At 44.4% G+C, this 72,089-nt stretch overlaps 1 protein-coding gene and 1 pseudogene across 1 annotated transcript; one reads left to right on the top strand and one right to left on the bottom strand.

Moving 5' to 3' along the window:
• Window positions 1-16,236: 16,236 nt before the first annotated feature.
• PTRH2 (peptidyl-tRNA hydrolase 2) lies at window positions 16,237-48,804 on the bottom strand. Its single transcript, XM_078683580.1, has 2 exons — window positions 48,647-48,804; window positions 16,237-16,857 (listed from the first exon to the last, which is right to left on the bottom strand). Exon 2 carries the CDS (start codon window positions 16,834-16,836, stop codon window positions 16,318-16,320), a length of 519 nt encoding a protein of 172 aa, XP_078539706.1. The 5' UTR covers window positions 16,837-16,857; window positions 48,647-48,804; the 3' UTR covers window positions 16,237-16,317.
• Window positions 48,805-52,804: 4,000 nt separating this feature from the next.
• Window positions 52,805-53,608, top strand: LOC144822945 (uncharacterized; annotated as a pseudogene).
• Window positions 53,609-72,089: the final 18,481 nt, after the last annotated feature.

The raw sequence follows: 72,089 nt of genomic DNA, 5'->3' as shown, positions 1-72,089 counted from the left end.
AATAGACTCACGTTCCCGCTCAAATACATACGGGGAAAACAGATGGGATTGGCGTTGGGAGCTGCAACACAACACATCCTCTCACTATGGGGCACGCCGAGAAAACCTACGCACACGGGGTGGCTACACAGACTGTGGTACATAATGGGGATGGAGAGGATACAGGCTTCGCTCACACACACATCCGACACTTTCAAAGAAATATGGCAGCCTCTAGTTTCCCTGCTGACCCAAGAATTTAATGAGCTTACATGCCCTAAATACCTAAGGGTCCTAAGGTGAGCGGAGGAATTTCACGACACAACAACTGAGGCGAAACACAAGGTCTAGTACAGGTCCTTTTAATCACCATCTGACGACGCACCGGAGCACACCGAGGGGAGGGGGGAGGGGGGAAGGGGGGCACCGAGGGAAGGGGGCAGTTGGGGTGAGGGAGGGTCTAAGGGGAGGTATATATACAGGGGTTCTAGCCCGCATTGAATGGTCAGGTTCCCACCTTACGAGCTTACATGGACACATGACATCACACTCCAATGCTCAGATGTCTGGGGGGCATGAGGCAATTGGGATTGGAAATCCCCTGCAATGCCATGTTTGTCCGAATGCTGTTTTGAATTGCCTTGCTGAACTCAATAAAAATAAATTTGATCAAAAAAAGCAAGTTGTTGATTTTTCATTTGTTTTGGCTGGCTGGTGTACCTCGTTATTTAATAATGGGTATGGGTATTTTATTCGTGTTGATATACTAGCGGTATGCCCCAAGCTTCAAAGTCCGCTCTTGTTGAGTATATCAATGCAGTTATTTCTTTTGACGACCATGTTGTACTGGTTGCCTCTGTTCATATTGTTTTATCCATTTGTACGAATTCTACTGCCAACATGTCTGCTGATGTAATTTTTCTTAATTTTGGAATCTCTTTAACCAGCCTCATTAGGTTTCCTCTGTTTAAAGTATCCAGTTTGCCTTTGGTAGAATATTCTGGCCTAAAGATTAATTTATGGCAAAACTCCACTGAATCACTTATTAGGTTCTGATTTTGATTTATTCCATTTTTTTTTCCATTGAAGGTTCCTAGTAATTATTTCTTTGTTAGCTCTCATTGTCTATAGTGGACCTTTCTTGTGAGGGGGTATTTGATGTGGAGGCACCCTCATCGATTATTTCAAATTCTGTATTTTGGCTTATATCTAGCCCTGCATTTTCCTTTTTTGTTTGTGTTTCAATTGGCAGTTTGCATACCCTGCCTTGTTTGTCCAGGGTCATTTTTATTTTTTATTTTGTTACTGATGCTTTTTGCCCTTTCTGTTAATAATCCGATCGTTTTTAATGTTGAAAAATATGCCATTTTGCCTGATCTGGTATCTGAGCTTCTAGTTTCCTTGTTTTTGTACTTGTATCTGCTTGCTCTCTATGTTTGGGAATAAAACTTGTGGATCCAATAATTTTGATTCTCCTTCTTGTTTTTTTTGTTACTATTTTGTGTTCCGACCATTTTTTTGTTGTTATCTATAATTTCCTTTATATTATTTGTGGTTTTTACTCCCGCATTCTGGTGGCTTTGTATTTTCCTGTGTTCTCTTTCTGGTGACATATATTTACTTTGTGTGGATGTACTGGGACACACCGTACTATCTAGTATGTTTAATCCTGGGCTATTTGAGTCTACTTTTGATGTATTGTTACTTTAGTCATTGATGTTATTATTAGACTTTTGAGTAAATATTGCATAAATTTGTCTTTTTTCCTGGGCAGCTTTTTTGCCGGCGTTGTTCCTGGCTTTCCGAGCTCGTTTGCGTCGCCCTTTTGTTTGAATATCTGTTAAGCTATGTGTGGAAGTTATTTTGTTTTCACTTTGCGCGTTACCAACCTCGTTTATTTCCTTGACTTCCATTATTTTCATACTATCATTGTACAAGGGGTCGGGCCTCGCCTGAACTTCCTGATGGTTCAACAACACGTAAAATTTGTGTCAGTATTTCGGGAAGGGATGCCAGTTTGTCAACTATCTGGCCACATCCACAATTTAAATCCGGCAATTTGTTTTTGGTTTGGACGTCTTTTTTATTTCCTTTTGTGATTTGTGTGGTGATTATGACCAGTTTTGTGTTAATTCCTGCTACATGGACTGCAATTGGGTTAATTAAATCTACTTGAATGTCTGGTTTATCAGATTGAAAGTTTAGGACATATATTGCTTGTTGTAGTGTTCTTAGCAGTGATTCACTCCAAGTGGCTGAGGCTGTGTTAATGGATTGCATCAAAATCCTCGATATCGTGTCAATTCCACTGACTGATGAAATCGTAATTGGGGGTGATTGGGATTTTAGTCTTTCTTGGGGATGGCCGGTTCTCTCGTTGTTTTGTTCCTCCCGTTGGTCCAAATTAAATGAGTTTGATGGGTGTTGAGGCGGCCTCCCTTTCCTCCCCAATTTTCCTTTTTAGAGACAGGCCAACTTCTGTGGTATTCCCTTGCCTGTTTGCCCACAAATCCTCTTCCATTTGTGTATTGAATTCCAGAGCTTCAATAAGGTCTTTTTGCTCTGAGATGGAAAAAAAATCTATTTTTATCTTGTGTTCCGGTTTGACCTGGATCTCCTGTGACTCTTTCCACTTTCTTCTTCATTACTTATTTCTGGCAAAACCGAAGGCTGATGTATCTGTGCTGTTGTTTTTATCAGCCATCTTTTAGTTGATGTTTTCTCTTGATCAGCTGTTCCTACGCTTGTTTCCTGTCCATTTTTCATATTTTGTAAAGTTTGTTTACTTGTTTGTTGTTTTGCTTGTGGTTTCAAGTACAAAGGGCTTGCTTCGCCTGATTTTTCTTTGGAGTTATAAGGTTTTTTGGAATTATTGGACTTTGCAAGCCAAGCGCCTCTTCTGCAGGGGCATAAATTGCGCCCTAGGGATCATATAGAAAGTAGAATTTCTGCTCCTCGTTCTTCCTCCCGAACTTAAATGGTGCTGGTTCTGGTGTTGGAACTGAAACCAGCCTATCTTTTTTGTGACGTCTTTTTTAAACTTTTGTTTGAAGTATGGGTTGGATCTTTTATAAGCACTCTTTTCCTGATTTTGCAAGTAAGTACTTGACGAATTGTTCCTTACCTCATAGCCCTTACAAACTTGACTTGATCCGGTATTTGTTGGATTTTCTTTATTGCCTTTTTCCTTATGCCGGAAGTGTTCCTGATTTGGAGACAGGTTTTGCGGCGGATGGGGTGGTGAAACACTCTGACTCGAGGATAAGGAGTGCTTACCCCAGCTGGTGGCCCTACAGGGGTTACGGGAGTGAGACAACATAGGCATCTAAGTCCTGGGCGATGTTATGAGAGGCCAGACGCTCAAATCCTTTCAAGATCTTCAGAAAGAATTCCATATGCCACTTACCCCAGTTTTATCGCTACCTTCAGTTTAGACATGCCTTGTTCCCTAGCTTAGAGGGACTGGAGTCGCTATCGGAATTCAGCCCTGCGGAGGCAAAGATTTTTATAGGAGATCTAAATGACCGAAAAATTTCCCAGATTTATCAATCCCTGGTCACTCATTGCTCCCCCACACTACAGAAGCTTCGGGGGGACTTGGAAAAGGATGTGGGCATACTGGAGGAGGATGACTGGAACGAAGCCCTGGCAGCCCCACGTGGGGTGGCCATAGCGATGAGACTCCGCCCTGTCCAGTTTAAGTACATCCACAGGGTCTATTTTACTCGAGTGCACCTGTGGAGGGCACGGCTGATCACCTCTCCCGTATGTCTTCGCTGCAGTAGAGAGGAGGGTACATTCATTCACACAGTCTGGCGCTGTATTTCCCTTAACTGCTTTTGGAGGGAGGGGGGGGGGTGTTTGCATGCCTCTCGGAGGTCCTGGGGTGGGAGCTCCCCCGTGCACCGCAGCTGGACTTGCTCCACGTCATGAAGGGAATAGTAGGCAATATTTACAAGCGGCACCTCATGCAACTGCGTTTTACTCTGGCGAAACGGGACATTGCCAAGGCATGGAAGGCGCCACGGGCCCAATCGGTGGCCACATGGAAGAATGGGCTAGACTTCGGTATGTGGCTGGAGCAACCTATCTTTGTGGCTAGGGGGTGTCTGCACAAACATTACAAGATTTGGAAACGGTGGGTGGACTATCGGTAACTGTTGCTAGACCCGCCATCAGTAGCAGAAGTTCATTCATTGGGATAATTTATATGTATATCTTTGAACTGTGGGCGTGCATGGAGGGAGGCCCGGAGGGGTTCACCCTTCCTGTTATGTTTACAGGCTGTGGACAAGATTATGTGGATTTTGTGCGGTTGGGGTATTCTTTTCGGTGTTGCTTCTATACGTTTGGATTTTATTGGAAAAAGTCAAAGTCATCATATCTGTATGGTTTGATTATGCAGTCGCCTCTGGGGTACAGAGCTCAGCAATACATGTGCAACTTGACAAAACATATATATTTTTTTTAAATGCCTTCATCATCTCAAAATGATAAGAAAGATCAGTCAAGTACAGGTAAAATAATGATTGCACCAATATACAGCCTGGTTTGTTGTGATGTTAACCGTGGTGCCCATCCGGCACAAATTTTTATTTTTACCCAGGGATCATTTTTATTTTTACCTAGGGATCAGAATATAAAGCTGTGATTAGTTTCAGTAGATTGCGCGAGATGCCCAGGTATTCAATTTTGACCAAAGTTTAGACCTTGAGATGCTGTATAGACCCAACAAAGAAGGCCTTGTCCTTAGTAGCCATTGTGATCTCACTCAGGTGGGAAATTCAGATGAGATTGTCCTCAATATAGCAGCCCTTTTGAAAGCCTGTTTAGGTCAGGGTAGATCAGCTTTTTTTCCTCTGCCCATGTAATTTTTGCATCTCATATCAATCTAGTGAATTATAGAAATCCAAGAAGTGAAAGACATGTATTGAGACATACCAAAGCTACTGAGCCAAAAAGGTACCAAGGGGAAGTCTTGATGGACACATTAACAAACAACTAGGAAGTGTGGACTGGTATTATTAGAGGTACTTGTAGTGAGGCATCGCAAATAAAGAGACTGAGGGATAGGAAAGCCTTTTTGGAGCATATTAGCATTTTCTAGACACAAAAGCATCAGGACTAGAATGTACAGCTCCTTGGAATAGGAACAAGCTGTCTGCATAGTCAGCTCATCATACTGTAATTCAAGACACTTAAAATGTGCAGGTTCAAACCACAATAAATCTAACATACACCAACTTTGATTGCATAAATGAGTACTATCTTGGTCATTCTTGCACAGGTTTGCCCAGACCCCTAAATTGAGAGCTAACTCTAACTTAGCTCATAGGAATTAGAACCCCCATTTCAAAACACTTCACATCAAATGCCTAAATTATAAGTGCAAAAATGTTATACCGCAATGCACAATATTCTCCAAACTTGTAAAAGCATGTGCAAAGTCCAGCATATGTTAATACAAATTTTCATCTCTTATGCCATCAACAAATTTCACTTGAACATAACATAACCCAATATAAGGCATGTGCCCAATTTCATAAAGTGCATTTGTTCAAATTGGCATGCAGTGTACACTACACGGTGTGCGAAATCAGAATGGAAAAGAATCACTTTTAATCATTAGTGGTACAACCTCCCATACTGGCTCGCACCACTAGGATTGAACATCATCATTGCTGTTGTCTGCTTGGATCTTACCCATTGTCTGTTGTCACTGTACTAAACAAATAAGTACTAAAGATACTCATCAGTTACCAATTATATAAAGTGCTCAGTGCAATACAACTACCATACATAACATTACTAATTCAAAATTAATTATAATCTCAATGCTAAACATTCTTCAGATTGGCTCCAATTCACAAATTTCTCAATGTGTCATATTCGATATGCTATAAATGAATATAAAGATCCTCTTCTATATTCAATCCTGCCGGAACGCTGGTATTTAAACTAAGGATGTGTTTAAATTCCAATTGCCTCAAACAGCGTTCCCCATTGCCTCCTCTAGTTCATTTTGGCACTTGATCTAATAATAAATAGTTTAAATCCTCTATCCTTCTACCATGTACTGCTTTAAAGTGCCTAGCTACAGGGTATGTCTGGTCCTGGTGTACGATTGCCCTGACATTGTCATGTAGTTCCTAGGAATCCCCAAGACCTGTGCGTTTTGGATGACCTAAACTGAGGACTTGGTCCCCAAACCACTTCCGGACACCCCCACAGGATATGTCAGCCGTTAGACCAACTACCTCTACAGTGCCACTACCATCCCCCCTTGTATCGTTCAGTGGTGTAGGTAGTTTCTCACCTGATGGTAGAGAATGAAGGACCCAGTTTCTGCTTCAAGGATGACACCCCGCAAGGGATGTCAGACTGCTGTGTGTCGAAGATTCAGCATGCAGGAGGACCCTGTGTCAGCATGGAAGGAATTCTCCTCTGATTTGCAGGGGTAAATAAGTGTCTTATTTACTAGAGTGGTCACTCCAAGGTTTCTTCTAGAATCAATATGTTTTGAAAACAATCAAATGTTTTGGAAACAATCAAATGTTTTCTAAAACAGTGCGATCATGCACAGCGGGCTGTTGGCAAAGGATGAAAAGTGGTGACACTTATACAGAATAATTATGTAGTGCCTGAGGACATGTTTATGTACGTCAAGTGAAGGGACTATGATAGAATACTAAGAGTCTGGTGTCGAAGAGACAGGAGTAAACTACTAGGTATAAGGTCACCTATTCAGAACCATTATTGTTGTGTGGATGGGACAATGTATGTAAAAAGGGGTAATACATGACAGGACTAGCCTAAAGGACATGACAACATGCTGTAAAATTTGTAGATAGACTTTTAAAATTGTGCTGCCTATGTACAGTTTTGAGTAGGTACATCTCAACACAAACAACAAATTCAATTTTACAATGTAATGTTTGCTGATCTTCCGGGACCCAACTGAAAAAGGTAAAGCCAGTTGTGTGGTGTTGACTCCATGTTTACAAGCCTTGCATTTATGGTAATTCCTGAAGCCCTACTGCCCATAAGCCATGTGCCTCACTGCTGAATTTCCAGACTACTGACCACAAAGTCATTGCTCATTGACCTCACTCTTCAAAAAGCTGTTGCGGGCCTCCAGTGGACCTTTCCAGCCTATAACAGGATTACTACATAGTAGGTGCCAATATTTTTGCAAGATCTGTCTCACTTGTGTGTGTGTGAAAAAGTAGAATTACAGAATCAGCTGTCCCTTTCTTATAGTCACTCACGGGCAAGGTTGATTAAAGCACCTGTAATCTAGTTAGTTTGACTCTCGCCCCTGTACAAATTTGCCGTACAAACCTGTCAAACAACTCTTGCCTACCAACATCAGGGCACCTGGCTCTCCATGAAGCACCAAGCTCTGTTCAAATCCCTAACATTTGTCATAAAGGTGATCAACTTAAAAGCTTCAACATACCTTACTCAGAAACCTCTACTTTCAATCTTTCAACCTAAACCTTGTTTATCAAACCAGTTTAAACCTTTCTGGACTGTAGGTCTTTAACAAGCTTAGATCCTTTTTAGTGGAAATCTCTCCTTGGTAAGCTGTGGGCAACCACCTCTTCCCAATCAATCAAATCAGCTATAAAAGCAGACCGATTACCACTCCACAGGTCTATCTACTCTTTACAGTGCATCATCTGGGAACTTATAGTTAGTAAATGGTTGTATATTTAATGTACTCTCAAAGTATAGTCCCTTGTTTCACTCTCCATCCCGCAATGCCTTCACCTTCTTCTATGTGCATCTACCCTACATGATGCAGTTTTGTGCAGTCTTATTCAATTAAATGAATTTCCAGACAAAAGATTACTCAATTGAATAAACTCCAATCTATCCCTGCTTTAAAAGGATCCAATTAACAGAAACTAAAGAGAAGTTTTTGTGATGATCCTGGTCTACACGATTTTGTGGTCAACGGATCAATGGGCAATGAGGAATATCTTGACTTGAACTACAAAGTTGCTGGCCTTATTTTGTCATTTTAGATGCTTGAGAGGCTGTGGATACGCCAGCTGGACAAGGCCAGATAAGATGCTGTTCTTGTTGCCTAGGTTGTAAGTGAGATACAAAAGGGGATGATGGACGGAGCGCTTGAGCAAATCAAACACTCACCCCCAGTCAACTGATCTGGGTGCAGTGAGCTAAAAAACGGTGATGGATCAAGCCCTGATCTGTTGACTGGGTAGGAGTGTTCTGATTAACTCAGATACTCTGTCCATCACCACCCCTTTTTGAAATTATTTTGGCCACCATGAGTGTGGAAGGGTATGAGTCCCTTGCTCACTGCACCATCAGGATTCAAGCAAGCCGGGCCGAAGACGGCTGTAATGCCAGAAACCGGTCCCCGGAAGCTTGTTTCCTTTCCAGTGAAGAATTGGCTTGGTAGTTTGGTCTGCCCTGTTCCCATGATGCACTGGGCCAGGGACAGACTAATTTGCATATAGCCAGGTTCTGAACTGGGATGGTGCAGTGAGCTAAAAAACGGTGATGGATCAAGCCCTGATCTGTTGACTGGGTAGGAGTGTTCTGATTAACTCAGATACTCTGTCCATCACCACCCCTTTTTGAAATTATTTTGGCCACCATGAGTGTGGAAGGGTATGCTCAGACATGAGTTCCTTGCTCACTGCACCATCAGGATTCAAGCAAGCCGGGCCGAAGACGGCTGTAATGCCAGAAACCGGTCCCCGGAAGCTTGTTTCCTTTCCAGTGAAGAATTGGCTTGGTAGTTTGGTCTGCCCTGTTCCCATGATGCACTGGGCCAGGGACAGACTAATTTGCATATAGCCAGGTTCTGAACTGGGACGGTGCAGTGAGCTAAAAAACGGTGATGGATCAAGCCCTGATCTGTTGACTGGGTAGGAGTGTTCTGATTAACTCAGATACTCTGTCCATCACCACCCCTTTTTGAAATTAGGTTGTAAGTGAAGCACATAGCGGTGATAGATTCTCTATGGAGTTGGGGGAAGTAGGGTAGGTTGATACTCCGGGGTTTTAGCTTACAGGATCTAGTGGGTGCATTTTATAGGGACAAGGGAGGAAGACACTCCTTAGTAAGGTAGTGTAGCAAGCAATAGCGTGGGTGGGAATAAGGATTGTGTCAAGGCCCTGCCTGCACTACTGACGGTTAGGATTTCAGCTTTTCCATCTGGTTCTGTTGAATTCAGTGGCTCATCTTGCTGATAGGACTAGTCTTAATCTCCAATCCTATCAAATGCATCATGTTCCAGCACAAGGTATTATTTGGAAAAGGGTTGGCTAACTTCTGTGCTCTGCTGCTGGTAATAAAGCAGGTGAAGTCTTCTGCGAACAGTGGCTGATGAAAACATGATTGACTTTATTGAATACCATTTACAGGGCAAGTAGAATTAATGTGCGTATTCTTCAAACCAATTGTCAAAGACCAAGAGTAAGGCTGAAATGTGTTACTCTAGCTGGGCAGAATCCCTTTAGCTAGAGATCAGTTTGCTTCAGCAAATCCTTGGAACTGCTTGCTAACCATGTGAGTATGTTGTTTTTCCATGCATAGAAAAGTTAAAATGGGGTTCAAGATCAGTTTTTCAGATGGGGGAGTGGCCGAGTGCCCCAAGTCCTAGAGGTGCCGGAGCATGTGCCCTGTAATCCACCACCATCAGCCAGACCTGAATGAGTGATACTGTCTAAAGTCCCCTTGAGTGTATAAGCAGCTCGGAAGTGGCCAGCAGACTCCAACTGCTGGCTACGTGGTATTCTCAGAGGCCGCAGTGGTGAGGATCTGGCAGTGAGTCATCTGGGCTCATCAGAGCAGATGGAAGCGGGGGAGTGTCATTAGTGGTAAAGGCAGGAGCCCCCCTGTGTGCCTGGACGCCCTAGAAGGGGACCAGGGGGCTACAATCATAGACAGTGCAGCGGTCCTGGATCCAGGCCCATAGGAATGGACAGAAGTGAGGGGAGGTGCTTGTGTTAGCGGGGGCCCTCTCTAAGCTCTGAGCAGCATGGGGGCTCCCATTCCTGCACAAGTGGCGATTCTGAATGCTGTGGCAGTGAGGAGTTAGCAGTTGGTGCGGACAGGTCCTTGTCTGGGAGCACGGAGTAGCTTTAGCTTGCCATTCTCATCCCCCTCGACTGGGAGAGCCCTGCGGAGGTGGCGGCGGCTGTTGGAGATGCTGTGGATAGAGAAGAAGCGGATATCGAAGTTGGAGACCTCCACGCTGCAGGTGCTCCTTATTCCTTTTGCCTGGACTTTGGTCTTATCACCCTCTCCCATTGGACTATGAACCAGACTTTGTGACTGCCTTGTGCCGCTGCCCTCTGGATTTCAGCATCGAATGGGGCAGGAGGAGGGGGGGCAGCAGGCAGGTCACTAGACCAGGAGAGTGGTGCCAGCGGGCCTGAATACCATCTCAAACTACTTGGGGTTATGGGTCACCCCCTACCCTCATTCTTGGAGAAGCTACTGCAACGGGACAGCCAAGTTTTAGCACTCCGTGCATCAACTCCTTGGGTTTATTTTGTTCACCCTACATTGGCAGGGTACGCCAGGGCGTGGGTCCCTTGCTCACTTTGCCACTGGATTCAAGCTAGCCTGGCTGACCAGGGGTGATACCCCCCAAACCGGTCCCAAAATGCTTATTTCCGGTCCAGGAAACACATGGCTTGCCTGTTCGGGCTGTACTGTACCCATAAGTAACAGGGTCATGACTGATTTGCATATGGCTGGGTTCTGAACTAAGGTGGTTAAGTGAGCTAAAGAATGATGATGGATTCAAGTGTCTGAAAACGTTAATTGCCCCGTCCATTATCTCTTTGTGTTTGCCATGGTGCGACAGTGGAGAGGCAAAAACCCTTACAATGTACCCACTGCCGGATCCATGATTGCGGAGGGGGCGCCATCTTCCACACCCCCTAGGGAACAGACATGGCCGGCCGCAAAGCTTGACATTATCCTCAACGCCATCACACAACCCAACTGGACCTGGGGGGTAGCTGATGTCCTAGCACTTAAATCAGGGTTATTGTGCAAGGAAGAGAAGACCCTCTCGGACAGAGTGAAAGGGTTGGAATCTGCCATTTCTGAATTACTGCCCCAAACTCAATCTCTCACCAAGCAGGTAGGAGATCGTATTGGTCGGATTGGGCAACTGAAAGGGAAACTGGATGATCTGGAAGATCGTTGAAGGTGATAATATCTGCATCACTGGTTTCCCGAAGGGGTGGTGGAAGGAAGCGAACCCCTTGCTTTCTTTGAAAAATGGCACTACAAAAATCAGCCTGAGGGACTCTCCCCTCACTTTACAGTTAAACATGCCCATAGAGTGCCTTTTGTATGCTCCCCACCTGGTGCCCCTCCGAGGCCTGTAGTGGCTAAATTGTTGCACTTCAGGGACCGTGACACAGTTTTGCACTCCGCTCGACGAATGGACTGCGTCACATTCGACAATACATCGATACTCCTTTTTCTGCATTCCACTTTGGCTGTCGAACATGAAGTGAAAGAGTAAGGGCTGAAGTACTTCCTTTTATTGCCAGCAAAATGTAAAGTGATTTTCAATGGCAAAGCATTCTTCTTCAAGGAGCTGGGTGATGCCTGGGATTGGGTCAAAAACCAGTGCCACACAATCTGAGAACAGTTACCAGCACGGTATAGGTAGGCTTTGCCCCCCCCACTCTCCCAGACTGGGGCAGAGACAGACAGAAAAGCCCGCGCAGCTGATGCAAGTGTCCACGGCGCCCTCGCCTGCTCAGGCACACCGGAGAGAGTCTCATCCCTCACCATAGGATCGCAACTGTGGGGCACCGCCACGACCTGCGTCACGGAAGGGTCGGAGGCAGGTTTCTCTAATCGGGAATCTGCAGCTTCTTGGCGAGTGAATAGTCTACTGCTCTCTCCTCTATTACGCAACAAACAGCTAATGATTTACTTTGATTATCTGCTGCTTTGCCTCTCACCAACTGCTGAGCATACTCTATGCCGGACCTTCCCTCTACTGCCAGGCCCGAGGCGACAATGGACCAAATGTTGGGCCCTCACCACAGTTGCCTGGATATAACATGCACTGTTCTGCTTTGGGCAGGCATGTTCATGCCCGCCACAACGAGAACACTGCAGCTCTTAGACTGCTTATTTGAAGGGACTGAACTCAGTGTTCTATTAACTGTTTGGGCAGACAGATGTTGCTCTGTTGCCTCTCATCGTACTTTACTTACACTATGCCTGGAGGTTCCCCAGAGGGGGGGCTTATCTTCCCCCATTTACACTGTTTAGGCAGCCAGAGGACGAATCTAAACCTTCGCACTAGGAATGTCAGGTGGTTGGGAGCAGCCGGAAGGCATCTCACTTTCTTCAATATGTCCAGTGGTGAAGTGCACATGTGGCCTTCTTGCAAGATACTCACCTGGCAAAAGGGGAGGACCTGAAACCTCAGAAACACTGGAGGGGGAAATGTTTTTGTACAACCAATTCAGGCTATGCTAGGGGAGTGTGAATATGGGTGTGGCCGTCTGTGCTATTTGAGACCAACACCGTTGAAGTGGCGCAGGAGGATGTTACGTGTTTGTGGAGGAGAAGATAGACAGGGTGGATGCATTGTGGAGAAGCCTGTTGCACTGACCATGTTTATGGCACACATAGCCTCACTTTTGACCTACTGGTCCCACCTGCCTTGGAACCTGGTGGGCGACTTTGTGTATTAGATCCTGCGCTGGATTGGTCCAATTCTCCTCTTCCGCAACACCCCCCTACCGCACCCTGTCCCATCGTGCTGCATCATACCCGTTTGCAAGGGCTTACACACTGGTCTCTAGTGGATAGCTAGCATGCCCTGTACCCAGCTGCCAGGGAGTACTCCTTTTATTCCCCAGTGCATGGTCTTCATGTTCAATTGGATCGATTCCTCTGCCGCCCCGCCACCCAGCTTAAGGTGCTGGAGACGGAGTATTTGGTGAACACTCCGTCTGATCATAATCCACAGTGGTGGCTTGTGAGGACCCCATCCCACCTGTGCCTACTTGGCGCTTACAGCACGTGGCTTTGGAGGACACTGTGTTCCGTGATTTGTTCTGGACGACAAGAACACAGCCTACACAAGTATGATAGAGTGGGACGCGCTAAGAAAACACATGATCGGGGAACTATATACATACCCTAATAGAGGTAAGGGACACACTCAATCGGATCTCACGCAAGTGGAGACTCTTTACAAGATCTCGAGCGGGCTGCGATGGGGAAAAGACTATGCCTGGTTTGAACTGGATGAAGCCAGAACTCGTCACGCTAAATTGATTGAATCGTTGCAATGCCTAGACTACAAGGCTTACCAAGCCAAAATGCACACGTAGGAGACAAGCTAGGGCACCTGTTGGCATGATTGCTTAAGTGGGCATCCGAGTGGTGACGGACACCGCTGTATGTGATCCCCTTGGCACAATGGCTCAACCAGAAAGTGGTACATAAGAGTTTTCTGTGAGTGCTACCAGGCCCTTTCCAACCGCACACCCGATTGCCAACAGCTTAGGGCCCAGGACTATCACCTCTGTATCAAATTGTCAGAAGTGCTTGTGGACTAAAGAGAAGCCCTAAATGGCCCAGTGTCGGAGCAGGAAATTAGAGATTCCATACTGGACTCCCAGAGGTGTGTACTATGGCTGTAGCGGGGAATGTCGAGGACCAATCTGGCTGTGGCGTTTTGGACATTCTGTAGTTTCCTGAGCTGTTTCAGGGTGACGCCAGCGTAGAGTGCATTGCCGTAGTCAAGTCTACTGATAAGGAATGCATGGGTGACCGTCTTTCTGGATTCTGTAGGGAGCCATCTGAATGTCTTTTTAAGCAGGCAGAACATGTGGAAACAGGATGAGGATAATTTGTTGATTTGGCAGTTCATTAAGAGCGAGGAGTCCAGTATGATGCCATGGTGGTGTGCGTGGACCGTGGGGATGGAGGGTTCCTAGTACGTCGGGTCACCAAGAGTCGTCCCAGGATGAGTACTTGGGTTTTGTCCGAGTTGAGCTTGCATCCAGGTAGAAAGTGCCTTTGCCTTTGTTCCATTGTGAACGTTCATTCTGGCAGATGAGGGTTTGTTGGTGAGGGAGACTATTAGCTGGGTGTCCTCGGCATAGGAGACTATGTTGAGTCCTTGGCTTCCAACAATGGTTGCGAGTGGAGCCATGTAGGTGTTTAATTTTATACTTCTTCGGCAATATGCTGATCTGTATCCCCTCAGCCCCTTTCAGACACCGATTGCAATGCTGAGAGGCTTGATGTGTAATAATAAAAAGCACAAGGTGGCTCTGCCCAAATTGCAACGACCGACAGAGCAGAGGATTAATATTTGGCAGCACAGCTGCAATGGCCGGTGCAATGGCTAGCCGGGCAAAACTTGACAAATGTGAAAAGAAGACAAGAGAGAACAGTTTGGTCTGTGAATTATTCCTTCCTGGCTCTGAGTTGCCGGTGCCATCTAACAGCTACCTTTGGGTGGCATAAAAGTAACATCGCCCAGCGATGCAAATCATGGCCTGTATAACTTTGTACGGATCAGAGTCCCCTGCGCGCTCTTCGGGTTTTCAGAGATGCTGCTGGCCGAGAAGAATTAGCACTATGGGATGATGCAGGGGTCAGCACCAGGGTTGATTTTTTACATGATAGAGCACTCATCCGAATTGACCTGTTGACAGAGCAAATGGGGCTCCTAGCAGGACAGTTCCAGATGCATAGACACCTTGCAATTACACTGGGGTGCAAGTGGGGCACTACTGTCACTCAACCTACTCCGGACCCCCCGGAAGCAGGTCCCCTACACAATGGGCGCTGTTTCATACCCTGGCTTTCGCATGGCCTCTCTCATATGACACAACACACACGGGCACCCTTGCGACAACACTGGGAATGAGACATAGGGCGTAGTCGGTCTCAGAAGGAATGGGACAGAGCCGTGGCATACCTGTACATTCAGTTCAACATACTACATCAAGCCTATCCAACCAAGTTTCAAAAAGTATCATCAACTTGGCGTTGCTTTTAGTGATGCACTGGAAAGCCTCTACCCTCCCGGACGCAGAGCACTAGCGTGAGGTGACCATACAATGGGGCATGCTGGAGTCTCCGGCAAGAAGAGGTCTGACGAAGAGACCCACAAAAACTAGGACGAGTTACTGTGCACTCTCCAGTGGTCCCCTGACAGCGAGGAGGGCTCCGACTTCCACACCACCGCATCTCCTCGTAATAGTAGCACCTCCCTTAAGTAGGTAAAGGCCCCCCTGCCACCTCCCCACATGTGTAGGGTAAAACCATATTGGGAGCACCGCTCCATCACCTTGCCTGGGCAGCATGACGTTGTCGAAGAGGACGGCCCCATGCCTTCACCCCCGCCCCTCCCCCGGCTGAGAACTTTGGGCATCTCTACAATGTGTCATAGGTGGAATGGAGTTCCTAGGCTCACATACTTTGTTCCTAGTTAAGTTAGAGATGGTTGTAATAACATGCCATTATACTCCTGTACAATATATTTCTACTGACATTTTTGCAGCGCAACTTTTAATCTGCATTTGTACAACCGTTTATCAAGACTTGACAGCTGCTGTTAATAAAGCAAAACTGTAGTAAAGAAGAAATTAAGTTTTTCCAGGCTAAGGGAGATTTTTTTTTTGAGGTAGGAGTGAATGATAAGCCTATAGAGGTTGAATCAGACCTTTGAAGCAGGTCAGTGGAGGAGCCCAATATCATGGCAAGGCTTTGCCGTGGGCACAATTGGAGTCTAGCCTGGTGAGGGTAAGGGTTGTTTTTTAAAAAGATGATTAATTTCCTCAAGTTACGCATTTCAATAACAGTACTGGAGTTTGTTGGATCAAATTAAGATTCCTTATCCAACACAATACAAAGGATCTAGATTGAAGGAATATAGTGAGATAGGTCAAAGCTAGTGTGGCCAAAGTTCTGTCAACTACTGCGCAGATGTAGCTCTGAAAATTAACATGTCCAATATTGGGGTTAGGCTTAGACAGATTGCTTTAAATCCAGGAGGCATGAACACAGTTCAGAATTGACAGAGGCAGAGTTTCTAAAATACCGAAATGAATCTCTGCCTCGTGAGCACAGAAATCCAACTCAAATCCATATTAATTAAAGAAGACAAAAGTACAGTTACGTAGCAAAACATAGAAGTTATAAAAATAAATGGTAAATGTATAAGCAAGAGATCTCTCTCAAAACTGCTTCAAATTCAGGTAGAGCAGATGTAGAAATGTAGTTAGATTTTATTTGTAATTCATATACACCATTTTATAGTTTGTACCTATTTGATAGAACTTCCTAAAGGATCAGAACAACTTTAAATGCCCAGTCACTTGATCAACCAGAGCTGCAGGTCCAGGGCCAACACCTAAAACAGTTCGAGATCCAGGTGCTATTTGAGTACGCCCAGCATCCTGGATTAAGCTCACAGGTAATCCCACTTCTTTGGCATGACAGAGTAGCTGAACTAGTACCTCCTCGTCTGGTGCCTTAACCACAACCTTGGGTTGCCCACAATACTCCCACTGCTTCAAGAGCTCTGGATTTCTTTTCATGACTTGCTTGTAGGCAGAAACTGCGGCATGGGCACATTGGGCAGCCACTTTTCCCTTTCCCATTTTCAGGTCATTACGGACCACCAGAACCATTTTGAAATCCCCAGTTTCTCCCATGACACATGGTTCATCTGCTTGAATGTTGTTACTGAGAGGTCTCTTATTTCTTGAGAAAATGCTGAAACGTCCACGAAGACTCCAGCCCAAGCACAGTCCACAAGTCACACCAGCAACAACAGACAGTGTTCCGGGATTATACAAATAATCCATTGTAATTGGTTTGTGAGTTATCTGAGGGGGGGGAAAAAAGCACAAAATTAAACATACAATGTGAATGTGCGTCTCACAAGAATTTTCCACTTGACTGGTCCTAATGTGAAAGTGAAAAACTGAGGACACGCCCTATTTTTGTAAAAGGATAACTGCTTAACAAACCCATATATCACTTAATGTCAGGGGAAATCACATTACTTCAGACATATTTTTTCATCCAAACACAATAACAGTATGATCAACGCACACCATAATAATTTTTTTGCTCCTCAGGATCTTTACAGAAAACGTAACAACCCACCATATGAACATACCACATAACCGAGTACTTAATATTAAAAAAAGTACAAATCAAACAATTTCAATAATGTTCAATATCTATGTAAAAAAGAACTGTACGTATCAACGCAATCAACTGCCAAACAAAACAACCTAAGACTGAACAATTTAGATCCCCTGCCTACAGGTAACTATTAGTCTTTCTACTTCAGATTGCTTCCTACCTTAAACATTTTTTAAGAAGCTTGAAAATAACCTGACTTATAGCTAGGGATTGTCTCTCTTTCCTTTCTGTTTCAGTGATAAACCTTCTTACACTCTACTTTCTGCATGCCCTAGTGCCTCTGATTTTACTCTACCATTTGACACCAAACTTGCTACTAAACTGAAGAAAAATAACCATATCCCTCCACACATATCCTACATTCTCCATCTGAATAAACGTTCCTGCAATGCCAAAACCTTATTACCAATTTCCTCCTCCCGCTCCCATAAACTACATTTTCTCGTTCTATTCTAATCGATTCTTGCTATCGCACAATATCTAGCCTCTGCAATTCTATTTAATCATCCCTTCTTCCAGTTGAATCGACTCCAATAGTCACAACTAATCCTTTTTACCTTAAAACATCACCACTTGAAAATGGAAGAAAGTATTCAGTTCCCTTAGGGCGCAACACTAACCCAATAGCTAACAAATCTACAATAATTATAAATAACCATTGAATTAACTAACTTTGGGCTTAAAACACTTTCATGCCTCGTCAAGGGTAGTAAATACAATGTAATATAAAACTTTCTGTAGTCAAAAAGAGTTTTTATCTCTAGAACCCTCTCCCCCATAACACTAAACTTTGTAAAGCAATATCGAGCAATCAGATAACACTGTGATAAAGCAACTTTGTACGAATATACAAAACCAGCAACTCCTATTGAAGTGGAACACATTTACATGTAAAATACTGTCATACACAGGGGATGGAAAACCTGCCTTAATGACAGCCAGTGACAAAGTAATAGCTTAAGGTTGCTTAATGTAGCCCTACACCACATATAGGAGGAAGGGAAGAGGAAAGCAGGTTGAGGGAGAACAAAGCAGGTGCTTGGTAAATACAATGATCTTCCACAAAATGCCCATACCACACTGCCTGGAAGAGTGGTAGTGCCTAATGGCCACATCTCAGATGCAAGAACTCTATACTTCTCTGGCCATAATTGAAGTGGCTTTTATCACAAAGTTTACTAGTGATGATACAGTCGTCCTGATAATTCATAGAAGGACGTCAACCCTACCAATACAAGTAAGGATATTTCTTGTAAAAATCTCGAAATAGTGACACAACTAAAAACGCCCACAACTAGAAGTAACTCTCCATAGGGACAATGTATTAATTGTATGCATTCTTTTTTTTAGAAAGAAGAACTAAATTGGTTTTTAACTCTGTCCGTCCTGAGGAAGGTGCTATAATTGTAACCAAAGCACAGAAACGCGTCGACAATGGGACTTTTTAAATGTATATGAAATGTATTTGTTCATTATTTAATTTGTGATTTTGAAATTATATGATTTTACAGTATTAATGAGTGACTGAGGTAGATACCGTAATACGGAATTGTTAGACAGTTTGTGCAATATTGTACCAGAGCACCCAAGTGTATATTGAATGCAATTTTGAACATGGTTTTATTAAATATAAAAAAAATTCTATGAAAATAAATTTTGAGAGAACAAAAAACTTATTCTAGTGTGGAGCAATAATATTTTTCCAGTGTCACAGCTGTAAATCAAAGGTTAATGATTTGTATGTGTAGGCCCCATGGTCACCAACTGAAAGAATAATTACACAGATTAGGCTCAGTGATGCCTGCAACCCCTCGCCCCGAGGGAAGACCTTCCGGGCCCTCAGCCTCCAAACCTTCAGAGCAGACTGCCACTCCCCCACCCTGCCCCCCAAGGTGAATCCCTTCAAACGCCCCCACCAAGAGGGCGTGGACCTGGACAGACAGGCTAAAGCAGGTGTTCTTGGGCATCAAGACCCCTGCCCCTCTGACGGAAGCCCCCAAGAGCTTCCGCCACCAGGGGATCAGTGTTCGGCGTTCCCTGCCCAACCCTCTGATGATTCCCCTGCAGGTTCCGATGGCGATTTGGATCCTGGCACCCCTCCAAGTCTCCGCTACCGGAGAATCGCAAAACAACAGATTTATTTATTTTATTTATTGAGCTTGTAAAGCGCGACAGCTACCCAAAGGGTTTCCCGGCGCTAGAAAATAGCAACAAGCAATGGCACAAGGAAACGCAGTTACTGGTTGAAAAGCCAGGTCTTGACGGCTTAACGGAAACGGGCATAACAGACTTCCGAGCGAATATCCAAAGGAAGAGCGTTCCATAACTTGGGCCCCAAGTAGGCAAACGACCTGCCGCCCATTCTGGACAGTCTAAACTTGGGCACAGTAAACAGCATTTGAGAAGAGGAGCGAAGGGAACGAGAAGGCAGATAAACATTGACAAGGGATTGCAGATAGCTGGGGCCGTGTCTCGACCTGACTTTATGCATGTAACTGAGTGCCTTAAATTTCACTCGGCTCTCCACCCTCAGCCAGTGCAGGTCACGAAGGAGTCCTGTTATATGATCAGTATTACTGCAGCCGCTGAGCAGGCGTGCCGCAGCGTTCTGCACTAGCTGGAGGCGTCTAGTGACCGCCTTGGTCACCTCCAGGTAGAGTAGGTTGCCGTAGTCCAATCGGGAGGTAACCAAGGCGTTCACCACAGACCTCCTAGTGTCGGTTGGTAGCATCCAAAGTATCTTCCTCAGCCAACGTAAGATGGTAATACAGGTCGAAGAGACTTTGTTGGCCTGACTTTGCATTGACAGACCATTGTCTATGGTCACACCCACGTTACGCACCTGCTCGGTAGGGGATGGGAGCGGGCCTAAGTCGGAAGGCCAGTGCCTAGAGGTCCAGAGATCTTGTTTTTGCCCAAGGACCAGAACTTCCATCTTCCCTCCATTCAGTTTGAGGAAGTTAGAGTTCATCCATTTGGCAACTTCCCCAAGTCCAAACTGAAGGAGGGAGGTGGAGGCCTGGTCAGATTGTGAGAGGGAGAAGACCACCTGCGAATCATCTGCATAGGTAAATAAGGTTAAACCGACTGTCAGCAATTTGGGCCAGGGGGTGACAGAGATTAAAAAGAAGGGGACTTAGAATAGAACCCTGAGGGACACCATGAGGTGAAGAAAAGGTTTTTGAAGAAGCCGAGTGGGAGAAGATTTGAAAGGTGCGGTCAGTCAGGAACGAGGCCAGCCAATCAAGGGCAAGGCCTCCAATGCCCATAGCGGCCAGGGATTTAAGAAGGATTTTATGTGAGACAGTGTCGAACGCCGCACTGAGATCAAGTAGTATCAGTGCGGCCAGTGCGGCGGTCTCGCCCCTGTCTAGTAGGGACCGGAGATTTTCCGTGACGCCGAGAAGCGTGGTTTCTGTGGAGAAACCAGGGCGGAAACCTGACTGGGAGGGATGTAGAAGGTTGTTAGTGATAGTAAACTGAGACAAATGGTGATGGATATGTCTTTCCAACACTTTGGAAAAAGCTGGTAACAAAGAGATGGGACGGAAATTGGAGAGCACCTTAGGGTCTGCAGTGGGCTTTTTCAGCAATGGCATAACCATAGCATGCTTCCAGCTGGCAGGAACAATAGCAGTCTTCAAGGATAGATTAAGACTAGTACAAATAACAGAAAAATGTGGAGGATCAAGCGACCGAAGTATTGGGATGGGCAGGGGATCGATGGGGGAACCAGACTTAACTTTGCACAGGATCTCGTGAAGTACAACGGGATCCAGGTCAGGCCAAACGTGCAACTGACCTGAGATAGAGGCAGAGGAATCAAAGGTACCCTCAAAGTTATCGGGGGAAGTTGGCAGGGTAATATTATCACTTTGAGCAGCAATGTCCCGATAGATTTTATCAATTTTAGTGACAAAGAACTGCGCAATTTCGTCGCACTTATTGTTTGACAAAGGGGGAAGCTTAGCTGTGGTAAGGGATCCGGCGAGATTTGTGACCAGGCCAAATAATACTTTTGATTTATTGATTGCGTCAGTTATGGTTTTAGTGACGTAGTTGGCCCTGGTCAGGACACAGGCTTTATGATAGCTCTTTAAAGCGTTTTTATAGGTAATGGCTGCTGTGAGGGAGTAATCTTTCCTCCAGATGCGTTCAAGTTTTTTACACTGGGATTTATCCATTTTTAACGCATCATTATACCAAGGGGCCGGTGCGTTATGAGGTGCCTCCTTCTTCCAAGAGGAAGGAAGACAAATATCAATGGCATCCCGAAGCCAGGAGTTAGTTGTCACAGCTGCCGTCTCCATGTCAGACGATGTAAGCAGTTCGATAGGGAGGTGGGTAGTAAGAGCATTATTTAAAGAAGTGATGTCCAATTTTTTCCAATCTCTCCTGCTTGTGACAAGAGTGCTTCTGAGATGAGATGATACGCCCATGATCGAGAAAGTGAATCTGACAAGATAGTGGTCAGACCAGTAAACAGGCGAGGCAGGGGGACAATATAGATGTGGCACATTGGAAAAAATGGGATCCAAAAAGTGGCCACCTTTATGTGTAGGACAATGATTGTGTAAAATAATATCCATGGCCTCAAAATCGGCGACCAAAGTTCTGCTAATACTATTTTTTAGGTCCTCTAAGTGCCAGTTAAAATCCCCCACTACAAGAAAGTTGCTGGAGTTAGTGAGGATGGAGGTGATAAAGTCGGAAAATTGGGGGGCCCATGTATTGGCAGGGCCTGGAGGGCGGTATACTAGGAGACCCGTGAGCGTTACTTTAGGATGAAGGGCAAGTTTGAAACATGCGGCTTCGCAATTAGTTAGAGTGATAGGATCAAATTGACATTGGTATAGGTCCTTAAATATAATTGCAATACCGCCCCCTATCTTAGCGACTCTGTCGCGCCTAACAATGGCGTAGTTACAGGGTAATGCCTCAGCAATATTAGGTCCGGAGCCATCGTGAAGCCAAGATTCAGTAAGGAAAAGGGCATCAGGTGACTCCTCAGATAAAAGATCGAATAATTCACGTCTATGCTTAGGTAAGGAGCGACAGTTCACGCTTAGAAACTTAAATGGAATAGTGTGAGAAATAGAGGTCCGAGGTGTACAGCTGCGACACATCTGTGGGGCTTCCAACGAGAGTGGACAGTGTGAGCAGGACTGGGGAAGTTGGCCGAACATGTCAAAAGTGGTACAGTTCTTGGTAGTAGGAGGCCTGAGCGCTCTCAGTTGATCAAAATTGTAGAACAGTCTCAATACCGAGTTCGGACCAGGAGGCATGGCCCCTGGGCCCATATGGGCGCAGACGGGCACGCCTTTGGTGTGCCTTCGGCGCGCCCGTTGCGTGGACGGGAAGAGACTGGCATTTATACAGGAAGAGGGTGGGCAGGTCGGATCAACTAGTCCGCAACCCGGAGCCTCAGGCAAGATGGCGGCTTAACCCCTCAACGTTCCGCGAAGCGCCTAATCGGCTGCGGGGAGTGTTGGCAGGTGCAGGCTCAGCAGGCTCAGAACAGAACGTGGGTAAGTAGCTGAATACAGTTAAAACAGAGTAAATAATGTGCAAAGAGTAGCAATAGCAGCAAATACGTTTTTAAAAACAGGCCTAGCTCCCCGGCTTCCGCCTCATGGAGAATGCGAGTTGCTAATCAGGGAGCTCCAGGAAATGACGAGCTTAAATGCAGGAGAGGGCGGGCGGGTCGGTCGGATCAACTAGTCCGCAACCCGGCACCTCAGGCAAGATGGCGGCTTAACCCCTCAACGTCACGCGAAGCGCCTAATCGGCTGCGGGGAGTGTTGGCAGGTGAAGGTTCAGCAGGCTCAGAACAGAACGTGGGTAAGTAGCTGAATACAGTTAAAACAGAGTAAATAATGTGCAAAGAGTAGCAATAGCAGCAAATAAGTTTTTAAAAACAGGCCTAGCTCCCCGGCTTCCGCCTCAGGGAGAATGCGAGATCCTTCCAGGGATCCCCAATAAGATATCCTAGATCCTGAAGAGCTTCCTCATCCTCGTTCCTCGGAATGGGTGCCCTGTGAGAAAGTGGCTAAGTATGCGTGAGAGAGGTTGCGGAAGCCATTGGACCAGGAGGTCCGTTCCCGCCGTAGGACAGAGAGCCCCCGTCCTTCATTAGAGGGTAAAGTAACGATCATCCTGAGATCGATGCTCGGATGGCAACCTTCCTAACTAAGTACATGAAGGACCCGGATAAAGGAATTGACCTTTTTGGCGGGCTTGCCAAGATAAGCTCCTAGATGTCACAAGCCCTTTAGTGAAGATTTTTAATATGGCGAAGGATGCCAAGGCATCCGGCGCTCTCATCCCCCCCAGATGTCCTCTCCAGTTGGGCTCAGAGAGAAATTATTTTCCTTGGCAATGCCAACTGCACCATTTCCACAGAAAGGCGCAGATCGTTGCTAATCAAACTGGATCCCGAGCTAGGAGAATTAGCTACAGCGGAAGTTGGCCGGTAGCCCAAGGGGGTCTCTTCGGCAACCCATTTGCAAAAGAACTTAGTAAGTTTGTTTATACATGCAACTCATTGGACAAGGCCCAATCCACACAGTTCGAGCCTTGGAAATTGTTTCTCCCGATGTTCCAGGCCTCCAGGATCTCTGGGGCCCTTTCATGATCAACCTGTTCGCTTCTCACCACGATCATCAACTGCCGTGGTATTTTAGCTGGAGACCAGATCCATGGGGCGGTGGCAACAGATGCCTTCCTGCAGAATTGGGCAGTGGAGCGCAGCTACGCGTTTCCACCCTTTGCGATGATAATGAAGTGGACGACGTAGGTATGACGACAGGAGGTGGACTTGGTGGTGATCACCCCGTTTTCAAGTTCTGATGGAACTTTCCTGGCCTTCTTCAATCCGTCTACTCCAGTCATCTCATCTCCTGAGCGATCCAACTTACAACCTTCACCCTCTGGTAGCAAATGACTCACTCCCGCTTATGGTGTGGAGGATTACTGGTCACAATGGCAAATCCAGAGCCTTTTGAGAAGCGCTGCAGACTTACTCTCCCGTGCGTGGTCGGACAGAACGTTTAAGCTGTACCAGTCGGCTTGGTCACGTTGGATGGGTTGGTGCCTCCCACGGAGTCTTTATCCCATGGGGCAGTCATTGTCCAAGTCTTGAATTTTCTAGCCTCACCGGCCTCAGAGGGTCTAGTGTATAGAACAGTCAATACCTTCCGGTCCGCGAGCTCAGCAGGGCATACATCAGTAGCAAACCTACTGGTGGGAGAACATCCATTAGTTAGGAAACTGCTGCGAGCATTTGCTTATCTCTTCCCCCAGAACAGAGATACTCCATCCTCTGGGACGTTACAGTCTTGCACTTGTTTTATGAATGGCCGAGCAACAAGTATTTGTCACAAAAGCAGCTCTCCTCTAAATTATCCATGTTAATATGCGTAGTATCCTGCAGACGTGTCTCAGATGTCATGGCCCTAGATAATTCAGGGCGTTCGTTTACCCCGGATGGAGTCACCTTCTTTGTTACCCGACGCACCAAGTGCCAGTTTCAAGTTATCTCATATCCAGTGTTTCCAGAAGATCCCAAGGTCTGTGTTGTTTGCTCTATCAAAGCCTATGAGGCCATGACAACAGATTTGCGACCTCACGGGGAGCGGCAGCTGCTGATCGCACTGTGGAATCCCTTCAGGGCAGTCTCATCCACAACAATCACAAGATGGGTCCGATGGGTGATGCTGGAAGCAGGCATTGATACGACGGTTTTTGGAGCGCACTCAGCAAGAGGTGCAATGGCTTTGAAGGCTTTCACTCTGGGAGCCTGCTTGGAGGATATCCTAAATGCGGATCACTGGTCTTCAGGCTCAATCTTTAAGTGGTTTTACTTTAAGCCAGTCTCTGCCATAGGGACGATAGTAGTGGATACGCTTTAAACTAGACTAATGTTCGCCTCTGGGTCCTGCCATAAAATGAAAAGTGTCCTAGCTTCCGAAACAGAAAGTTTCAATTCTGTTAAGGACACAGAGGCGAGGATTAGCCCTCCCGTGATAACTCATGTCCCCCCCGTATTGATGGATTCTACATGGAGGTACAACTAATGATTTTCTCCCTGTCTTGCACTCTTTTATCTATACAGTTGTTTAGAGACTAGAATGCTTTAGAGATGCCCCGTTGTGGCCCTTTTGCGGCAAGCAGTGTTTATGGCTCCTTTTTCTCTGTTCCTAGGTTGAGTCTTCAAAACACGAGGGTTGAACTTCCACTGTTGGACTTGTCGCAGGAAGAAAGAGGGGCTTCAGCGAGGGTCATTCCCAGATAAGGAAGCAGGAGCCGCCTGATTGGACAGTTGCTGGTTGTTCATGAAGTTGATGTGTTACCAAGGACTCATGAGATGTGTAGTCCTTGAGTTGTTTATATGTTATTAAAAGGCTGCTGATCAAATAAAGAAGATAATGCCTAATCCTTGCCTCCATGTCCTTAATAGAATTGAAACTTTCCATTACGAAAGCTAGGAAATTTTTCATTCCACACCGGTAGATCCAAAACCACCAGGATTATGCTTTTCCTGTAGTGTGTGTCATCTCTGCCCCCTTTGACAAAAGCTTCGACTTCCTTAAACATCCCCTTAGCTGTAGGTATGATCGGAAAGCTCTTTTCTCAAAATGTCTCCCCTTGAGATGGTGAAAGGATTTTACCACCTTCTTGTCAAAAAATACTTAATACTCCAACCATTTTTGTTCCAACCTCTCCACCATATCATGCTAGCTGTCATACCAGGGTGAGTCCACTTAAGTTTATATCATAAGTCTGTGAGTTAAAGTGCAGGTGGTGTCATTACCAGGGCAGAGAGACGTAGCAGAGGTATCCCGGTCTCTTACAATTGCCATCATTACACTATTCAGGGCTTAGGGTATTTGCCACTACTTCTGCATGTGGGGCATATAACCTTCTAGACAGTCCAAATTATTTGTTGCTATATGATGTTGGGCTGCTCTATTAGGCAGACTAGCTTCTTTGAATCCAATGCAACATTATTTTTTTTAAATTGTACCTCCTTTTGAACCTATAAAATGTGCTTTGGTCTCCTCCTCATAATCATCCAAGTGACTTCTGGCAACAGCCTGAAATTTGGAAAAGAAATCAGGGTGTCATCAGCATATGGGTGAGATGAAAAGCCAAAGGAGAAAATTAGATAACTATTGAGGTGGGGTATGATGGTGCATGAAGAGCAATGAAGATGTCCAAAGACTGAAGCTTGTGAGACGCTCTCTAGGAGAGAAGTGGACAGAGATATATTGAGCCCTGGGTGACTGAAAAAGAGCAGTTGGAGGTAAACCAGATGTGCATTACGCCAGGAATTAAAGTGATTGAAGGGAGGAGAGTAGTATTAAAGGGAGATAATGTTGAAGCCATCAGGAATGTCCAGAAATATGGCAGTTGAACAGAATTGTGGCTATTAGTAGTGCTGAAATTAGCTACATGTGACAGAGGGGTTTCCAGGGAATGGATGGTACAAACGTCTGGTTGTAGGTGGGTCGAGCAGGTTGAAGAGGATAAATGTAGCGAGTGGTGGTTGAAGATCAATCTTGCTAATATTTTTTAAAAGGCAATAGCTAGATGGAAAGGATGGATAAGTGTTGGGTTTTTGTTTTTAAGACTGGGAAATACCACAATATTAATCAGCACCAACATACTTTTAGATTAGGTACCATATAATCCGTGCAAAAATGATCATTTGGAAGATAACAATTATATGCCCAAAAGAGATGCAGTTATAAAATCATAATCCTAAAAACCTTACAAAAGAACTGAATCGTAAACCCTGTGAAGATGCATGCTGACAACATATGGTATCACCCCAATAAAGAAGTACCCTTCATAGCAAAAAACTAGGCCTACACAGGTTAATAGTGGTTAAAAATGAAAAGCAAAAATCAGCAAAAGTACCACCATTGCAATGATGCTTGAAATCGCACAAACTAACCATTGCAGTGGACCACATTCTTATTAGTAATTAAGGAAACACTTAAAATCCCCACACATTATTGTAGGTGGTTATATAGCTGTATGACTGCACCTGAATGGTGGAGCCCAACCATCACTATTCAGGTATTGGAGAAGGAGACCCACTGTGATGTAGCATGCCATCTAGTGTGGATGAGGAGTACAGTCTTTTTTTTTCACACCAACCCAGTAAATAATGCTGAAACACCCAGAGACAAATAAGGCTCAAAATTATCCTTGCAAAAGGAGTACAAAAACATAGAAGAATGAACACTATCCAGTCCCCTATAGCAGGCCCTTCCCAGTCCTGTGCTGGAAATCGGCTTATCGGTACTTCTGTGCCCCTGGAACTTTTTTTGCGTTCCGGTGGCACAATGTGCCACCGCTTATTTATAAGGCCACGTAAAGACTTTACGTGGCTTTTCATGGCATTATAAATATGTGCCCCTTTCACGCAGAAAACTGTGTGAAAGGAGCGTTCCATGGGTGTTGCTGTGGGTGTTCCCACGCAACACCTATGGAACCTGACACATTCTCAGATTTACGAGGCATCGTAAATTTGGGATGGCTAACGTCACTAGGGAGGCGCAACAAAGAGAAATGAAAAAATGTCTCCTTGTGCTTTAATTTTTCTATGTGTGCTGCATTTGCAGTGCACATTGACAAAGGAAAGTGCCTGAATAGATTAATTTTGTGCAGGAAGGGTCTCTTCCTGCACAAAATCATTCATCCCCGCAAAGCAGGCACCCTTTGACCATGGTGCAAAGGTGCCTGTGTTGGCACGCAGCAGCCCATTGTGTGCCGGCGCAGGGGAAAAGGACAGGAATGTGCCATATTATATAGATACAGCACATTTCTTCCCTTGCTTTTGCCCTAGGGCAGTGCAGTAGGGAGGCCTGCGGCGCTGCTCTATGGTAAAAGCCTATAAATAAGGCCCTTATTGTTTTGCTGCCATTTGAAAGCAAAACAAGGAAAGAAAGAAGGGAGGCTTAACAGTGGTCGATAAAATCTTGGTATTGTGGTTCAGCAAGGTACTGGAGAAACAGAATAGCTGTAGGATAATGAAAGCTCACAAGGTTAGCCCTTGCCAAATTCCTAAATTTTGCTTATAGAAATATTGTTTGACATAAATATCATTGTCCTAAATAGTTTACAAAAATATCATCGTAATGGGTGTTTACTTCCTATAATTAATTCCTAAAGGGCGATATTCTGGCGCTACACCAGTGGGTGCAGCCATTTACCAATACAACTTTTACACTTGAGCTGCCTACTCAGGAGTAGGGTGTGTGCTTATCACTGATGTACACCTCCTGCTGGCAGGTTTATTGTCAAAGGAAGTCTGTGGTACTCAGGGTATTGCTACAGAGTGCCTTGTGCATAGTGTTGAAAAACCTAAACCATGATCTTTCTTTACAAAGAGACAGTGTGGGTGTTTTCCCCACACAAAAAAGGGGCGATGGGGATTGCGAGCTATGGACTGAAGACAATGCAGGTCATGTGATTCTGTGCTCAGCAATTCTGAAAAAAGCCTCTAAATATTGTTGCAATAGTGTGGGCTGGGACATTCCCAATGAGGAGCAAGGATAACTTATACAGCATCGTCAGCAGGGAGGGTTCTCAGAAGATAACCCAGTAACAAGACCCACGTTTTGGATATATAAAGGCAAAGCTTGTTCTAGTGTATCTAGTGACATGAGACGAGCTATCAGCAATTTTGCAATATTCACTAGAACTCCTCCGCATATTCAGGTGGATCTCAGACACACATAGGTACATGTGAAAACTAAGGGGTCAAGTAGCATCAGGGTGCAGGCCTTCCCTTCAATGACAGCAGCAGGCATTACCTTCATTGTACTTCACACAGTGGTTTTATTCCACCTGTGGGGGGCTGAGGCAAGACTGGGAGCAGTAGTGGATGCACCCTGTTCCCAAATGTGGTGAATTTGTGTGGTGAGTGGTGTGGGTGTGGGTGTGTGTGTGTGTGTGTGTGTGTGTGTGGTGAGTGGCTAAGATTTCCAGTGTCTTTGCAAGGCTTGTGCTGGGTCTTAAGTTAGGTAGGATTGCTGGGGTGGAACCTGGCTCTACATTTGTGTTCATTAGTAAAGGGGTCGTGATTGCATGCCGGAGCTTACTTGGTGCTAGAAAGGGCTTGAGGAGTTAGATGACCAGGGTGGCAGGGCCCCGATGCCCAAGTGGACAACCTTGGTCTTGCACATACTTATGAACTATGCCATCTTTTTAAACGAAGGGCAGGATTTCCTTAACTTTTGGAGGCGTTTTATATATCTAGATAATCTGCCTGCAAGACGTTTGAGATTTGCTCTTAGCTGTAAACATTGCATCACCAAGTTTGTGAGTGAACTTGATGGTCTGTTTGTGCTGAGGCAATTGAGGGGAGGGAGGAGAGTCATCATATCCTAGGGGATCCAAGATTTTTTAATGCCTTTTATTACTAGGCATTACCGGCTTTAGGCATATTAGTAGAGCACACGTTCACCCCACTCCGTAATGAAGGTCCCTTGGCATTATTGACAGTTTTAATATTTGTTCTCCAAATCAGTGGTAATGGTACTCATTTTATTGACCACAGAAAGATAAAAGGCTGAGTGAATCCACTAAAGCTTTGACCAAGTGATCAAACACATAACCACGACCTTCGCTCATGTAACAGCTGTCACTACCCTATAAAGCCCCAAGTCAATGCCAAGAAATGTACTATAGTACCAACCTGTTATCTTTCATCTGCAATACAAACACCACCTATAAGCAGATAAAGCGTCACATCCAGCCAGTGCCTGAAAGATATCCAAGTCCTCTCAGACAAAAGCACAGTATGCTATTTATGTCTAAAAGAGCAAGACAACACAGAAAGTTCTAACATGTAACTGACGACAGAACAAAAAATGTAGCAGTCATTGGTTCCATGGCGTGAAATCATTAGTTTTTTCATTCACAGCACATCTTATGGAGCCGTATGCAAGAAATTAGTAAACTGCTGGTTCTTTTTTGCATTACGTTTTGTTGCTACATGTTTAAAACCTGCGGTTTTAAAATGAGAATCAAAATGTTTTGGTCATTCCCTTCACCTTCAAAAGATTTGTTAACTTTCTGTGATGTCCTCTTCGAAGTATTTATTGGCAGCAATGTTGACAATCAAGGGCTATTGGATACCTTTGGAAAGGGAGGACAGGTGGGCAACTGTCAGAGCTGCCCACCTTGGAACTGGGGAACCAGATTTGGGTCCCAGCTCCGGCTCAACTTCTAGTGATTCTGTGCCTAAAATCAAAACAAACAATAAAACATAATAATCTCACCTCAAATACTGTACTCTGGTGCTCGTGTACAGAGAGATCCAATGTCCTTGGGTTGAGTTGGTAATATGTATTAAAAAAACTGGTATGTCCGGTGAGGTGCCTTCTTCAATTACACATCTTTGGCCAAAACTCGTAATGCCCCTCTGCTTTCATCTCTACTGAAATCTTCGCATATGCACTAGGAGACCCGCTACTTCATGGAGACCCACTTTGGTAGGAGACAGTGTTTTACCGATGGGCCTGCCTAAATCTTGCCTATCACAGAAAGGTGAAAAACTAAAATGTGGAAGCCAACTTAAAGATGTTTTGTTTACAATCTGGTGTTTTTGGCCATCTCATGGATGGACTAGCAAGGTGTGGAGTCTGCCAAATTAAAAGCTAAAATGATTCTGCTAGGTGATCATTTTAGGTGGGACACCCATGTCATTAAGTTGATTTCAACAGTTATTAGTGTGTCCCCTGTCATTTGTTAGTAGGAAAGCAGAAGCAATTACGTATTCTGTGGGTTCAGGGGGGCAAGGTAAAAGTCATGATGTTGTTTGAGAATTCACTGGAAATATATAGCTCAGTGTCCGATACATTCGGTTTTCTTAGGGCAACACATTGCGTATCCCCAGACAGATTGGAGGGTGGCGGGGTAAATATTAACGGATTAGTCTGGGACCTGAAAAGGATTAAATAAAGGAGACCATATGTTGTGATTTATCAGAGAGAGAGGACCTGAACTACTTGAGCATGGTCTCTTTAATACCCATACTACTGTTTATAAATAAAACACATTACTGTTTAAAAACGGAGAAGTCTGTTGTCACAAGGTAAGCGTCACTCGTTCGATTTAGCAGATTAGTGCTGTGTGGAATGGCCTTCAGAGATCACATATAGTCAGTGCTTTAAATGGAAAATAAATAAGTGCAGGTACTCATTAAAATGAGCTTGAAGTGCGGCAAGTGGGCGGGGATACAGTAAGATAATAATACATAACTTCTGTACCAGTTGCAGTACATATCAAAACACATGAGAAATGCATTTAGGTCATCTAAACAGATTAACTGTCTAGATGACAAAATGAAAGCCAAACAGAATGACATGTTAACATTTCCTTGTTTTGTAATATTTGCTGCTTCTTAAAGCCATTTTGTTATTGTTTGGCACAATACTATAAATTCTCACAAACAAACAAACAAACAAACAAACAAACACACACACACTTTTTACACAGTCCCATTAAAATATCTCCTGAGAGTGTTCCGATTCTCTCCCTCTTTCTCTCACAGAAGAACAGGCACACTCAAGCAGGCAAGCACACAGCCATATGCAAACACTCACACAAAGCCTCGGGTGAGATTAAAGCCATTTTAAACTCCTTACCTCCCAAGGCTTTTTAAATAGACGCTGTCAGCCTGCTGCCTCCTTCCTGTGTTTGCACAAATCCACACAATAGTGTGAATGTGATTAACAACACAGGACCTAAATGGGGCCTCCACTGTCAAACACAGTGTGGTGGTGAACACAGGGACATCATGCAAAAAAGCCCACGCTGAATAGTTCAGCCGCAGCTCAGCTCAGGAATACAGTGGCCCTTGGCTGTCAGATAGGTTCCAAAACTGACAGCCTAGTGCTCACCAGCACTTGCAGCCAATCCGCCTACCATTCATGCGTACCGGTACTCTCCTCACAGTAGAGAAGTGCAGTACTTATAGTGATAAAAATGAGAAGTGCCAGTAGTCAGTACCTGTGGGTGCTGGCCTATTTAAAGCACTGCCACAGCCCTTTGCCCTTCGACCAGGCTCTTCCCGTCTCTTCCTGGTTCCGTGTTTTTACATCCACATATACGCTCCACTTGCCTCTCATATTTACCCAGCCTCTAACTTTCTCTCGCTAGTTCTGTCTCTCTTACTCCCACCTTTGCCTCACTCTCTCAACAAGTCTCTTACATTTTCTCATTGTTTTTTTCCCTACTTGCCTCCAGTTCTCCCCTCCATGCGGTATTCATCTCCTAAGTTTGCCACTTGGCCACTATTTTGTTCTGATATATACACACACACACGCATGTGTGTGTGTGATTATATATATATATATATATATATATATTGCATATTCGTTACCCTCAAGACGACGCGCCCATAGTCCAGAGCCATCACTCCAAAGGAAAAACGGAAGACCCAGATGCAGTGAGTTCTTTATTTCTTAGCACGCCACGGCAGCATAACGTTTCAGCCTACACAGAGGCCTTGGTCACATGGCGCACAGACAGAGTTACGTGAAATTTAAAGTGCAAATGCATTCAAAAGACAACAATTTGATTGGTTAACCAATTTCAACCTAGGGGAGTGTCCTTAAAGCCATACACAGCGTAATGCGTTTCCTGTTGGACTACAAATTTATCTTTTTTTATCAGCTATTGCATTGATAAATGTTTTAAATATATATATATCCGACACATTAAACAATTATTTACATATAAAAATATACTGTCATAATAGAAAAATATATATATATGTCTATCCAACGTATTTCATATATTTACAACTATTTACATAATGTGCAAATAATGATTACTGTTTTAAAAAATAAGTTAATGTGTACAATTCATTATCTCAATTGCTCGGATATATGTGCAAAATACGCTGTTTGCTGTATTAGCAATTTGTGCTAAACCTGACAAATTTGGAACCCATTGGTAAAATCCAAGAAATGCCATTTCAACATCAATGGTTAGCGCAAAGCAAAACCCCTCTTACGTTGTAAGATTAGAATGCATTACTAAACAAGTGATTAAAAACAAATGTTTTAGCTCAGTTAGTTTTTTGCTTTATATTTTTAACCAGCTATACCTCCAGGTATGGAACACAGTTTCTTAACGGATGTGGATCAAACAACTAAGTTCTTTCTTTCATGTGTGTTTGTCCTGGCCAACTACAATTAAACTTATAAGGGACATAGTTACTGAAGCCAATATGCAAATAGGAGAGAGGGAAGAAGATAGTCTGAGAACTAGAGGCAAGTGTAAAAATCCTCAGTGGAATTGAGACCATTAGGAGCCTTACTATCCATTTCAAGGATATATCTAGTCTCAAGTGCTCTTAAAATACCCTCTCTATTGCCGCCTCTCCTAAGAGGACCAACACAGTCTATGGCAAAGTATCTAAGGAGTCCACTTTCATTATTGTGGAATTCCCTAAAATGCCGGGCCACTGGATATGCGGTATCATTTGTGTTGATGGTGTATATATATATATATATATATATATATACACACACATACATATACACACACACACACACACACACACACACATCTATATATATTAAAGTTAAGAAATATACCAAAGTTTTGACTTTACACAATTGTGTTAAAATACCATTTCTAAGCCCATTTATGATTTCAGAACTCAACAAATATCTGTCATTTTTATCTGAAAAAGTGGCAATTCTAACTTCACCTGTCACCTGACTTCTTTATATTCCTTCTTCTCCCTTCCTTCTATGTTCACCTTGTCTTTCCACCAACCAAATATATTACCAGTTGCATGGGAGCTCATTCCTGGAGCGCTGCAGGCTTCTGTAGGAGAGTATGGTCTGCTTCCTATGTTCACCCCCACTTTTTGCTCTGATCCACTGGTTTTTCGACTCTAGTGTGGCTATGGGCCTGCTAATCAGACCCACAGCCCAGCTTTTCTCTCTCTAAATTCATACCATGTACTTTAGGTACATATCCAATTGGGTATTGGGTCACCTTTGTGAGGCCCTGTATAGTGTACCACAGGTACCCAGGGCATAGGTGCATCCAAGGCCTACCAGGGGCTGCAGCATGTCTTATGCCACCACTGGCTGGCCATCCAAATTGACACAACTGGCTGATCACTCAGCTGGAGCAAGGTTGTGTAATCACCCCTTGCTTAGGTATAGTATTCCTATACCTACCATTATATATAGACACATATATACCTATAAGTCACTCCTATGGCAGGCCTTAACAATCCTGGAGGCAGAGTGCTTGGTTTTATGTGAGATGGTGCTCTAACATGAGCTGAGCCTGTCTGCAGCTTTTGGAACCATGTCCTTATAGCTGTTCTGTGATATAGCCATACCATATACTCTTAAGTGCATTATAATCCTCGCGGTTATTGCTAACTTTGGTTTGGCTTGATCAAAACGTGTAAGGTGTCATACACTTTGGAATACTACATTACCCGGTTAAATTTAAACAGAGCCTCAACATCACAAAATGGATGCTGCTGCCACAGACACGAGTCTGACCTTCTGCTGCTGGACAAAACTCCGGCAGGGGAGGCCTGGACAATAGGTTTCCTGCCTTGGGAGGTGCGGGCACCTCCCGATACAGGCTCTTGTGTATTGGGGCAGGGTGGGTTGCATGAAATGAGACACTGCCTGGGGCACACAAGGTGCTCCATGCATAGCCCGGTTCAAACCAGTTGCTGGGGCACTCCAGCCCGCGAAACTGGACAAAGGGAAAAGGGTGTAACCACCTACTTCCCTGGTCCCACCCATAGGAGGGACCTAGCAGGTAATCCAGCCCCTCAAATCAGTATATAGGTAGGAGCTGAGTCTAGAGACTTTAGATCATCCTGAACTGAAACTCTGAAACAAAACTCTGGACCTTCGACATTCTACTGCAACTAAAAGACTGAAGAATCTCCATTGTGGTCAAGGAGTGATCACCCTGTGCAAACAGGCACCACCAGTAACTTACCGGTTTGCTTCGTTGCCGCTCCCGAAGGAACCAGACGACCTAGCAACGCAGTCTCTGGACTTCCAGACTTTTCTGACTCCGACCCACATCCACAGCAAAGCTGAGACCCGTGGCGGAAACGAGAGACGTAGGACCGGACATCCTGCAGTACCTGCTTTTTGCTAACTCTGCAGCTTCAGAGGCGTCCTCGAAGTTGTGCATTGGACCCTAAGAAGTCCAAACCCCGAGCAGTAAGTGCACCGAAGCTCAGCCCTCCACACTCCATGAGTGCCGCGTGGTGCCTGCGCCTGCATTTCTCCTCGACACGTCTTCGCGGTTGCTAGCCCGTTTGCTAGTGCCCCTCTTGAAGACTCCATTTTGAAACAACGCTGTTGCCTGGTTGCTCTGGGCTTGCTCCTGCTTTCCGGCAAAAGGGAAGCCCCTAAGACCTTGCTGGTCTGAACAAGAAGCCGATCTTCACATCCTGCGTGGGTTGCCTTTGCCAAGGCTTGTTGACTCCAATCCGGAAGCTGACACCGCCAACAGCGAGATCCTTCGTGGGACAGTCCGTATCCAGCTCCTGGTCATCGTTGACGCCTCCTGGTCCACGTGGCTGCAGAGACAAGCTTCACGACATCACCTGATTGCATCTCGACATCGCCTGGTTCCTTCCTGATCACTGGCTAGTGACCCAGACTCTGTCCCTTCTGCTTTCAGGTTCTTCACTTCTTCAATCCACCCTTGGATCCACCCGGACATCTTCCTCCTGGTCGCCTGCAGCATCTTCTTGCAGCTCTCCATAGGATTCGACGACGAAACTCGACACGACTTCACACCTGTGCACCCGGCTTCCCTGGGTGAGGTAACTTGAGTACTCTGGTGCTCCCGTGGGTAATAACTATCCAAGTGTCCTACTTTAACTGGATTTTCCCGTAGTCCACGCGGAAGGTCCGAAATCAACTAGTTTCTAAACTTCACGTTCCCATTGAAAGTCTATGAGAACCCGCGTGTGTGTTTAGACACTGCACACGCATCCTGTGGGGCTCCTGCTTCCCAACCTTCGGTTACTCTGTGTAGCCCCACCGATTTCCAAGGCCCTAGGCCTATTCACCTGTCCGGAAGTGGCTCTTATACCACTTTTTTAGTATATAGTTCGTGAGGCCCCTAGGGCAGAATTGTATTTGTGCAACTCAACGTATGCTTATTAAGTAACTTGTGCTGTATCTCGAACTCTGACCTCATAAAGAGTGCAGAGGGGTTGTGTTAGTAATAAATACATATATATTTGATATATACCTTGTGTGGTGTCCTTTCATTTGGTATTCAAGGGGTTGTTATTGGTAAAAACAATTGGCTTCACATGCTCTCTGAAGTGTTCGCCTAAGACTGCTTTGTCCATGCTACCACTAGGATAGCTGGTCTATAAGGTTGACTTTACAACCATAAGGGTTGTTTGGACTGGTGCAAGGCGCTCACTAGAATAGTGTACATCATATACCAGGCCAACTTCTCACAGTTTCCAGCTATTCATTGCCCTAAGGGCAGGGCTAACTTCACACCCAAGGACCCATTACCCAGGTCAGTAGCTGTTATCATGTAAAGGGAAGCAGCTCCTCTGCTGAACAAAAACATGAAAAGAAAACCAAGGGAGGTGGAGGACTGTCTTGTGCCACCACTCACTTTACTAAGGCCAGTGCCATACTCTAAATGGGACTGGATTGGTGACTGGAGGCCCCAACTCATTTCACGCACCTGAGGGAGGGGTGAGGGGTAGGGGGCTGAAGCACTTTAATCCGAATGGTCGCTGCACACCTGATTGACAGTGCAGGATCAGCCTAGAGACCATGCCCAGTTAACCACAGTGGGACAAGTGCCGACTCAAACACCTGCAGTTTTGGAACAATGAATCTTCAGCAGCAACTCTGCAAAAGGGCGGGTACTTCACGGCTCATTAACTTACAAGCTGCACGGTAGCCCTGCCCTGGAGAAGATGCCTAACCTGAGCCTGACGTCGGTCAGGGTACCGGTACTCTCCCCATCTACAGAGAAGTGCCGGTACTGACGGCCCAAAAAATTCAGAAGTGCCGGTACTCAGTACCATACTAAATATAATAGAGCCACCCAATAATCCCCTTGGGAACTGGTTATAATCAATAACAGAATCTCATTGTCCCTAGAGGAAACATTTCCAAATCATTTACAATTTATAATAATGTCACATTCATGATCATTAATCCAGTTACACAGGGAAATATATGCATATATACCAGAGTATCAAAAAAGGTATATTTTATTCAACTCAGATTTTTAGTATCACTTAATTGCTGGCAACGGACATACTACTAAGGTTCTTGAATTGGTTAACAGTAGTATACAAAACACCTTTTGCTTAAACTATGGATAATCCAAACACCATGTTAATGGAAATTAAACACAACATTTTATCGAATTTACAATCTGTGTAATCAACATATAAGCAAAACGATGTTAGGCATCGACGTTTCAGTCCCCCGTTGGTCTAAAAGATCCTTGGGACCATCTTCAGTACGGAAAAGTTGCACATCTACATCTAATATAATGAAATATATATATATACTTGTCATCCCTGTATCTATAAGAGGTATTGTCTGCTCAGCACATAAAGACAACAGCAATGGTGATGGACACCCTTTGTGTCAACCCAAACATGATATATCTAAAAACATGCCACCACATACACATATGTGACACCAAAACCAAATTAACCATTCACTAAACTAAAAGACTCAAAAAGGGAAGAAAGTCCACTCACTTCTTAGAATACTTTCGAAGGAAGTAACCAGGAGAATAATCCTCCAATTAGTATTTAACCAAAGAGTCTAATAAGGAAACATACATAAAAGTCCATGCGTCAGTATTCTAAGTCTCACTCTAAAATCACTGTAAGCTAACACACGAGTTAGCGACAGTACTCACATGTCTTGTAAATCAGTTAGACATCTCACCGCCTACAAGTATAATGAACCAGAAAGAATAACATTAACTCAGACTTTCAACTGAGGGACTGAAGCCCATGATCCCCATTGTGACACCGCAAAGTGTTAGGGTTTCGAAAATTACTCGCGTAACTCAATCAAAAGCGAGTATTCGCCTGCAATGAAACATAAAATCTTACAATAAAAATACAATCCAAAAAGCCACTAGCGCAAGGCTAGACCAGTATTGCACTCAACTCCGCATAATGAATACTGCAGGGACCCCCTCTCCAAGATTGTAACACTTATTTATTCAACGAACTAGCTTTGCTTGGTCCGTAAACGCCTGACTCAAAAGACCGAGTGCGGCGCGTAGCAGGCAGCGGTTCAAAATAAGGCAAAGACGCTGAATGCGCAATGACGTCATACCGCATTCAACTGTAGTGGCCATCTTAGAGTGGTCCAAATGTTCCTGCGACCCATACAAGTTTGCCAGAAAATCTGTAAAAAGATCTACGTTAAAATTTAAAAGTTCCAAAATCAAAACTTTATTGATCAAACCCAAAAGGACAAAACAATGTTATCCTATTTAGCCCATCAGTGTAAGGTCATGAATACTTATCAGAGCCTGGATTGTACTCAAATAACTAATAAATTCACCATGCCTACCCAATGTTCGTTTGACATAACAAAAAGGTGGCAATTAAAAAGATGGTCAAAGTATATTACATTCTGCCCAGTATACACCTAAACGCCTCTGTAATTTCACTAGGTTTGCCACTCACTAATAGAGTACAATCATGACCTATATCAATTATAAGATCAGGTCCAAGTGTGTTCTATCTGGATACAATGTCTGTAACAAGAGGATAAGCGCTACAAGGGTAACAGAAACCTAACAGTGTATATAGTGAAACTCACAGAGCCCACCCAGAGGCCACTACAGTGTCGCCAGAACGTGCCACTCAATCATAGAATTCAATCCTTTTTCATCTGTGTTACAGGACCAAATCCATTTGTTTTCTTTTTGTGTGAGCAGCCAATCGACATTCTGTCGCCTCTTCGTATTCTTAACAACTTCCAGTACAAACCATTTCATTTCTTATGGCATGTGTGACTTTTGTTGATAATGTTGAACAAGGGGAGCAGTAATGATATTACAACGTATATGTGACTGATGTTGTAAAATACTTTTTCTAATTTCTTGTGTAGTTTTACCAATGTATGTTAGAGCACAGGGACACTGTATACAGTATATCACATTTTTAGTTAGACAGTTACAATGTTGACGCAATATCAGTTCTCTACCATTCAAATTGCAACTTTTCACTGTATTGGTAGTTGCACAAGCTGCACAATTACCACAGGGGTAGTGTCCTGTCACTGGTAATAAGCCCCACATATTTTGTATTGTACTTGGTGCTTGTTCATTATAGGCCCTCACTAGATGGTCTCGTAGGTTCCTGGCCCTCTTAAAGGCAAAATGTGGTAATTCCAACTGTGGTTCAACCTTCCTAATGAGGTGCCAGTTCTGCTTAATTATTTTCTTTATGTGGTTGGACTCGGTCCCAAAAGACATTACACAGTTTATAGGTTGTACTTTGTTCTTAATCTCTGGTTGCTGTCCATCTTTGTGCAACAGTGCCTGCCGATCGTAATACCATGCCCGTTTCATGGCATGTTTCACAAGTCTATACGGATATGTTCTCATGACTATTTTCAACTGTAGAATTTTGGCTTCCCTGAAATAATCTTCCCTTTTGGTACAGTTACGCCTGATACGTAAAAATTGCCCAAAAGGGAGATTATCTCGTAAATTTCGTGGGTGGTGGCTGTTGTATTTTAACCAAGTGTTCCTGGCTGTAGGTTTAGTGTATAAACTCATAGATATGACACCATCGTCATTCACGATTGTAAGGTACAGAAAGCTGATAGAGCATTGATTGCTTTCTAATCTAAATTGCTAATTCTGATATTGTTGGTTTAATCATAGATGGAAGTTTTTTAATTCTTCCCGAGACCCCTCCCACACAATACACACATCATCGATGTATCTCAAGTATTTATTTAGGTGGGAGCTGAAAGGATTGGCATTCTAAATCACCCTTTCCTCAAACGCGGCCACGAACAGATTGGCTATATCTGGCGCAAAAATTGCGCCCATGGCCACGCCTTTCACCTGACCATAGAACTCATTATTAAATAGAAAATAGTTTTCTTCGAGGGCAATCCTAGCAAAGTCTACAATAAACTTTGTGGCAACATGGTGTGGGCGTATTCAGTCTTGCAAAACATCATCAATGACTTTGAGAGCTTCCTTCTGAGGAATGCTTGTGTCTAAGCTTTCTATGTCCATTGCGACGAGAATGTTCTGTGAAGGGTCATACGGTTCACCACCTAATTTTGTAATGACATCTCTACTGTCTTGTGTAAAGGATCGGGTTTTAGAAGCAAAGGGTTTCAGAAAGTAGTCTACATATTCTGCCAGCGGTTGTAACACCGACTGGCAGCCTGCAACAATAGGTCTTCCTGGGGGATGTTGGCTATTTTTATGTATTTTATGTAGCGTATAAAACACTGGGATGTTATAATCTTTTTTGTTAAGGTATTAAAATTCTTTCTTACTTAACCACAGTCCTTCTAGCACTTGAGTAGTCGAAAGTAAAATCTCTTTTCGAATTCTTGCCGTAGGATCACCTGGATGTTTTTTATAATGTGCTGGGTTGCTCCATTGTCTTAAAGCTTCATGGTCATAGTAGGTCTTATCCAGCAAAATTATCCCTTCCCCTTTATCCGCCGGTTTCACATCTAGATCATCACGGCTGGAAAGGGACCTCAAGATGCCTAGCTCTTCTTTGCGGTGTCACAATGGGGATCATGGTCTTCAGTCACTCAGTTGAAACTCGGAGTTAATGTTATCCTTTCTGGTTCATTATACTTGTAGGGAGTGAGATGTCTAACTGATTTACAAGACATGTGAGTACTGTCGCTAACTCGTGTGTTAGCTTACGGTGATTTCAGAGTGAGACTTAGAATACTGATGCATGGACTTTTATGTAGGATTCCTGATTAGACTCTTTGGATAAATACTAATTAGAGGATTAGTCTCCTGGTTACTTCCTTCAAAAGTATTCTAAGAAGTGAGTGGACTTTCTTCGCTTTTTGAGTCTTTTAGTCTTTTAGTTTAGTGGTGGTAAATTTGGTTTTGGTGTCACATAGACTTTTGCACGTATGTGGTGGCATGTTTTTAGATATATGGTGTTTGGGTTGACACAAAGGGTATCCATCACCATTGCTGTTGTCTTTATGTGCTGAGCAGACGATACCTCTTTTAGATACAGGGATGACGAGTATATATTTTTTTCATTATATTAGATGTATATGTACAACTTTTCTGCCCTGAAGATGGTCCCAAGGATCTTTTAGACCAACGGGGCACCAAAACGTCGACGCCTAACATAGTTTTGCTTATATGTTGATTACACAGATTGTAAATTTGATGAAATGTTGTGTTTAATTTCCATTAACATGCTGTTTGAATTATCCATAGTTTAAGCAAAAGGTGTTTTGTATACTACTGTTAACCAATTCAAGAACCTTAGTAGTATGTCCGTTTCCAGGAATTAAGTTTTTCTAAAAATCTGAGTTGAATAAAATATACCTTTTTTTGATACACTCTGGTGTATATATGAATATATTTCCCTGTATAACTGGATTAATGATCATGAATGTGACATTATAAATTGTAAATGATTTGGAAATGTTTCCTCTAGGGACTATGAGGTACTCAGTACCTGCTCATTTAAAACACTGCACATAATGCATCAGTTTGAGACTGCTTAGTCTTAAAGAACATGTCCACGGACATTGCAAGTTAGTAATGATGTGCCTTTAATTCAAGTTTCTTAAAACACAGTGACAGATTATGTGCACATCATTCCAGCACACCATAACCAAGAAAAACAAACAGTCTGGATTGCGACAATGATTTAGTCTCGACTCGGGTATGGAAAGCAGAGTCTGACATCCGTAGAGGAGTCAGGCGACGAGTCGCTCAAGGCGGTGCAAAATTACTCAGAAGTTGCGCCTGAAGAATAATATTCTGTGGTTGAATTCAGTGTCTAGACTATAAAGGCGGTACAAAAGGGGGTGGTGATGGACGGAGCATCTGAATCAATCAAGCACTCACACCCAGTCAAAAGATCTGGGTTTGATCCATCACCGTTCTTTAGCCCACTCTGCCACCCCAGTTCAGACATGGTTATATGCAAATCAGTCTGACCCTGTGCCTCATGGGAACAGTCCAGCCCGAACTGCCAAACCATGCCTTCCTTGGACCGGAAACAAGCTTCCGAGGACCGGTTTCTGGCATTACAGCCGTCTTCAGCCCGGCTAGCTTAAATCCAGTGGCCTAGTGAGCAAGGGACTCACGTCTGAGCATACCCTGCCACACTTATGGTGGCCAAAGCGATACAAAAGGGGGTGGTGATGGACAGAGCATCTGAATCAATCAAACACTCACACCCAGTCAAAAGATCTGGGTTTGATCCATCACCGTTCTTTAGCCCACTCTGCCACCCCAGTTCAGACATGGCTATAAGCAAATCAGTCTGACCCTGCGCCTCATGGGAACAGTATAGCCCGAACTGCCAAGCCATGCCTTCCCTGGACCGAAAACAAGCTTCCGAGGACCGGTTTCTGGCATATTGTGGCAGGGTATGCTCAGACGCGAGTCCCTTGCTCACTTTGCCACTGGATTCAAGCAAGCCGGACTGAAGACGGCTGGAATGCCAGAAACCAGTCCTCGGAAGCTTGTTGCACTCTGGATTGATTTTTAGTACTCTGCACTTTCTTTCCTGAGGCGGAGAGCCGGGAAAGCTCGGCTGCTTACCTTTGTCTTGACAATCTTAACAATTTTAACACTGTTTTAGTTTGTTTGCCTTACACACTGCTTATTTGCACAGTTGTTTGTTTCGCCCCTGGCTACCTCCGTGGGCACTGACGTCACCCCGTACAGCCGATTGAGGGCTTTCGCGGGCTGATCCGGGGGTGGGCCGACTTTTCACAGGGAGGTGCAGGGTTGGCGGTTCAGACATTCCGACCCTCTCGCCCTCTCAGGTATTTAAACCGCCGCGCCCCTGACCCACATTGATTGATTTTTAGCACTCTGCATTTTCTTTCCTGAGGCGGAAAGACGGGAAAGCTAGGCTGCTTACCTTTGTCTTGACAATCTTAACAATTTTAACGCTGTTTTAGTTTGTTTGCCTTACACCCTGCTTATTTGCACAGTTGTTTGTTTCGCCCCTGGCTACCTCCGTGAGCACTGACGTCACCCTGTGCAGCCGATTGAGGGCTGTTGCGGGCTGATCCGGGGGTGGGCCGACTTTTCACAGGGAGGTGCAGGGTTGGCGGTTCAGACATTCCGACCCTCCCACCCTCTTCCGGTATAAATGTGTGTTCCCTTTCGTTCGCGCAGCGGGCGAGCCGAAGGCACGCCAAAGGCATGCCCGTCTGCGCCCGTCCGCGCCCATACGGGTCCAGGGGCCATAACCCATGGCCATATCAGTCTGCCTAGACTTGTTTATGAGGCGAAACAACTATATGCCTTGAGATCTATACTTGAACACCCAGTCACCGCCTTTGAAGGGTTTGATCTGCTCCCGCAAAACTGTACCCATTGTTCCTTCTCATTAGATGTCCCGCAGCTCTGCAGCCGCTTTACTCAGAGGACTTCCATTTCCTCCCCCTTGGGCTATATCTTCTTTAGCGTGAACTGTCGCCCTCTGCCCAAACACAGACGTGAGATTTTCGATCTTCTCACTGACGAATCCCCTGACGGGCTCTTCATCACTGATACCTGGCTTCACGATTGTTCTGGCCCTGATGTTGCGGAAGCATTACCCATTGGTTATCCCATTGTTAGGTGTGACCGCCCCAAGAAAATCGGGGGTGGCGTGGCAATTATATTTAAAGACACCTACCAATGTCAGTTAGACCCTGTTGCTTTAGTCAACTGTGAGGCCGCACATTTTAAGCTCGCTTTGCACCCTAAGACCACTCTCACTGGCCTGTTAGTCTATCGACCTCCAGGTCCGGCAAATACCTGGCTGGCCCCGTTTACCGATTACATAAGCCCAGTCCTCTCATTGTCCAGCAACTTCTTAGTCGTGGGCGATCTTAATGTGCATCTGGAAGACCCCACAAATAGCTTGAGCACTAACCTTATTGCCGACCTGGTTGCCATGAACCTTACCCTTCAGAATAAAGGTCCCACCCACAGAGGCGGCCATCTACTTGACTCCATTTTTTCCAATATTCCTCATTTACTTTGTTTCCCATCCCTACCGATTCTTTGGTCTGACCACTACTTAATTAAGTTTACAGTTGTCAGTACCGAAGCTTTGACTAATAGTAGATCCTTTGGGAGCATAAAGAAGAGAGATTGGAAAAAGTTGGACATAGGTATTCTCAATAAAGCTCTGGCTGACCACTCGCCGTTTAATCGGCCGGACCTAGCAGATATTGAAACTGTGGCTTGCGCCGTGAACGTCTGGCTCCTTAAAGCCATTGACATTTGTCTTCCTTCAGTTCTGAAGGAAAGCACCACTCACAGAACTCTCGCCCCTTGGTATAATGAGTCTCTTCAAATCGATAAATCCCGATGCAAAAAATTAGAACGGGCTTGGAGAAGGGATTACTCCGCCTCCACTTGCCTCGCTTATAAAACTGAGCTGAAGCATTATCACAAACTTGTGCCCAGACTAGGGCACGCTACGTGAATAAAATGATTTCCGAAGCGGTCAATAAATCTAAAATTCTGTTTAGCGTGGTCAAGGAACTTGCTGGCTCCAGGACTACGGCCACACTTCCCTCCCTATCTAATAATAAATGTGAAGAGCTCGCACAGTATTTCATCTCCAAGATAGAGAACATACATCAGGACATTGCCGCTCAAGGAGCTAGTAACATCAGTAATGGCTGCCTGTGCGTAAACGTATTGCATTTAAGGCACTATGTCTGGTCTTTAAGGCCCTGAAAGGGCTGGGTCCGCAGTGCATGACCCAGTACTTCCAATGGTACAAACCTGTAAGATCTCTGAGATCAACCAATCAAGGGCTGATAGTGATCCCAAGAATTAAAAAAGCCCGCTGGGGAGGCAGAAGTTTCTCCCTGGGAGCAGCAAAAGCCTGGAACGCCCTGCCAGCGGACATCAGACAGATACCAGATCTGATGTCCTTTCGGAAGGTCCTGAAAACTTGGCTATTCAGGCAATAAGCAGGCTAGCTTTTCGGGAGTGGTCAACCAGCGCCAGGACACCATTTGGTAACAGTGCACTTTATAAATGTTGAAAATAAATAAATAAATAAATAATATTTCGGTCAATCTGCTCCATGACGTCGGTGTGGCCGTTGCCTCTCTATCACAGCCATCGGTTCCACTCCTGTTTTGGCTTGATCTTCTTCCTTCAACCCTCTTGGAGACCCTGAGCAAGGTTAAGTCAGGTTCGCCATTGGACTCAGTGCCTGTCTCCTTACTACGCTCCTTGGACCTCCCCCAGCTTTCTACCATCTGCACGTTGCTTAATCACTCTCTAAATTCTGCTACTGTTCCCAGCTGCTGGAAGCACGCTATGGTCACTCCACTCTTGAAACACTCCACCGCTAATCCCAACGTTTCCTCCAATTATCGTCCCATTTCTTTATTGCCTATATTTTCTAAAGTCCTGGAGAGACATATTCACGTACACTTGTCTCAGTACGTTGCGCTCAACAACTTATTACACCCTTCTCAGTCCGGCTTCCGCCCGGGATTTTCCACCGAGACTACTCTCCTAGGTGTGACTGAAAATCTACGCCTGCTTCTGGATCGAGGGGAAACGGCTGCACTGATATTGCTTGATCTCAGTGCAGCATTTGATACCGTATCCCATAACATCCTCATCAGAGCTCTTGCGAACATTGGCATTGGGGGTAAAGCCTTGGATTGGCTCTCGTCCTTTTTGAAGGATCGGACCTTCCAAATTTTTTCCCACTCATCCACCTCTAAAATATATTCTTCCCTTCATGGTGTACCCCAGGGTTCTATTTTGAGTCCTCTTTTGTTCTATCTTTATGTTACCCCTTTGGCTCATATTGCTCAAAGATCTGGGCTGAATCTTTTCACTTACGCCCACGATTCTCAAATCGTCTATTCCCTATCCCTTGCTGACCCCACTTTGCCATCTCATTTGCAAGCAGGACTCAGCGACATAGCTTGCTGGATGAATAGCAACCTGCTTAAATTAAATGGCGGGAAAACGGAGGTCCTGGTATTGGGTAACAAACCAGATCTTTGGAGCCCGAGGCATTGGCCTTCTGCCATGGGTTCCCTGCCGGTCCCGTCCGAACGTGTGCGCAACCTTGGAGTGACCATCGACAAGGGGTTATCTATGAAGGACCAAGCCAACAAGGTAGCAGCCACCTGTTTTACCATCCTGCGGTGGCTCAGAAAAATCTTCTGGATGCTTCCCTCAGACACCCGGAGATCTGTGGTTGACGCCTTGGTGACCTCCAGATTGGACTATGGTAACGTGCTCTATCTGGGATCCACCAAGGCAGTCACTCGCCGCCTCCAATTAGTTCAGAATGCCGCTGCTCGGCTCCTTTGCGGCTGTCGTAAAACGGACCATATCACGGAGCGTCTGAGGGAACTCCATTGGCTCCGCATCGAAAGCTGTGTAAAGTTCAAGGCCCTTAGCTACATGCACAAGATTAAGGCGGGTGTAGCTCCCCTATACCTTCAGTCTCTTGTTAAGCCCTATATTCCTTCTCGCTCTCTCGGCTCTTCTTCTCAATGCCAATTCTGTGTACCCAAGTTTAGACTGTCCAGAATGGGTGGTAGTGCCTTTTCTAATCAAACTTTGGAATTCCCTTCCTCTGGACAGCCATGCTTGCTTTCGAAGAGCAGTAAAAACCTGGCTCTTTAATCAGTAGTTTTCTTTTCTGTTTGGTGTCAGGTTGCTTTTGGTCAATTAGCGCCGGGAAACCCTCACGGGTAGCTGTCACGCTTTATAAATTCAATAAATAAATGAATAAAATATAGCCATGTCTGAACTGGGGTGGCAGAGTGGGCTAAAGAACGGTGTTGGATCAAACCCAGATCTTTTGACTGGGTGTGAGTGTTTGATTGGTTCAGATGCTCCGTCCATCACCACCCTCTTTTGTACCGCTTTGGCCGCCATAAGGGTGGCAGGGTATGCTCAGACGTGAGTCCCTTGCTCACTTTGCAACTGGATTCAAGCAAGCCGGGCTGAAGACAGCTGAAATGCCAGAAACCCGTCCTCGGAAGCTTGTTTCCGGTCCAGGGAAGGCATGGCTTGGCAGTTCAGGCTGGACTGTTCCCATGAGGCACAGGGTTAGACTGATTTGCATATAGCCATGTTTGAACTGGAGTGGCAGAGTTGGCTAAAGAACGGTGATGGATCAAACCCAGGGGCCTCATTTATGAGAAATTACGCATCGCTGCATGAAAGCAGCGATGCGTCACTTAGTGCGCACTCCTTGCGGCATACCTGATGCGTCATATTTAATGTATGACGCATCATGTCGCAAGGAGTTACAGATACGTCAGTATTTCTGACGTATCTGTAAGCGCAAAAGTGACGCATTGCTGGAGTGTGTCACAAAAGTGACGCAACTCCAGCAATGCTTCCTTTCACATGGGCTTGCGTCAGTCTTACGCCTGCTGTGGTGCAGGCACAAGATTTTGACGCAACGGTGTCCTAGAAGTGACGCAGTGAATTCTCATAGATTTCACTGCGTCACTTCTACGAGGCTTTTTGCAGGGGAACGCCCCCTTTGCATACATTATACCAGGCACAGGTATAATGTGGCGCAGGGGTTTACAAAGTGACGCATCTACCTAGATGCGTCACTTTGTAAATATGGCGCAACAAGGCGCATTGTTTACGCCACTGGTGCGTCACAAAAAGTGACGCACCGGCGGCGTAAAAGTGACGCAAGGGCTCATAAATGAGGCCCCAGATCTTTTGACTGGGTGTGAGTGTTTGATTGGTTCAGATGCTCCGTCCATCACCACCCCCTTTTGTAGTCTATAAAGGCAGCAACTTGCGACTCGCACGCAAGATACTGCAAACGGCAAGGGCACACTAATAGTGTCTATAGGGAGCTGCCGCGCACTCTTTGGATTAACGAACTATATGAACCACTCCCAATTTTTAATTACTTACGATTGATCCTGGAAAACATGTCGGCTGATGGTTAAAGAAGTTCCAGTTATAGCATTTAGTCCCGTACAACCATACAGAAAACGACAGTGTTATCGTTTGGGTGGGCACAATGTAAACCACACGAATAAACATGAACACCTACCCATAGCAATTATTTCCAGGGCTAATAGTTTAATAGGATTAAGCACAGAATCGGTTAAAAAAACATAACCAGCAGTAGCTTCCAAAATTAGACCTTTGGCACGTCTCTGTTTCCAATACGCTGAGCCCACTAAGGGGGAAACTACTACTCACCAGCACGGTTATCGATCACTTGTAACACAAAGCTCTCATCCGGATACCGCGCCTCAAACCGAAGGCGGTTAACTACAGATAGTCAGCAAGACATCTCTATGATGATGTCACTAGAGACACGGCCTGCGTCCCTTCCTTTCGGACACGCAAAAACTTGCCCAGCCAAGCGCAGGCTACTATACAATTTCCAAAGCCGGGCAGCCAATGAAAAACAAACAAGAGCACCTTAGCCAATCACGTTACAAGGTCTTCTAGCGAATGCAATTTCACTACAAAATAAAAATATGTAACCACGTATCTAATTGGTTGAAAAAATGTGCAGGCTGAAAACATATCTACTGCGGAAGCCACGTTTTCAGCTTCAAATAACGGACTGCATGCTTTCAAGAGCACAATCACAGGATGCTTGAGCCTCTCCATACTTCTGCGACTGTCACTTTGTAGTTTCTGTGCTGTACAGTGCTTGTCTTTTTTTGTCAGAACAAGTGGTGCGGGACTCCAGGAACGTCGTTTAATGAATTGGCAGCCCTCTCGTTAGTGGCTCTGGGTGCTTCTAAGTGTAGTGATATTATAAATAAAGTCACTTTACAGGGAAACGATTCAATATACACCGCTATTCTAATGTAAAATAGTGTTGCGATTGGCTCATTTAGTCCCTTCTTCGATCGAAAATCCATTGTTACCTCAAATTTAAAGGTGCCAGCCAGCAAATATGTCTGTTAACCGGAGATCTTTGTTATGCATTAGCTGCAACAGTGGATATCCAACAGTCTTTTTAGTGACACATTGCATTCTGAGCGGCAGTGTTACCTGTGGCGTGTGTGTGTATGTATGTATACTGTTGTGACTTCTACTTAATGCCCTAGGCTTATGTTTTCTAGCATATTGTGTGACCTGAGCAGGCTAAGTGATAATATATTGGTGATACCTCGCAGCCACGTTGTGATCAATGCAGGGTACAAGTCCTATAAAAAGAAGTGGGGGGACTGACCAAGCTAGACACTATGCAAGTGACATCATGACGCATGTCATTACAGCACATGATGTCACAACGTAGCGCTATAAAATAATGCTATTAAAATTATTTGTGTAAATACTGGGACATGTCAACACACCTGACAATCTTACAGTGCATGCATCTATTATTTACAGGGACAGACAAGCATTGGAAATGCAATAGGTCTCGCATTAGGAAAGTTTGAGCTATTGAGCTATTGGTCTTATAAATTACATTTTTTTTATTTATGTGTTTGTTAAAATAGCTAAATTAATAGCTCTGTCATTTACAATGCCAATAGTTATAACTTTCGCAATGCATGTGTGTGCATGTGGGTGTGTGTATGTGAGTGCATGCATGTGAGTCTGTTTGCAAGTGCATGCGTGTGTGTGAGTGCGTGCGTGTGTGTCTGTGTGTGTGAAGAATTCTCTCATGCTGTATTTTGAGAAAGCTTTTGTGTATGCTGTCTGTTTGTAAGCGCTGCGTTTAAAAAACAAGGATACTGTGCTGGACACTAAACTATTATAAGGTCCCAAAAGCGAGATCTATTGGCTATGCCAATGCTTGCTTTAAGTAGGGAGGTGATTACTTGAAGGGAAGCAGCAGGCAGCGCGAGAATAAATGCGTCCTTGCTTGTTAGAGGGAGAATGTATGGCTCATCAACACAAACTAAATACTCGACTAAATGCCAAGAAACCAAACGGCTGTTTTTTAAAACCGTAATTGAATATATTAATTTAAATGATTCCAATCCTTTCTGAGGCCGTACATAAAGCGAGTCATCAATCTCTATTACGGAGCATTTCTTTTCCCCGGACTTAATTGGCTATTCGTCTTGCGCCGAGGATTTTAAGCTCATTTGCTCAAGCACTCTTCAGTGTCATTGCTGAAGCTTTGACTGAAATTGCACGGAGGCAAAAACGTTCAAAGCAAAGACAAATCGAGCAAGGAAAAGTAGAAGTGTTAATAGAAAATGCAAGAGTGCAAGCAGGAGAGAAGACGACAGATATTTAATGACAACGAGGACTGAAATTGCACGGAGGCAAAAACGTTCAAAGCAAAGACAAATCGAGCAAGGAAAAGTAGAAGTGTTAATAGAAAATGCAAAAGTGCAAGCAGGAGAGAAGACGACAGATACTCAATGACAACGAGCACAAACACTACAAATTTGAAAGATGTAAACTTTCCACTCCAGCACACTCTATGCATGCAATGTCATAAAACTCACTTTGACTTTACAAAAGTGGAAGCTGCGCGATGCACACAACACTGCTGGGATACAGCACGGCCGGCCAGCCGTGAAACTGAAAACAAAGCCTTTGATGCAGCAGGGGGTAATTAGGAGAGGAGAATGGCTGGGCTGAGGCAGAGCGCCAAGCCTTTGATGCAGCAGGGGGCGAAGCGGGAAGAGCTGCTGGCGGCACTAAGCTGACGATTTGATGCTGTGCACGCGCATTTTAACTAATTGCGCTTGCGCATTGAGTTAAAAGTGCACATGCACTTCATCAAATCGCCAGTGAATCGCCAGTGTAGGTAAGCTTTGTTTAAGCCCCCGTAGTCTCGCTCTGCTCAATGCGCATGCGCATTGACAGGCGAGACTTAAAAAAAGGCAAAAGCTGCATTTTCTTAAGTACTTGTGAAGAGATAACAAGCTGTGTGCCTTTGTTTCCCCTCAGTGAAATTTACATTTAAGTGTGAGGTTCCAGGCCGCCTCTAAGCAAGATATTCAAACAGAAGGAGGCCTGATGGCCCCTTAATTTCTGCCCAGTTGAAGGCGAAAAAAAGCCCTCACGTTGCTGCTGGGAATGGAAAGCAGACAACATACAGGCATTGCTGAACATGTCCCGGTGTCTTATACTGGGACATGTTCAGCATATTTCTGTGGGGTCCTACTTTTTGGCAGAGGGGAAGGCGTCCACCCTGTGAAAATAGTGGGTGGACACCGTGTACTTTTGTGTACCCCCAACTCGTGCCCTGGATTTATGCAAACGTTTGCTTCCCCAACCTAGGGTGACCAGATCTTGAGAACGAAAAACTGGGACAGTTTGCAAAAACTGAAGAAGGACTACAACATTGCATCAAAGGTGCTACGCAGAATGACAATTCTGTGTCAGGAAACGGAGGCTTCTGATTATTCTTCTCTTTACTGAAGCAAACAGCAGTCAATAAAACTTTGAACTACATAACCCATGATGCCTTGTATAATATCACTCCACCAATCAGTGTACAGTCCTCTCGGTATATAACAATAGAACACCAAAGTCCGTCCTCTTTCGTTGCTGCTGCTGTAGCAGCGAGATAAGTACTATTTGATTTATATATATTGCATGCATGAGGGCATGATTTATGGTTTTATAATCAAAGCGCAGCAATTTGATGAGAAAGATAGGCGCCGCAGAGCAGCGGACAAGGTATTTTGTTATATAAATGTTGAAACTGTGGAACAAGGCAAACGCACAACTCGCACTGCATGAGGAGGCAGTCCTGTTTCACTGCCGATAGCTGCGCGCATGTGCTGACAGCCGATCAGAGTGCATTAAGCGCCAATCGGCTCTTTGCGCCAGCGCAACCAACTGCCACTGATCCTCAGTCCATGGAACGCCCGACAGGGCGCAAAAACGTGGTAGGGCATTGCCCGAGGAGAGTGTTAAGGGGTGGCTCCCTCCACATTTTAGAACCATTAAAATATGTAGTGCAGGCAAGTTTAGGTAGTTTTAAACGGTGCTACATCACTGTAGGCCTGCTGACTGGAGGCTCTAGGCCTGGTATAGTCAGGGATTATCCTTGAAAAATATCACTCCTGGGTAACTCTCCCCGGGAACCTCCTCCACACCTCCATTAGTGAAAGATGGCATACTACGCCGAGGATGTTGATGAATATGCCGATTAGAATGACTATGCTTAGCTTGAAGAGGTGCCTTACGAGCATCAAATGAAGGAGCAACTTATAGAGGGCCTGAATTCCCACATGCAGCATTCGGTTAACAGGGTGTTAATCAGGGCGTTACAGCCATTTACTATACCCTTAAAAAATTATGGGAAGATAGCATTGAGTGCCTCCTTAGGAGAGACTTTGACAAATTCTGCGTTATTGTGTGAGCGGGGTTTCGCCCAGGGGAGACCCTCATTTAATTAATTCCTCTGCTGAGGTGTTTTCCCAAATGGCATCATCAGTCCTTAAAACCCATAGCTATGGCAGTCCCCTCCCTTCTAGTTCCCTTGGTAATTCCTCCCTTTCTACCCCAGGGGAGGCGGAGGAGTCGTCTTCCTCTGCACACAATACATCAGAGTCAGACGAGGACACGGAGAAACCGCGTAAGGCGGCAAAACGTAAGCGTAAATCACACTATGGGAAGGCAGAGACCTTGAATAAAAATCTCTTATTTGATGCAAAAAATATCATTCACCCGAGGTCCACAGAATGGGTGCCCTGCGCAGAAGTGGCACACTATGTTCAGGAGAACAGGAGGCAGGGGTTTGAGAGTGAAGTACGCAGTACTTTAAGGTCAGAGTGTCCAAGACCTTACTTACTAGGTAAAGTGACAGACACCCCTGAGCTAGACCCCAACATGGCGACCTTCCTTAAAAAATTTGCTGAGTACCCAAAGAAGGTATTAGATAGGGCATGGAAGGGTTGCCAGGATACATTACTAGAAGTATCAGGGTCCCTCACCAAGATTCTAGACTTAGCAGTCAGGGCTTAGGATTCAAACACAACCCTTGATCCAACAGAGATACTAGAGTGGGTTCAGAGAGCTTTGTGCTTTCTAGGAAACGCCAATTGTGCGCCGTCCACGGAACTCAGAAAATCATTCCTGATGAGACTGGATCCTCAATTGGCAGACATGGCCAATAAGGAAGTGGGCACGTTGGCTAATGGCCTGTTGTCTGGCAACAAGTCCGTTAAAGAATTAGGGAAGTACGTGGCCATCTTTAAGCCCTTTACAAGGCCCAGGTTTCGATAAAAAAGTATTTCACAGTGACCTTTTTACCAGGGCCGGGCGCTTCAGGGGGAGCGACCGGCCGAGGAAACTTCCAGGCTTCCAGAGGTTTCGACAACAGAGGTCGTGGGGGCACCACCCAATTGAACGTCTATCCCACCCAAATAGAGGCAGGAGAGGCAGACAAAATCGAGGTGGCTACAGAGGTGACAACAACAACGCCGGTGACACCTCCTATGCAGGTAAACATGGTACAGGCCGGGAGGAGTCGGTTGGAGGAAGAATTGGATTGTTCCTTCTAAATTGGGAGGCAATAACACAGGACCCTGGGTATTTCAGACAGTACATGGTTTTCAACTAGAGTTCTATTCCTCCCCAGAACAACTGCAGAGGTCTAAACCTCTTCATTTTCCCTAACAGAAAGCTCTTTCATAGACAAAGAGATAGTATCTTTATTGAAAAAAGGGGCGATCATAGAATCAACACCTCACCCTCACGGTTTTATCAGCACAATTTTTCAAGTCCCAAAGAAAGAGCAGGTATTCCACCTAGTGTTAAATCTCAAGGAATTCAATTCCTAGATGGTTTATTGCCTCTTTAAAATGGAGGGCATACACCTATTGAGGGAGCTTGTTAGAAAAAAGACTGGATGGTGCGTCTAGATCGAAAAGATGCGTATTTGGCGGTTCCAATCTTTCCACCTCATTGGAGGTTCCTCCAGTTTCAATGGCGTCATCAATTTGAATTTGAATTTATCGCCATGTCCTTCAGCCTCTCTTCTTTATACCCCTTGGTGTTTCACCAAGTTGCTCAAACCAGTAGTATAATATCTGCGAGAGAGAGAGGTGAGGTTGATTATTTATCTGGACGATGTCAGGATCATGGCGCAGACCATGGAAATATTCCTACTCCATTTATCCTGGACGATCCAGCTCCTTCAGGACTTGGGCTTCGTTATCAACTCGGACAAGTCGATCCTGGCTCCTTCCAAATCAATGGAATTCTTGGGGTTCCAGTTGGAGTCCGTGTTGTTGCAACTTTTACTGCCTCTAAAAAAGAGGATTTCGATCAAGAAGGAATTGAGGAGAGGGCTTGCCTCTCCGTCTATATCCTTGAGGATTCTGGCTTGCCTAGTAGGTCTGTTAGCCTCGTCCATTCAGGCGATTTTCTCAGACCTTCTGCATTATCAGGATTTACAACGAATGAATTTCATGCACTTACGCAAGGGTCTGAGTTATTTGGAGCAAATCCTCTTTTCTCGGAAGCCAGCACAGAAATATCCTGGGGGTTGGAACACATGGATGCTTGGAATGGCAAGGCCATTTTTGCATCGACTCCAGAGGTAGTGATAGAATCGGATGCCAATCAGTGGGGCTGGGGAGCCTGATGTGGGCCAATGGAGATGGGGGTAGAGCGTCCCCATAGGAACTGAAATTCCACATAAACTGTCTGGAGCTTTTGGCGGAATGGTTCGCGATCCGGACTCTTTCCCCACAGAAAACGTGCTGTTGTATCCTTCTGTGGTTGCCCTACCCCATCCTTCTCTCTCAATGAGATCTTACTTGCTACCTCTAGTGGAATAGTGACAAGCTGGTCTTTTTAGATCAAGGCTGGGCAGCGCATGCGCTGCTCTGCGAGGCATGCTGTATTTGATTATGGACTTTAAGCTCCGCCCATATTTTCCATGGGCTTGTGTCAGTGTCCTGTGCAAATGTTGGATTCCGATTTGGTAATAGGCTTGTTAGTCCCTCTTATGTATTGCCTTGTCTTCATTTGTAACCTAGAAAAAAAAAAAATATATATATATATATATATATATATATGAGAGAAGCACTCCTATTTTTTAAATACATTCTTAGAACGCTGCAAACTTTTTTGGATAGCGTTCTACAGCAGTAGCACATGTGTCTTAACCGAGCCCTAAATCAGACCAACATTACACAAGTTACATGGACTTGATCATTGTGCACAATTGCTGAAAGTCGTTACTACCTAATTTTAACTAAATATGAAAACATACAACCACTTTTAGTGAACCCAGTCTTACCTTGCGCTAGCAGATTCAAACTATATAAACCATTTCAATCTTAAAAGCTTAACATCAGCTTTGCATATTTAATTCAATTCTTTGTGATTATGTACAAAATCATTTGAAAAACAAACACTTCATGATTAATTCCAATCTTTCGTTGAAGCACAATCCGTTTCGGGCATATGCCCTTCTTCGGGAGCCTTTAATCTACAAAATACATAAATAATAACATAAACAGATTTTGAGACATATAAATGCAGAAAACAATCCTTCTGTGCAATAAGGTCTTAATTCTTAGTATATACAAATTTGACTTAAACAACACATTCGTCGTAATACTTCCCTGGATCTCCAGAATATAATACAATAAATTAAATGAAGTGATAAATCAAAAAAGAAGGAAGAAGAAAGAAATAGTGTTAGGATTATGTGCCATGGAAACAACCAAAACCCATCTTAACTCTGCTGATTCCACCAGTGTTTTTGACTCCAACCAACATTCTGTTCAACAAACCAACTAATCTATACTTACGATTGGAACAGTTCTCACACTGTGTTTACCGACTCTACAACGGAGAAAACCTGGTGACACTTTAATATCAATGTCAATGATCGCCGTTCCTCCCTCATTAGCTACCACCAAAAGGTCGTGGTACTACCCACCTTTCTCAATATTCTGCAAATGTTGCTCACTTAAGACAGAGTCTGAGTATCAGTGTTCTACAAAACAAAAAAGCACTTTTCAGCAACTCAACTACAGTGAAAAAAGCCTCTACCTCAACTAATACACGCGCCGATCTCACCTGTTGCTTGCTCTCGCATTCAAGTAGTAAATTCGTCAAGGCAAATGCCATGTGGCTACGTTCTGCAAAACAATAATAAAACTCACTGTGCAACCACTCTACCTCTGCATTCTTTCAGAAAACCTCTGTAGCAACTAATACACACACTGGACTCACCTGCTGTTTGCTCTCATGTTCGTATTGTAAATCCTTTGTGGCAGATGTCGTACCAAATACGACATCCGCCTCTGCGGTAATCGGCGCATTTTAACCATGTAAATGGCCGAGAGTATACAAAAACTAATGCCAATGGTACTAACGATGGACTACACCGTACTGTGCTAAACGAGAGCCATTTTAAGAGAATTTCCACAGTCACCAATGCTATGCGTTACGAACGTAAATGATCATTCACCTTAATTCTTACTGATAAATCATGCCGGGTACTCCAATAGATCGACCTCATTTGCCTTATATGTTAAAACAACCTCCTCAACGAACATAACTGCTCTTCACTCCCCAAAAATCAAAAAGTTGTCAACCATCCACTCTACTGAAACAAAAGTACATCTCTTCAATACTCAGTGTCAGTGAAACGAAGACGAAAAAAAGTAGGTGTGCTCAAAAAATCAATTAAAAACCAAAAATAAATCAGGGAAGATAATTATATGTTTCAACATTGAAAAGCAGTACAACAGCTTGCTTACATAAAAAATGGCTGCCATTATAAAAGGCAAGTGTAATCAATTTTTTCGTTTATTCCTTTTGGATCTTGAGTATCTAACCTTCTGATCTAATAAATTTCCCTTTGAAGGTAGGATCTAGTTAGATCCTTTCATGGGATCTGTGCTACTCTTTCTATCACTGAAAATTATAATTGGGCTATACTATGTCGAGCCTCTATCCAATGAGGGGCTAAACAACTGTTTTTATTTAGGGTCCTAATTTTACTTTTATGTTCTGATATGCGTGTTTTTATTTTTCGTTGAGTTTTTCCAACGTATAGCTTGCCACAAGGACATTTAATGCAATAGATTAGGTTCCATGAATTGCAATCTGAATTATGAAACAGTTTGATGGTCTCTCCTGTTTGGGGATGATGTAACTTGGCTCCACATATAACGTTGTTACAATGTACACAATTTTGACTCTTTTTCATTCCCTTGTGGTCTTGCATTATGGTTTTTAGAGGAGCCATCAGAATCTCTTTTAAGTTCCTTGAGCGGGTATATGCGAACAAAGGTTTGTGTCTAAAGATATCCTTGAAATCTGTTTCATTTTGAAACAATTCCTATCGATGATTGATGATACTCCTAATCTTCCGGGAGCCCGTTGAAAATTTAGAGACAAACACTTGTCTCTCTGTCACTTCCTTTGGTTTATGTTTCAACAAATCGTTCCGATCTTACTTGGCAAGGCGCTTTGTTGCATTCTCCAAAATTTCTTGAGGATAGCCTCTAACTATGTATTTCTGTTGTTGAATGCATAGGTTATTTTCCAAAGTAAGTTCTTTTGAACAGACCTGTTTGATACGTAAAAACTGTGAAAATGGTAAGTTATTTCTGAGATTTTGAGGATGAAAACTTTGATACGACAGCACGTTGTTCATGTCTGTTTCCTTCCTGAATACTTCAGTGTGAATTTCCATTCCCTCTACAGTAATTGCAAAATCCAGAAATTATATAGTAGTATCACTGATGCTATGTGCGAACTGAATTTGATCATCATACGTGTTCAATTGCTGGATTTTCTGTTTAAGTATTTCTTGACTGCTTGTCCACAAAATGAAGATGTCATCTCTATACCAACAGTACAACAGTAAATGGTCTTTCCATTCTTGATCACTAAAGATGTAATCTGATTCAAATGTACCCATAAAAGTATTCGCGGGCGCCACCGCAAAACCCATGGACATGCCAGTCTGCTGCAGAAAAAAATGTTCTTCTCGAAAAAAGCTGTGATACAGGCAGAAATTTAAAATTTCAAGAAGAAATACTTTATGAGCTCTGATGGTAGTGATAGAGCGCTCAAGCAAATAAAAAGATTCCTTTTGGACTAAATAGTTTCAAATCACTCTACTCAATATCAGTACTGTCACTCTCTGTTATATATCATACTTGGAACACCTCCATAAGGAATACAACGAAACAATAATTAAAGACAAGTTTTTATACATTTAATAAAAATTCAGAATAAAATATCACAATATCAAATCATTGAGTTAAACACATAATAAAAACATACAGAGATCATAAAGTACATTCTAATTAAAAAAGACAGACACATTTTTCAATGCATACATCCTATAAGAAACAATACATGATTGTGACAAAACTCAAATACTTTTTGGAAGGAAGTCGAGAAGATTGTAAACAAGGCAAGGGGCAATAAAATCTGGCCTCTATATTTCTTGTCGCAATTGAAATTTAACAAAGATTTATGCATCAACGCGTTTCGGTGGGGCCAAATAGATAATGCCACCTTCTTCAGAACTTTAATAAATAATATTCCTTCTATTTTTTAGATTCAATGCGTATATCTTGATTTGAATCCTATCTTCTCATCTATTAAAAGAATCCGGTTAGTCAATGCAGGATACCCGGCGAGACGGCATATGCCTTAACAATTATGTACGAAGGTTTTCAATTGCCTTCATGTTGAGTGACTCATCTGGTCTTAAAAACAAATTTCGAAGGACTCTTTAATTCTGTAATCCTTTGGTGAGAATAAAAAGTCTTAAATCTGTAGCGCTGTCACAGCTGTCAGATGTACACTATAGTTCGTGCCTTTTCTTTCTATTTTTAAAGAAACTTGAGCCCGATAAGCTCCTGTTTTACTGCAAACACGTCTGTGCACCGCGTGTGTTTGCTTACAACACTCTAAAATATAAGGGTGCATTATACTCATGGTTTAAACGCATTCATCTATATTTGTATTGTGTGCAGTGTATTATGTGTCTCAAATACATTTATCCAACATCTTAAGCAACTAATTGTAACATGTTTCTTCAAGTAGGCTTTATATATTTATTGGAACACTATCATTTCTGTATGTATAACATGCAGGATGACATTATATTCACATCGATGTAATTGTGTGTTATTTAAATTGCCTGTACGGTAGGCCCCAGAAGTTGCAGGTTGTTTACAGTTTTGAAACCCTTGATAGCTAAAAGAAATAAATGAATTGTTTGCATGAACGAGAACAGTATGCTCTCATCCCTTTGCAGGTACAAGAATTTGCCCTCGTTATTCTTAGTTTAAGGAGATAACCGGAATGTCTTTGAAGAGTCTGAGAAGCAGGAAGGGAGGATACCTTCTGTGGCTGGCCTATCTGCACCCCCAAAGCCACTCAGAGAAAAGAAGCAGTCAATTAAAGAAGCAATGGAAACATTTCTGCAGACCATTGAAAGTGAAATAATTCGTCATGTGATACTTTTAGGAGGGGGCTGAGTTTGTCCTTTTTGTATTATGCGCAGGGACAGAGAAATCAGACTTCTAGATTTTCGGAGTAGAAGGAGCATCCTAAGAGCGAGCTCTATAGCCGTAAGCTATCTTGACCCATTTGACGTGAGTACTTCTCAGGAAGTCTGTCACCTTTGGGAATTGAGATAGGGGGAAGCAGCCAGGAATATTACCAATGAGAGTAAAGTAGGGAAAGATAATTTATGCTTTCCTTCCTAATGAAAAAGGATTTAGATTCCGCCTCCATCTTGGGGTTATCTTGCTTCTTGAATTTATTACTATGGGCCTTCTATGCAGAATTAATTATATGTGAAGATTTGGCTTTATTGATTTTTATGTACCTATATTCGCTAATTCTCAGATGTGTGTATATCCAATTATTTGGGGCCTTATAAAATCCATAAATTAGAATTCGGAGTCTGTGGTCTTTGGAACATGACTAACTTGTAAGTATAATTTTGAAGTGTTTACTCCCCTCAACCACTTTCAGCAGGCAAATAAAAGACCATCAGCGCTAAATTTGGAAGGGAAGGCAAGGGCTAAATTTAGCCTGATCAACTGGTAGCAGAGGATGGTTTGCCTCTAAAGTGAGGGGAAATGAGGGATTTAGAGTAAAAGTGAAGGAAAATTTGGCTCTGGAGTTGGCGTGGACGACGGCGGAAAACGACGATTGATTGAGGTCGGTGGGAGATGATGCTGCGGCGGAAACAGTGGGAGCGTGAGTATGAAACTGTGTGGTGTGTTAGATTGCGGTGATGAATTAATTCTAGGGTGTTGCCTTGCGGAGTGAGAATGCATGTCGTGTGATTGTGGGTTAGTCGATTTACTGGACTGGACACGTGCGGATCAGGAAGTTTTGGTGAGCGGACCAAGATCCCGGGGTAGTTTGTATATGTGATTGTCCGATTAAAACTGTGGGTTTCGTAAAGCGCTATCGGCAATCTACTTGTAATAGGGAACTTTGTGTGAATGAAGAATAACATGGAAATCCTCAGGTACCGGGGGTAGACGACAGCGATTGGATGACCAACGCAGGTCGGGGGTCACAGCGCATGTTCTTGTGAGAATGTTCTATTGATCTTTTGGCGGACGGACAATTACTTGTTTATGTGACTGTAAGTTATTGTGGCTGTAGTAGGAAGCCATTACATGGTTAAAACTTTTGGTTATACAGTTACTTGTGTACGGATGTGTGTGCGAATGTACGAAGTGAAATTGTAAAGGAGGGTGAGCCGCTGCAAGGCGGGAGTTGTGACGTCAGTGCGAGCCGCGCTGGGATTGGTCGGGTGCTGTAAAGCCGCGCTGGGATTTATAGCAGTTCGTCCAAAGCAAAATATTGAATTCTGGATTGCAATTAATTGATTTTCATAATGAGATGTTTTAAGGTGTTGCGTGATATGTGTAGAGGCAACACAGACGTGGTAACTTGGGGAGGAGAAGAAGCTCCACCAGAGTATACTCTGGCACATTATATGGCAACAAATGTAGGACTCCATACTATAGTGGGGCTGCAAATTTGGCACACAATTACAGAGAAAGAGGGAGAATTGGCTTACCCTCATTTTGGGTTATTTCGATGGAGGTGTTATACTAGCTGAGAGGAGTGATGTCTTCTCTGAAGCCTCTGCCTAGACCAACACAATTTGAGGCATTAGATGCATGGATGAGAGCAGCAATGACGAAGAGGAGAGACGCTTCACAGGGAAGATTGAAGAAAGCAATGAAGGCATATCAGGATGCTAGGTTTGATGCACAATTGAAGAGGTGGGGAGTTGACACTAGAAAGGGAGAACGCTTATATCTATTCAGGTTGCTAAAAGTAGGGTCTGAAAGACAGAGTAAGACAGAGGAGGACAGTGATAAAGATGATAGCTTTCTAGAGAGGTTGTTAGCAGAACGTCCTCCACCTAGTGACTCCAGATCGGAGCTGGAGAGAACGCAACACCCTGGAAAAGCCTTTGGAGTGGGTCGAACAGGTTCAGAGGCGCAGACACCAGGAGTAAGAGGAAGAATGGCAGTGGGAATATGAATTCCAGGGGGTTCTGGAGGGCCAGGCTATGCCGATCCTGAGCACAATGGAAGTACATGTGCCATGCAGTTACCAGACTCTCTTACTGTACCAGTTACAATTGGACCTGTGGTTTCGAACTATAACCCGAATGATAGGGCAAGTGAAAGTCAACAGCAACAGACCAGAGAAGGGGAAGAGACTATGTCAGGAGGTAGTCTTACAATGAGTGGAACAGGTATGGCTCAGAGGCCAGTGGAAGCTAGCACTCCATTGCCAGCCACTGCTGATCCATCAAGGATGGACAGTGGGTCAGAACAAAGACAAACAGGAGCTTTGGCAAATTCTAGGTCAGACCTTAGAATGTGGGTTCCACCAGTGAGGGAGTCAATGATGTCAAAAGAAGAACTAGAGAAAATTAGACGTGAGGCACCCAGAGTACTATTTGAATCACAGGGTTTGTGTGAAGGAAATCATTTGAGAAGTCGAAGTTGCGAGAGGGAAAGTCATCCAGCATTGAGAATGGAGGAGGGCGCAGTTCCAAGGAGAGCTCAAAGTTGTGGCAGGGAAGAAACAGGAAGTGAGAAGGGTCAGAGATTCATACAAGTAGCAATGAAAGCACCATTGTTAGATGTGGTCAGATTGAAAGTTGAAATAGATGAAGTGATACAAGGGAATTTGCCATTGGAAAGGATTAAAACATATGAGCCAAGTGAATTGTTATTCGTAGCTAAGGATGTCACTAAGAAAGCAAAGCGAGCTCATGAAGCACTAGTACAGTTGGCAAAACGGTATAAGGGTAGATTTAACCAAAACAAAATTGATGCAGGGGAGCTGCAGATTGAATTATACTAATCAAGATTCAGAGAAAAAATGAACGACAGGATTAAAAGCACAAGTTAGAGATTTGGTCATAGCAATACGACCATGGAAAGAATTAGTTAATGGGAAGAAAGGTGGTCGAAAAAGAAAAGCACCAAGAAAGCAGTAGGAGATACTCCGCCTCCGGGTGGACCGATGGGAGCAGCAGGAAATTTCCCTCAGCCCTTAAACGCCAGTCCCAGGTATCTCAATTATTTTGCAACCGTTTGTCAGACTTTTTTGAGGAAAAATAGCTATTATTTACGACTCTTTTCCCTGCAAAAAATCAACCAATACTGCTGATGACCCCATGGTCTATATACAATCCCGTTCTGTTCCTTCTCAGATTTTCTCAGAGTTCGCTAAAATACCCCTTGATCTTTCACTGGTCGAACTTTCTAGCTGTAGATCTGGCTCGCCAACAGACCCTTGGCCGGCCAAACAATATAAATCCCTGGCTCCAATACTCAATCCAGCTCTGAATAGTATTTGGAATGACTCCTTGAGTACTGGCGTCTTTCCGGACTCGTGGAAACACGCGCGTATTATCCCTATCCTGAAAAAGGCAGACGCCGATCCTAATGAGCCAGCTAATTACAGGCCCATTTCTTTGTTGCCAGCACCCGCGAAGGTACTAGAAAAACTGGTACAACAGCAGCTAGCGAATTTCCTGGAAGCTCAAGGGTCACTCCATTACTCACAGCATGGATTCAGACAGGGCCACAGCACGGAATCGGCTCTGATTGAGATGGCAGACGCTGTCCGATGGAAATTAGATACAGGGGCGAGGGCGGTGTTGGTGCTGCTGGACTTATCAGCAGCATTCGACACCGTCTCTCACTCTGTTCTCCTCAACCGCCTTCACTCAATAGGTATCCAAGGCCAGGCCTTGAAATGGGTGTCATCCTTCTTGTCCAATCGCACCCAGGCAGTGTTTACCCCCCCTTTCACCTCCGACAGTCGACCGCACAAGTGGGGAGTCCCTCATGGCTCTTCCTTGAGTCCCCTTCTTTTCAATGTCTATTTTTCTCCTTTGGCCGAGCTGATCGCCCAGTTGGGAATCAAAGCCACCTCATATGCGGATGACATCCAACTGCTCTTTTCATATGAAGACATCTCAGACACTACATTTGACCCTTTAAAAGATTGTTTGCGTAAAGTTGCAAGTTGGATGGATAACAACTGTCTCCGACTTAACGCGGGAAAGATGGAGGTCCTTTTTTTTCCACCAATAGTCCCCGCTAGATTCCAACTTGTGGTGGCCACATGATTTAAGCTCACCCCCCATCCCCAAAGATTCCGTAAAGAATCTCGGAGTCAGGTGGGACTCTGCTCTCTCCTTTCACACTCAAGTCCAAACGGTATCTGCCGCCTGTTTTTCTAAAATAAGTATGGTAAAAAAACTCATTAACTTTCTACCCAGTAATACAAGGAAAACAATAGTCCAAGCATTAATTACATCGCACTTGGATTATGCCAATGGCTTATATGTTGGACTTGCCGCAGATCTCTGCCATCGGCTTCAAACTGTACAGAATGCCGCAGTCCGATTAGTGTGCGGGATTTCTCTTCGAGAACACATATCTCCTCATCGCCGCTCTCTCCATAGGCTCCCAATACAGAAACGGGCTGAATTTAAGGCACTCATACTGGCTCATAGGGCAATTCAAGGGAAGGGCTCAGTATATCTCTCTACCTGCCTCCGCCCTTACAAAAATATCAGATCTTTGCAGTCAGGTTCTAAAAACCTTCTCACCATCCCGAGATTTAAAAAGACGCGATCAGGAGGAAAAACCTTCCAAATCTGCGCTGCATCTTATTGGAATAAACTCCTACAGTCGATTCGCTTAATTCAGGAGGAACTCCCCTTTCGTAGGGCTTTGAAAACCCACCTCTTTTGCTAAATCCTCTGGAGCTAGAATTATTTCACCTGCTAGAGCGCCGGGACACCCCGTTGGGGTAGCTGTGTGCTATAGAAGAGACACTAAAATAAAATAAATAAGTACATAATGGAGGATATGTACATGTGCCATGAAACAAGGGTGATTTGGCATCATTCATTAACTATTTTTCTCGGCTGAGGGAAAAACCTGCCTACTGGTATGAACAGATTGATCGGTTTGTTAAGATTTCAAAGGTGTTATGGATTGATTTGAATACCTTGTTTGATATAGTGGTTCCTGGTGATCTATGGAGGGCATGTAAGGTGGCCGTCGATTGGCCTGCTGCAGAACCAGCTAGATATTTGGTGACTAATGGTCCTTCAGCTGAGGTAATGAGGAAATATGAACAAGTGATTACATGGTTGCAGTCTAAAGTGGCCCGCAGACTGTCAATTGGCTTAAATTTTTTCGTACTACTCAGGATCCTAAAGAATAAGTACATGATTATTATGAGAGTCTTTTAGTAGCATTTAAATAACATAGTGGATTAGACACCGTTGAGCCAAAAGATATGGGACAGTTTGTTTCTAAATTTGTGTTAGGGTTGAGATCTGATATCAGTCTGATGATACAGCACCACTTAATATGTTGGCAGAATAAATCTGTTGGATACATTTTGCAATATGCAAAATATTGCGGTGTACAGGTAGAGACAGCACAGAAGAAGACAAAGGAAAAGTTAATGTTGGTCCAGTTGAGAAATGCCGAATGGCCTGATTGGGTTGGGTTGGAAGAGCGATAGGTCGGGGACAAGGAAATGGTAGGGGAATGATCCAGCAAACGGTATCTCAACCTGGACAGGGTAGAGGAAGGGGTACAGATGTTGGTATGGGAGCTGAGTGGGTGGCAAATCAAAAACGTGTGACAGCTTGTCACTATTGTCAAAAAAGTGGGCATTGGAAGCGCAAGTGTAGATTAAATCCAGCAAATCAATTGCAATATGAGGGAGAGGGACAAATGTCAGAAGGGGTGAATACTGTGACAAGACCTAGATCCATGTATGGAGGTAGTTGTGAGTCCCAGATGCAGATTTCACAGCTTCCAAGAATACCCATGAGTAATCAAACATATTGTCAAATGCCTTATTTTAAGATAAAAGACAGATTAGATCAAATACAAGACCCTCATGAATATCAGAAGGGGAGCAGGGAGAGTGCACTTTGGGTGTTGCCTTAGAATTGGTACAAAGTGGACCATTTGTAAATGCAAAGGTGAATGGACATCCTCTTACCTTTTTGTTAGATACTGGAGCTGCGCGCTCCACAGTACGGACCGAAGTAGTCTCAGAATAAACCCTGTCAGGAAAGTTGATCCAAGTGGTAGGAGTGACTAATTTGAAAAAGACTAACCCATTGACACATGAATTACCTGTGAAAATAGGGCCATACCAGGATAAACACCAATTTGTGGTGTGTGATTCCACCCCAGTCTGTCTATTAGGATGAGATCTTTTGTGCAAATTAAATTGTACCATATCATGTACTCCGAGGGGTGTGGCGTTGCAGACCTATGATGACGATGCTGATTTTAAAATGGCCAATATGAGTTTGTTTGCAGAACTGTTTGTGGTTCTCACAATCGAGGACTTATCGTATGATTTGAGAGATTCAGTTTCTCCAAAGTTATGGGATTTCACGGGTGAGGAGATAGGATTGATTTGAGGGGTGGAACCTGTGAAGATGCAGGTCAAACCTAATGCCGAATTCCCACATATCCCACAGTATAAATTGACTCCAGAAACTATGGCTGGAATACGATCTGTAATTGAGTCCATGGTTGCACAAGGCATCTTGAAAGAGATAAGAGGAAGTCCCTGTAATTCACCTATAATGGGATTACAGAAGCCTAGCCGTAATTACAGAATAGTGCAGGATTTGCGCAGGGTCAATGAAATCATGATCCCATGTTGTCCAGTGGTACCGAATCCAGCTGTTATACTATTTCAGATACCATGTGAATCTGAATGGTTCACAGTCATCGATTTTGGCCAAGCATTTTTCTCCATACCATTGCATGAAGATAGGCAATATATTTTTGCGTTTAGGATGGACGACCTTGTGTTAACATGGTGTAGGATCCTTAAAGGGTATACTGAAAGTCCCTCAATCTTTAGCCAGTGTTTGAAAAAGAATCTTGAAGGGCTGGTGATGCCCCAAAACTCAGTCTTGGTCCAATATATTGATGACCTATTGGTCGTGTCAAAGACCAAAAATACTTGCAGAATCGATACAGTGGCTTTACTCAATCATTTGGCAGAGAATGGACACAAGGTGTCCCCAAATAACCTTCAGTATTGTCAAACAGAAGTGCAGTATCTGGGTCATCGAATTGAAAAGGGAAAATGAAGGGTGTCACCACATGGCGTAGAGATGATTCTGCAAATGGGAACTCAAAACACAAAAAGAAGTTGCATGCTTTTGGGAATGGTCAGCTATTGTCGACAGTGGATCCCAAACTTTTGCTTGCAAGCAAAGCCACTTTTGAGGTTGACTCAAAAGGACATTAGTGATCTGGTACAATGTGACAACGACTGCTTGATAGCCTTCCATGAGCTGAGAGAGAGCCTATGTCGCACTCCGGCTCTGGGAATGCCGGATTACAATAAAGTGCTTTCGCTCCTCTGCTGTGTGAGAGAAGGATGTGACTTAGCAGCCCTTGTACAGATACATGGAGGTACCCGTAGACCAGTGGCTTACTTTTTGCCTACATTAGATCCTGTAGCTTTTGCATTGCCCGGATGTCTCAAATACGTAGCTGCAACAGGTGTCAGCATTAAGAGATATGAAAGCATAGTAATGGGTCACCCGCTTGTGGTGTATTTATTTTTTTTTTGTCAAACAATTTTTATTGCAGAGTAACATATATGCAAACAGGGGTCATCATCATCATTAGAGGGTACAGAAGCACCGATTTCTGAGCATCAGTTAAAACGTGGGAAAACACAGCCATTTAGCCCTCATCCCGGAGGCAGGGCGGCGCTAATGCTCTAAATAGGTTAACACGTAAGATACTGCGATCATCCCCAACAACGGTCAGTGTGCTGTGGTGTCTGCTTTTATTTTTTTTGTCCTCCGTGGGTGAAGTAGCCCTGACGTACTAGTGTAGCGATGGATATGTCGCAATTGCCCCCCTCCTTAACCTACAACTCCCATCCCCCCCACCCCCCCTGGTGCCAGCGCCTGCATATGGTGCAACTGTAATCACTCTTGGTCTGGGAATCCGGATCATTCGTGTTATACTGCGTGTGTGGTATCCCTGGTAGTGTCGTAGGTCCATTTATTGTGGTTGGGGCCGATCCGTACCCCCCTCCTCTATCTCCTCCTCCTCCAGTGTGCTATCTCTGAGAGCTTGTACTAGTATTTCCCATGCCATCGCCGCATCCCGCGCCTTATCATCCGAGTTACGGCGGGCCAATTGGTAACGGATTGTGCTCTCCGCAGTGGCCCATTTTAAGAATTCGTGCAGCCACCTCCTGTGTGTTGGTCCCACCCTTGATTTCCAGGTTTTAGTCAATTCTCTTTTGGCAAGGAGTAAGCCCATGTTTATGAATTTACTGGATACCTTGTTTTTTTTAGTGTGGGGGAACCAGTGTAGAATAGTGACTGCACTGTCATAGAGTAGCTCCCTGTCTGTGATCGCGTTCAAAGTCTCCCCTATGGTGGTCCAGTAATCCTGGAGCGCGGGACACCCTCTCAGCATATGTACTAAGTCAGCTCCTATGTGGTCGCATCTAGGGCAAGCCGCGTCAGCCACGTGAAAGTATGCAGTGATTTTTTGCGGGGTGAGGTAGGCCCTGTGGAGGATGTATAAATGTATTAGCTGAAAACGCGCATTCCTGGTGCTCTTCCTAGCTCTACCCACTAGCTGTGCCCATGTCGTGTCCGGGATGTCTAATTGCAGGTCCTCTTCCCATTTAGTTTTAAGCGGCGTAAGAGGCAGCAGTGTTTCGGAGAGCATTCTGCGGTAGAGGCATGTGACAGCTTTAAACGTACCCGCCGCCATCATCGTGTATTGGCATGCTAGTGAAGTCGTGGGTTCCGACAGTCCTCCTCCCCAGTGCCTCTGCATGGCTCTCACCACCGCTGCGTGCAATAAGTAGTCACCTCTGGGGAGGTCGTACCGCTCTTGTAGAGTCTGGTATGGGGATAGCACTCCGTCCTCGTATAAATCGCCCAGCATCTGGAGCCCTGCTTCTTCCCAAAGGCGTAACCCCGACCAGTCTCCGCCATGCGGTAGTGCCGTCACCATGCCTAATGGGATTTCAGGGGCATACGGGCGACCAGGCCCGACCCGCTTCTGTGCACGATTCCAGCATTGTCGGAACGTCCGCTCCTCCTGAGAGAGTCCCCTCAGGAACAACTTCTGTTGGAGAGTGATATACGCCAGGACATGGCGAGGGGTACCCCCTTCCCTGTCCTGCTCCGGTCCCCGATAGACTCTCGCCACCTCCTGCGTAAAGCACTGCAGCTGTCCCGCTAAGTAGTACAACTCAAAATCCGGGACTGCTAGTCCCCCCTCGTCTCTAGGGCGGGTTAGTGTCGCCAGCGCAATCCTACGCCTACCCGTACCCCACAGGAAGGACACCAATATAGTTTTCAGGTGTTTAAAGGTCGACCCTGGTATCCATACGGGGAGGGTCCGGAAAAAGTAGAGCAGTCTCGGCAGGACAATCATTTTCAGGAGTGCCACTCGGCCGGCCATCGAAAGGGGCAAGGTGGCCCAGAAGGATATACAACTCTGTAGGGCACGGATACACCGACCAATATTGCCGTCTAGGAGGTCAGCCGGGTTGTGATAAATGTGGACTCCTAGGTAGCTCAGACAGCGGGGTTCCCATCGCAGGCACACAAGAGGAAGAAGATTGTGAATAGCATGACTGTCGGGTGTTACTGAACTATCTACCAATCCCAGACCTGACATTGTTGATGAACCGCAGCCTGAATCTGATTTGATCCTGTTTGTTGACGGTTCATGTTGAAGAGACAATGAAGCTTTTGCTGTATGTAACATTTTGGGGGTGGTTGAAGCTACCTGTTTGAACTGAGTATATTCTGCTCAGGTGGTCAAAATTATTGCTTTGACACATGCCTGTACCATCGCAAATGGAGTTTGAGTAACTATCTATACGGACAGCCAATATGGATTTGGAGTGGTTCACGACTTTGGACATTTATGGTCTCAAAGGGGATTTTTAACGTCATCAGGATCCCCTATCCATAATGGGGAATATGTACGTCAGTTACTGTAGGCCTTACAGAGACCCAAAGCCATAGCAGTAGTGAAATGTTCAGCATATGGGAAAGGAGAAGATTTTGTCACCAAGGGTAATAACTATGCTGACGAAGTAGCTCGTTTTTGTGCACTACATGTTTGCATTTTCAATGGAGGATATGTTGGAGAGAGCGCAGAAGAGACCAAGCTCAGCATGATGTTAGCTGTGGCTGATACATGGGATGAGGTGAAGCGGCTGCAGGGTGAGGTCTCAGAGGAGGAAGCTGCATCATGAGTCAGAGCAGGCTGTGAAAAGAGAGATGATGGCATTTGGGTATCAACAGATGAAAGGGCAGTATTACCTAACTGTTTATTGAGTCCAATGGCAAGCCAGATTCACGGAGCAGTTCATCTTGGAAGAGATGCTGTGGTGCGAGTGTTTAGGCAAATGTGGTTTAACCCCCGATTCTATGTGCATGCTGAAGCAGTCTGTCACAGGTGCGTTACATGTCAACAAATGAATGTGGGGAAAAAACTGTGGACGCGATGAGTCACATTGGAAGATCAGGAAGTCCTTTCAATAAAATACAGTTGGACTTTATTGAGATGCCAAGATGCAATGGGTTGAGATATGTCTTGGTGGTGGTGTGTATCTTTTCAAGTTGGGCTGAGGGGTATCCAACTAGACGATGTGACAGTCTCATAGTCGCAAAACTGCTCTTAAGGGAACTGATATCGAGATCCGGATTTCCAACCTCGGTGGAGACTGATAGAGGAACACACTTCCATAGCGAACTCATGAAATTATTGTGTGCAGCTTTGAAAATTGACCAGAGATTGCATTGCAGCTACAGGCCTGAGGCTTCTGGTCTTGTGGAACAAATAAATGGCACAATCAAGATGAGAGTGTCAAAGGTATGTTCGTCAACTTAATTGAAATGGCCTGATGCATTGCCACTAGTGTTAATGAGTCTGCGTAGTACACCTGATAGGAGGACAGGGCTCTCTACCCATGAAACATTGATGGGAAGAGCTATGCGACTACCTATGGTGCCACTACAGCCTTGACAAGCATTACAGATGATTTGGTTATGAATTGGCTGATGTGGTTAATTCTATGTCTCACCAGGTCGAGGTTTCGACTGTATCCACCTCAAGAGACCTGCTGCATGATCTAAGCCCTGGTGATTGGGTGCTTGTCCGAAAGCACGTGAGAAAGAGCTGCCGTGATTCTCGCTGGCGAGGACCATACCATGTGCTTTTGGTCACAAGTACCGCGATGAAGTGTGGAGGATTGCCAAACTGGATTCCCGCTTCACATACTCGCAGAGTTCCAGAACCTGTAGAGGACACGACTCCTTTTGTGCCAAGAAGTGCAATCGAGAGTGCAATATAAACAGAAAGAACAAGCCGGATCATGAGAACTCTCAATGAGACGTAACAATCAGCCGAGCAAGAAAGAATAAATCAAACGGCTCCCGAAGTGAATTAAGACTCAGAGATAGGTGATATTGTGGAAGTAAACTTTGAACCAGAGCAGAGTGAACAGCCTGGTGCAGAAGGATCAGATGCAGAGGAAGAGCGGAGAGCAGATGCTGCAACAGTGAAGTGGTCAACAAAGAAAGAAAGGCTGAATTTAAGGCTTGCATGTGAGAAAGATATCGCTCCGATTCCTGAAACATCTGAATCCGATCAAAGTAAAACCGAAGAAAGACCGGATGGTCGAAGACGATCCAGAAGAGGGAGAGTACCGTCTCGAAAGTACGCATCTCCTCAGTGGACGTACTTGGCTGCAGATGCAGAGACTGCAGAGATCAGGGAGGTTGGGGAACAGCACAGTGAGTCGCGGAGAGAGCACTCTGACCTTCAGTTAATAGTGCCTGGAATTGATGCCTTCGGAATCCTGACTCTGACAGTCCCCGATCCACCATGGCTGAGTGGGTTACGCTTTTTGATCCTCAACCAAGTTGCTTCTCCTACTTTTGGTCGACAGCCATCCGCACATGAAATAGGAGAAATTTTTGCTGAAATATTACAGCTTGTTCTTGCTATGTTTGGCTCAAATATCATAAATGATGAAGACTGAACTGTGAAAGAAATCTTACTATCCTTAGAAAAAAGATAACCTAGCCCCAAGAGGAAGAAGATTTAAAATTAGGGACTTTCAATAGAGAGAAGAATTGAGGGTTAAGGCCGACTACGTC

Source organism: Lissotriton helveticus, chromosome 3_1, assembly GCF_964261635.1.
Source record: "Lissotriton helveticus chromosome 3_1, aLisHel1.1, whole genome shotgun sequence".
Lineage (NCBI taxonomy): Eukaryota > Metazoa > Chordata > Amphibia > Caudata > Salamandridae > Lissotriton > Lissotriton helveticus.
This window is presented reverse-complemented; position numbering and strand designations above follow the sequence as displayed.

Excerpts from the sequence above, each read along its gene's own strand:
- PTRH2 (XM_078683580.1), bottom strand. The coding sequence starts at position 16,836 with ATGGATTATTTGTATAATCCCGGAACACTGTCTGTTGTTGCTGGTGTG.